We start from the raw sequence: 72,089 nt of genomic DNA, 5'->3' as shown, positions 1-72,089 counted from the left end.
AGTAAAACTAGTATTCGAATTGTCTATGAAAAATGATCATATATCAAATAGCTAGCGCTCAATTTTAGAAACAATGAACATAGAATAAAGATGCACATGCTACATACTAAAAATATTTAAATTAACATCTATCAGTTGCAAAATCCTCTTCTCAAGGCTAAACAAACTGAAACAAGTTAAGAATCACAATAATTGGATTAAAGACATGATTCTTATTCTTCCATTTATTTGATGGTTAAGATTAACGTCTGGGTTGACAATTTACATAGGTTATCTGGATCTAATGCAACCCTCCATCTTCTTTTATAAATAATATATTAATAATCTAATATTAATTAATATTTTACATTAATGAATATGCTTTGTTATTTATTTTGACCTTTTAAAATTAAATTAACATTATTAAATCTGGTTTAATTACTCATTAATAACCTAATAAACATAATATGTGTATTGATAATCAAATATCATTATGATTATTATAATGATAATATATCATATGTTAATGCAGAATTTTATTAAACTTTTATTTTATTTATTACTTATATTGCGTATTGCTAATAATATGGTGTTTAATGGAATATGATATGCATCCTAAGTTTTCAAACATTTTTAGTTATCTTGTATGGAAAACAATTTTCTTATATTTTTAAATTTTGCATACAACTTCTGATCTAATCAATCCAATATAACATAACACTTAAGATTCTTTACAATTTGATCCTAATCTTGATATTTATTTTGACAACTTTGAAATCTAAATTATGACAAAAAGTAGTTGACATCATCTTAAGAAACATGCTTTAGTTATAAAGTCCAATCTGAAACTAATACTTATCATGAAAAAAAAAGAATATAGCCTTAAATAGAAGTTGAATAGTAGGAATTGATCCATGTATATGTTTTCTAAATAGTTGGAACTATGGCTTGAGATTCCTGAATGAAAATATTATATTAAATCTTACAAGCTGATTAGGTTGCTCCATCTCCCTTTGTAATCAGGTATTCTTCTTGTGAAACTATTGTCTAAAGCCTGCCTGAAGAAAGAATTGTAGTCGAAAGACCTTTCGAGAGGCTTTGGCAAAGATCCGAGGCCGACATCCGAAGCCGAGATGCTAAACTTGAGGCAATCTAAGGTATGTAATCACTTTCCTTAAAGAGTTTATCGCTCCCGCTATCTTGTTAGACTGGATTATAATGAGTAATCTCTTCCAAGCAGGGGCAGAGCCACCATTGGGCCATGGTGGGCTTCAACCCCACCCATTTTTAAAAATCACAATTAAAATTTTATTTCAACCCCATTGTCATTTTATTTCATCCAATATTCACATCATAATTTTATTTCAGTCCTTATTTCTCCCTATTGCATGGATGTTGGATAAAATTTTTAATTAAACATAAATTTCTCCTTATTTACTGCTTCACCTCCTTATGTGTATTGCTCTATCTGTTGTATGAGCAGTCGGCGCTGTCGCTTTTCTTGTCCCTCCTTGTAGGCGTTCAGCCATGACTTGACTAGTACAACCATGGCAAACCTTCTCCTTATTAGCGCACTATATCTGTGGGGCATTGTCGTGGTCGTAGGCCCGGAGCCACTGCCCCACCCCTACCGTCGCTATCTTCCTCCTTGACCACCACGACATCATATTCATTTCTATCCTCATTGATAGTTTTGTCATTCCTGCTTTCCTTGTCATAAGCGAAGTCGACTCCATCTTGTCGTCACGACTCGTCGCGACCACCATCGTTGGAACACCAATGTTGACAATCAGTCCCAGGTAATTTTAAATCTTGGCTACGCCCCTGCTTCTAGGATACAATAGATTATCAAACAACAAAGTAGCAAGTTCTTTGGTTATTCGCATTAGAATAGAGAATGATTGTTATCTAATTAATTTGGTCAAGAGCACTTATTTATATAGTTCTTTCAATCAGTCACAAAAGGACACAACCATTCATCAACCATGTTGGTTCACAAAAGGACACAACCATTCACAATGAAACTGTTGGTTACAAAGGGATGCAATTGTTCACATTTTAAACACTGCTTATAATGAAAACCGTTGATCACAAAGGGATGTAGCTTGTCAAAATGCAAACACTGTTCACAATGCAAACTAAACTTCAACATTCTCCCACTTAGTTTCCAAACTAACACTTATTGAGATCATATATAAAAGAAAGTGATTTTCATCTTAAACTCTCTTATAGGGTAAATAAGTCACAAGTCCATGGCAAATGATTGGTGGCTCATTGCTTAAACCAATATTCAACTATACCTTAAACTTATTACACATACAAACCATCAAACACATTCTTTTATTCGGCCTCTAGCCATTTCTCAGAATCTGGGCCATGTACAGCTTCTTGATAAGATTTGGGCTCGTTGAGACCAACTAGCACTACATCACCGTTGTCAGATAAGATAAATGAATATCTCTCAGGTTGACGACGGGTCCTATCAGATCTGCGTAGAGCTTGTGCTACTTGAACAGATTGTTGTTCCATAACCTCTTGTGATGCAACAAAATCCTGATCCACAACATCTTGTGGTACCCGTTCAATTTCCATCAAGATGTCAGTGTTAGTTTGTGTATCTTGAATTTCCTCAAGATCGACTTCACTCCCACTAGTTTTTCTAGAAATAAATTCTCTTTCTAGAAATACACCAGTTCTGGCAACAAATACCTTGTCTTGTGTGGGATTATAGAAGTAATATCCCTTTGTTTTCTTGGGATATCCAACAAAATATCACTTGTCTGATTTGGATTCTAGGTTATCTGAGACTTGTCGTCGAACGTAAGCCTCACAACCCCAAATCTTCATAAAAGACATCTTGAGACTCTTCCCTGTCCATATCGTATATGGTGTCTTTATGACGACCTTGGATGGAACTCTTTTAAGTGTGAAAGTGGTCGTCTCTAGAGCTTATCCCCAGAAGGAAGTAGGAAGATCTGTTTGACTCATCATTGATCGTACCATATCTAATAAAGTATGGTTCCTCCTTTCTGATACACCATTCCATTGTGGTGTTCCAGATGGAGTGAGTTGAGATATGATCTCACACTCAACAAGATAGTCATGAAACTCTTGGCTAAGATATTCCCCACCTCGATCTAATCGAAGCATCTTAATACTCTTATTAAGTTGGTTTTGTACTTCATTCTTGAATTCTTTGAACTTTTCAAAGGATTCTGACTTGTGTCTCATCAGATACACATAGCCATATCTACTGAAATTATCAGTGAAGGTAATGAAGTAATAATAGCCTCCTCTAGCTGCTATTCTGAAAGGGCCACATACATCAGTGTGTATGAGTTCTAACAAATCATTAGTCCTTTCGTTGTGCCCACTTAATGGAGTCTTTGTCATCTTGCCTTGAAGACAAATTCGCATGCCTCATATGATTCAAAATCAAATGAGTCCAAAAGTCCATCCTTATAGAGTTGGGATATGCGACTCTCATTTATGTAACCTAAGCGACAATGCCAGAGATATGTTTGGTTCAGATCATTAAATTTGAATCGTTTGATATTTATATTATAGATTGAGTTTTCAAAGTCTAGAACGTAGAGTCCATTTAGTAGAGGTGCACTACAATAAAACATGTCATTTAAATAACAGAACAACATTTGTCCTTTATTATAAATGAAAACCCCTTCTTGTCTAAACAAGAAACAGATATTATATTTTTAGTTAAAGCAGACACATAACAACGCTCTTCTAGTTCTAAAACAAGTCCAGTGGGTAAAGATAAGGTATAGGTTCCTACAGCGACGACAACAACTCTTGCACCATTGCCTACTCGTAGGTCCACTTCGTCCTTTGTCAACACTCTACTATTTCTCAACCCCTGCACATTATTACAAATGTAAGATACACATCCGGTATCTAATACCCATGAAAAAGAAATAGATAGATTGACTTCTATAACATATATACCTGAGATTGAAGTCTCACTTCTCTTCCATTTCAGTTCCTCTAGGTATACCTTACAGTTCCTCTTCCAGTGTCTGATCTCACCGCAGTGGAAGCAAGTTCCTTCCTTAACAACTCCACCTTTGGGTTTCAGTGCATGAGTCTTGCCCTTTCATTTGGCTTGGGTCTTACCCTTACCTTTAGTCTTCCACTTGCCTTTGCCCTTAGACACCATCAAAATGGAACCAAGCTCTGCCTTCTTAAGGTTGAGTTCAACAATTTTCAACATGCTCAACATCTCAGGCAGTGGTTTGTCAATTTTATTCATATTGTAGTTCATGATAAATTAACTATAGCTATCGGGCAATGACTGCAAGATAAGATCAGTGGCCAATTCTTGGCCTAGTGGGAATCCTAACCTTTGTAGATTCTTCATATACCCGATCATTTTGAGCACATAAGGCCCTACGGGAATTCCTTCTTGCATTTTGCATTGAAACAGTACTTTAGATATCTCAAATCTCTCATGCCTTGCTTGTCCTTGATACAGTTGTCTAAGGTGTTCAACCATATCATAAGCATCTATGTTCTCATGTTTCTTTTAAAGCTCGGAGTTCATGGTAGCGAACATAAGGCATGACACATCTAATGCATCATCTTGATGTTGGTTGCTACTCGGAATACCGCTCTAGTTCCCCTGTATAAAAATTTTATACAAGTATAGAACTTTTCTTAGCTACCCTTATGCTCTACTGAAGTTAAACTTGGATTGCAAACGATGTTTAACATTATTAATCCAAGTTGTCCTTCAGAAGTTCAACTTGAATTGGGAACGAAACTTAACATTCTTACTTCAAGTTTAACCGATGTGATTTTCCTAAGTTAAATCATATTACAGAAGTTATTAAATATCTATTTCAAAGATCGGCTTCTAGGTTAAACATGGCGAGGCACTAGGCATTCTTAGGTATGGGATCATCCATCACTTTCTAAACAAAGCATTTCAAATAAATCAGATTTTAACTTCTTACAGTAAACTAGGTTTAACTATAGAGATCTCAATAGTAGCATAATATCGAAATATAAAATCAAAAAATTAAAATCGATAACAAAAACGATAAACTAAAAACCGATAGCCTCTTGTGTTTGATTTTCAAGATCTATACAAAGAACATGAACTAGTTATTATGCGGAAACAAATAACTAGTTATACCTTTCTTTGTAGCTAAAGACCTCTTGATCTTCTGTTGTATTCCTCTCCTCCTCTTGGACGTTGTGTGGGCAACAATCTACCAAGATGGAATCCACTCGAACCACTTTTTCTCCTCCAAGACTCTCGAGCCACAAAGGGATGCCAAAATAGGAAACTCCTTCTCTTCTTCTTCTCCTCCAAGTAGTCGGCCACCAAGATAGAGTCTTCTCTAATTCTTTCAAGTTTCGGCCACCAAGAAGAGATGAGTGCCGACCTTAGAAAGAAGAAAGGAAGAGAAGAGATGATGGAGTGCAATCGACCTAAGGAAGAGAAAAGAGAGGGAGGAAGGGGTCGACCACACCAAGGAAAAGAGAGGAGGGAATAGGGTTATAAGGTTTTATAGAGGCTACAACAAGGACCGAGATGAGAAATTGGTTTTGGTCTCCCGATGAGCTTGAGCTTCCTGTGTTCGCCCTGAACACCCAACTCAAGTTCATCAATAATAACTCATACCACTAAAGAGTTATTATTAAACTACCGCACTAATCTTAAATTATATTATGGGCTCTTTCTTATTATGAGTGCATTAATCTCCCTGTGTTTAAGATATAGAATGCCCACTAATTAAATGAGTGACAACTCACTTAATTAATATCTAGCTCCAAGAGTAGTACCACTCAATTTTATTGTCATGCCGGACTAGGTCTACCTGTAGGGTTTACATGACAATCCTTATGAACTCCTCAAGGGGATATCATCAACCTAGATTACTAGGACACATTTTCATTCTATAATCAATAACACACCATATAAATAATATCATTTTCCAACTTATCGGGCCTATTGATTTAACGAGCTAAATCACACCCTTTGATAAATTAAAGAAATAAATATTAAATATAAGTGTTTGTTATTATATTATGATTAAGAGTACGCACTTCCATAATAACAGAGGTTTTGTCCTTGTATATAGTCAGTATAAAAAGGAACTACCTCAAATGTGTTGGTGCAACTTTAGGTCAAGGTTGACCTGGTTGACCCGACTCGAGGTGACTTGACTCGAGTTGTATTTTGATGTTTGACTTAGGAAGATTGTCGGTGCAACCTTAGGTCAAGGTTGACCTAGTTGAGTTGCATGTTGATGTTTGACACTCGTGAGAGAGTTCTATTCTTGATGTGAGACAAGAATAGATGGTTGGGAGATTATTGGTGCAACCCTAGGTCAAGGTTGACCTGGTTGACCTGGTTGACCTGAAAAGTCCAAGTATGGAGACTTGGCACTGGAAAAGTCCAAGCAGGGAGCTTGGCACGCGAAAAGTCCAAGTATGGAGACTTGGCACTGGAGAAGTTCAAGCAGGGAGCTTGGCACGGGAAAAGTCCAAGCAGGGAGCTTGGCACGAGGGAAAGTCCTAACTGGGATGTTAGGCAGTTGGAAAGTCCTGGTGAGTGAAGCCAGGCAGTGGGAAAGTCCTAACTGGGATGTTAGGCAATTGGAAAGTCCTGGTAAGTGAAGCCAGGCAGTGAGAAAGTCCTAACTGGGATGTTAGGCAGTTGGAAAGTCCTGGTGAGTGAAGCTAGGCAGTGGGAAAGTCCTAATTAGGATGTTAGGCAGTTGGAAAGTCCTGGTGAGTGAAGCCAGGCAGTGGGAAAGTCCAACTGGGATGTTAGGCAATTGGAAAGTCCTGGTAAGTGAAGCCAGGCAGTGAGAAAGTCCTAACTGGGATGTTAGGCAGTGTGGAAATCCTGGTGAGTGAAGCCAGGTGGAAAGTCCTGGTGAGTAAAGCCGGGCAAGGGAAAATCCAGATAGATCAAGGGTGATCGGACATCTGGTGTTGAGAAGTCCAAGTGAGTGAAGCTTGGCATATGGAGTCGGAGAGGGCTCGGTAGCTCGTTCTCCGAACTAGGTTAGAGAGGGCACTCTAAACCTAGGAGTTGGATCGGTCTGCAGACCGATCCAGTGATACTCAGTGTTTCTTGATCGGTCTGGTGACCGATCAGATTCCACTCAGTAGCATACTGTGGAGTTCCTGATCGGTCCACAGATCGATCAGGCGACGATCAGAAGTGAAGAAAGAAGCTCCTGATCGGTCCAGGGACCGATCAGGTGTATGCCTGATCGGTCTGAGACGAGAGCGATTCTCTGAGAGCTGGGATCGGTCTGGGGACCGATCAGGACAGAGCCTGATCGGTCCACAGACCGATCAATGACGATCCATCTCTTCCCTGAATCGGTCTGCAGACCGATCAGGGTTCTAGCCGTTGCGACGCAACGGCTAGTTTCTTCGCTGTCTTCTTCGTAGGTATAAAGGGGTCAAGGGCTGCTGCTGCACAAGGTCTTCTTCTCTTTTCTAGAACTTCTGTTCTTCTGCTGCTAAAGCTTCTGCTTCAACTGAGCTTTGATTGAGCTCTCCTCCGAAGCTTCGCGTGAGCTTCCAGTCGTCGACAAGCTGCTGCGTTTGGGTTGTGTTGTTGCTGCTTCACCTCCAGTCGACAAGAAAGCAAGCAATTGGTAGAGTGCTATTGTATTCATATTGTATTGCTTTTCTTACTGTTCTTGTACTCTTTGTTTGCTGTTGCAAATGTTTGTGGCGAGGTTTCTCCACCCACAAGGAGTATATTGTATTAGCCGGTTCTCCGGGGACTCATCCACCGACGGATTGACTGGACTCGTCCACCTTACGGACACGCCGAGGAGTAGGAGCCCTAATCTCCGAACCTCGTTACATCCTTGTGTTAAGGTTTGGTCTTCTTCTCTTTCGTTTCTTTGTATTTTCCGCTGCGCTAACACGTTTTGTAGAAAGAAACGACGATTTGGGGTCGGCTATTCACACCCCCCCCTCTCTAGCCGAGTACGAACGATCCTAACAAGTGGTATCAGAGCGAGGTCGCTCTTCATCGGATCAACACGCGTGGGAGCAAAGCTAGAGAATGGATCTCTATGGAGAAGACATCACCATTCCACCCTTCTACGAATGCGGCGACTTCGCGTATTGGAAGGTAAGGATGAAGTACTTTCTTATGACTAACATAATGAATTGGTTTTGTGTACAAGAAGGTTTTACTCCTCCGGTGGATAAGGAAGGAAAATCACTTGAGAAGAAGGAGTGGACAAGAGAACAAATTCACAAATCCGAAATCAACGAAGAGGTAACGAGAATAATTGAATTTTCATTGCCTACTAACATCTTGTGTAAGATAGGTTACAACAATGCCAAGGAATTATGGGATAACTTGGCCAAGTTCCATGAGGAAAGCTCAAATTCAAGCCATGAAGAGGAGCTAAGTGAGCCAAGTAGCTCACATCATGGAGGAGAAGATTTAGAAGTTGAGGGCCACTCAACATCTAAAGAAGAAGAGGAGGTGAGTTCTTCTTCAAGATCAGAGCACGAAGAAGAAGCTTCTACCTCCGGGAGGGATGAAGAAGAGAGCATCCATCCATCCTCGACCCTAGGTAACTCAAACACTTTAAGTTCAAGTAAATTGCATATAATGTGTTTTGAGTGTAGGGAATTTGGACATTACAAGAGTAAATGTCCAAAGAAGACTAAGAAGACTCCACCGGCGCCAAAGATCAAGGAAGTCGGAGTCCCAAAACGCAAGGGCAAGGAGCACGTGGTGTGCTTCCAATGCAAGCAACGGGGACACTATAGGAGTCAATGTCCAAGGGGGAGGCAATCTCACAAGGACAAAAGATCAAGCACGTGTAAAGGGGGAGCGAAGGCAAACCCTAAGGTATCCTCTAAGGCTCATTCTTGCAATTCTAGTAGGATGCATGCTAGTAGTCTTATTGCCATTGTCAATAATGATAAGCATGTTAACGCTAGAAATCGATACATGTGCTTAGGAGCCAAGCATGCTAGCCTAGATAAGAACAATTCTAGAAATGCTAACCCTAGAATTAACTCATCTAAGGCTAAGAAAAATCTAGATAGAAATCCCAAATCATCTAGACACATGCCTAGGAATACCTCAAAGAAAAATGATAAATCAAAACTTGAGGTATTAGAGAAAGAAAATCAAGTCTTGAGGTCAAGACTTGACTCTCTAGAAAAGGCTTTTAAGGATTTGACTCTAGGGTCTAGGGGTCAAAAACCAATGTCCAAGGACAAGAAAGGTTTGGGTCACAAACCTAAGTCTCAAATGATCAAGCCCACCTATCATAATGTTCCATTCGATTATGGAACAAAAACTAGGGCTAGGAAGACCACCACCAAGGTCATAAGGGGAGTCACCCCTAGAGTTGATCTTGATGAGTCCCAAATGACCAAGGCTTCAAAGCCTAAGAGGGTCATTAGGAGGGTTGCTAGGGAAGTTATCCCTAGTGAATATTTAGTGAACCCGATGAGCTCAAATAGGTATTGGGTTCCTAGGAGCATCTTCTCTACCCCATAGATGGGTTAGAGAGTGTCAACTCCGATAAGAAGGGTAGTTAACCCAACTTGAGGAAATTGACACTCAAGGAGCATTTTCAAGGTTTTGTGAACCTTTGAAAATGAAATGGAATTATCATTTACTCCTTGGAAGAGTAAAATGTGTCATTATGAAAAAAAAAATGATTTTAATTGGCACAATTTGGGAAAATCTAGAGAACTCTCGAGGAAAAATGAAACATGCCAAGTTTTGAGGATAAATTTGATCTTTAAGTGGCATGAATTAATCTAGAGTTCAAGAAGTGTCAAAATTAGGATTTTGGCATTTTGGGGCAATCTAGGATTAAATTTGAAGTTAGCCAAGTGGTTAAGGATACTTAGATAGGTAATCTAGGTATATTTATTTATGCTAAATCTTGCCATGATTGTTTGCCCTCACATGTCATGACATCATGTTTAGTTTTATTATCATTTGAAATGTCATGATAATGCTTAGGCTAGTTTTTATGTCATGTTTATTTAAGTTTCAAACTTTATGCCATGACATCATGACATTGACACATGTTTTCATTTATGATACCATTTTATGCCATGTCATCATCTCTTGCATTAGTAATCAATTGAATTGATTTAAGGATGAAAAACACATTTTGATATTGAGATCAAATTTGTGTTTAGAAAATGCATGAGACCTTAGTCTAAGATACCTAAATCCATATCTCACATCAAAATTGACATGGATGTGTTTGATACACTTTAGATGTGTGTGAGATATTAGGATCATGAGTTAGGATCAAGGTGCATAGTTCTTGTACCTAGATGAGCCTAATTCAAGAAATGGAGGATCATAGGGAAAACTTGTGTACAAGTCATGTACATATAGTCCTAAGATTATGATCCTAAATTAAAGGGTTTTAAATCATTTCAAAATTGATTTGAAAAACCTTGATGAAGCTTTCCTAGTGATTGCATTCATCATTGAACATTGTGATACAAAGTTGAGTTAAACTTGAACTATTTCAAAGTTTTTGAACTTTGTATCAAGATTGAAAAATGGAAGTTATTTTCATAGAAAACTATTTTTCCATGATAGTGTATGATATGAGGAATGTATCCTCAAAGTTTCGTAATTTTTGGAATTTTCTTGAATTTATTAGGAGTTTCTGATTTTCCGGAAGGGGAAATCAGAAGTTCTGATTTCAGTGGCTGGATCGGTCCGGGGACCGATCCAGGGAAGATTTGATCGGTCTGCGGACCGATCCAGAGTATTGTGGATCGGTCTGCAGACCGATCCAGTGAGTTCCAGTAGCACGAGTGCGATCTGGTGAAGGGTTGATCGGTCTGGGGACCGATCAGGGCGTGCCGAATTTCTGATTTTTCAGCTGTTGTCTGAAATTTCAGTTATAGAAGTTGGGTTTTGTGGATTTCTAAAGGTTTGGAACTCACAAAGACATTGTTGGTGCAATGGTCAAGGGGGAGTTGACCTTTAGGGGGAGTTTTACCTAATTGTCAAGGGGGAGTTGACTTTTAGGGGGAGTTTTTACTCCTTAAGACTTTTGAGGATTAGTGATATGGGATTATCACTAAGTTGATTGTTGAGTTTAGTATCAAGGGGGAAATTAAGAGTTTCAATGAAAGGTATGAGACTTTCATTAGGAAGAAACTCTTGACCTTGATACCCTCCTTTTTCTTTTTGATGTGTGTCAAAAAGGGGAGAGTGTTCATTGGAGAATTATTGGAGAACCCAAGTTAGGTTATCGGGTTAACCTAAGCTAGGGGAAGAATGTCAAGGAATGTTCGAGGAAGAACATTGGAATTCTTTTTGATGTGTGTCAAAAAGGGGGAGAATTATTGGAGAACCCATTAGGTTATCGGGTTAACCTAAGGGAGAATGTCCAGAGAATGTTCAAGGAAAGAACATTGGACATTGGAAGATGGTTGGAAAACCTAAGTTAGGTTATCGGGTTAACCTAACTTGATTATGGGTTTTGTCAAACATCAAAAAGGGGGAGATTGTTGGTGCAACCTTAGGTCAAGGTTGACCTGGTTGACCCGACTCGAGGTGACTTGACTCGAGGTGTATTTTGATGTTTGACTTGGGAAGATTATCGGTGCAACCTTAGGTCAAGATTGACCTAGTTGAGTTGCATGTTGATGTTTGACACTCGTAAGAGAGTTCTATTCTTGATGTGAGACAAGAATAGATGGTTGGGAGATTATTGGTGCAACCCTGGGTCAAGGTTGACCTGGTTGACCTGAAAAGTCCAAGTATGGAGACTTGGCACTGGAAAAGTCCAAGCAGGGAGCTTGGCACGCGAAAAGTCCAAGTATGGAGACTGGGGAAGTCCAAGCAGGGAGCTTGGCACGGGAAAAGTCCAAGCAGGGAGCTTGGCACGAGGGAAAGTCCTAACTGGGATGTTAGGCAGTTGGAAAGTCCTGGTGAGTGAAGCCAGGCAGTGGGAAAGTCCTAACTGGGATGTTAGGCAGTTGGAAAGTCCTGGTGAGTGAAGCCAGGCAGTGGGAAAGTCCAACTGGGATGTTAGGCAATTGGAAAGTCCGTAAGTGAAGCGAGCGGTGAGAAAGTCCTAAGCGGGATGTTAGGCGGTGTGGAAATCCTGGTGAGTGGTGTGGAAAGTCCCGTGAGTGAAGCCGGGCAAGGGAAAATCCAGATAGATCAAGGGTGATCGGACATCGGTGTTGAGAAGTCCAAGTGAGTGAAGCTTGGCATATGGAGTCGGAGAGGGCTCGGTAGCTCGTTCTCGAACTAGGCTAGAGAGGGCACTCTAAACCTAGGAGTTGGATCGGTCTGCAGACCGATCCAGGTGTCCAAGGTTTCTTGATCGGTCCGGTGACCGATCAGATTCCACTCGATAGCATCTTGTGGAGTTCTGATCGGTCCACGGATCGATCCAGCGCTGACCGATCAGAAGAAGCTCCGATCGGTCCGGGGACCGATCGGGCAGTCTGATCGGTCTCCACGACCGATCGGGAGACAATGCGATTCTCGTGAGAGGCGGGAGGCTGGATCGGTGGGGACCGATCAGATGAGCTGATCGGTCCACGGCCGATCAATGACGATCCATCTCTTCCACGAATCGGTGCGGCCGATCGAGGTTCTACCGTTGCGACACACGGCTAGTTTCTTCATTGTCTTCTTCGCGGTATAAAGGGGGCTGCTGCTGGAACTTCTTCTCTTTTTCTAGAACTTCTGTTCTTCTGCTGCTGAAGCTTCTGCTTCAACTGAGCTTTGATTGAGCTCGCCTCCGAAGCTTCGCGTGAGCTTCCAGTCGTCGACAAGCTGCTGCGTTTGGGTTGTGAAGTTGCTACTTCACCTCCAGTCGACAAGAAAGCAAGCAATTGGTAGAGTGCTATTGTATTCATATTGTATTGCTTTTCTTACTGTTCTTGTACTCTTTGTTTGCTGTTGCAAACGTTTGTGGCGAGGTTTCTCCACCCACAAGGAGTATATTGTATTAGCCGGTTCTCCGGGGACTCATCCACCGACGGATTGACTGGACTCGTCCACCTTACGGACACGCCGAGGAGTAGGAGCCATAATCTCCGAACCTCGTTACATCCTTATGTTAAGGTTTGGTCTTCTTCTCTTTCGTTTCTTTGTATTTTCCGCTGCGCTAACACGTTTTGTAGAAAGAAACGACGATTTGGGGTCGGCTATTCACACCCCCCCTCTCTAGCCGAGTACGAACGATCCTAACAAAATGGTCCTGCTCAATACACTCATAGTGTACTAGTATAATTTTATAGTCTAGATAAATTAATATCAAATTACAATACAACCACTCCAATGGTTTGTCCATTCCATCTTGGTTGTGAGCTACTGTTTATAATTTATAAGGATCTGATAACATGATCTTCTGTGTGTCTCCTCACACCATGTTATCTACAATATAAAGTAAATGGATAACTACACTTAGCATAAATGTAGACATTTGACCAATATAATTCTTATTTCTAAATAAATATTTATACAAAAAGTTAGACTTTTAGTATACATCCCAACAATTTCCCACTTATACTAAAAGACTATACTGTCATATACCCTGCCATACATCTGATTCCCAACCCCTCAACATGCCCATCAAAAGCTCTTGCCTTAAGGGCCTTAGTGAAAGGATCTTCTAGGTTATCATCTGATGCAATCTAGACGACAACTTTGTTATCAAAAAATAGAATATCAAGTTCCTTGAATAGTTTAGAAACTGAAATCTAGTTCTTTCTAAACCTGGTACATAAAGACAATTTCTCAAAATCTATGTTTTATTCCTATTAGAGGATAAACATCTCCCACTGCAATAACTGCTACTTTTGCAGCAGTGCCCATGTAGACAGTGATTTTCCCTTCATATAGTTGTCGGGTTTCCTGGAACCTCTGCAATGAATTGCAGACATGATCAGTGGCTCTCGTATATACACACCAGGTACCAGTAGATAATGTTGGGACATTTGTGCCCTCTAGGGGGGGTGAATAGCGTCTCGTCGCGCTTGTGTTGTTTGCTTCATCTTGATGATATGCAGCAGAAAGAAAGACACAACAAACCAAAACGCTAACACCTATGGTTTACTTGGTATCCACCTCAAGAAGAGGTGACTAGTTCAAGGATCCACACACTCACACACCCTCCACTATGAAAACCCTCCTTTACGGTAACTATCAAAGACGGAGAAGCCTTACAAGCTCATAATACAACAATAAGAAAGAAAGAAGCAAAATACAAGTAAATCTTACAAGATTACAATGGAGAACCTAGCTTCTTCTTCTTGTTGTTATAACTTGCCTCTTGACTTGAACATGCCTCTAAGAGCCTTCAAGATCTAGCGGTGAGAGTGGAGAAGAAAACGCTGTGTAGAGCTTTGCTGTGATCGCCCATGGAGAAGGAATGAAGAACTACGCAGAAAAACGCTCGCCGACGACTTTATCTGCGCCAACGGTCGAATCCCAATCGATTGGATTGCTCCCAATCAATTGGGGAGGCTTTGGATCGATTGATCGATCGATCCAGAGCGCCTCTGTGCTCTCTGGAATCGCCCTGAATCGATTCAAGGCTTCTCGAGCGATTTCCAACGCTTCAATCGATCGGCCGATCGATTAGAGGTTTCAATCGATCAACTGATTGATTCAGAAGCTTACTGTTCGCTCAGAAACTTCTTATTTTGGTACTTGTGTAGTTCCCAATCTGAGTTACTTCTTATTGGGGAGTAGTTCCCAATCTGAGTTACTTCTTATTGGGGAAGAACACTTAAGAGATGATGTATTGCTCTTGAGTTTGCTACATGCTCTTTCCTTTGATTCTTGCTCCATCTTACTTTCTGGATTAACTCATTATTTTGATCCTTAGGCATCTCAAAACTATTTTCTATGATTAGCATAATATCAAAATCGGTTTCAAAGAATACCTCTATTCTTTTCTTCCACCAAGAAAAATCTCCTTCGAATTTTGGTGGTTGAATGTGTGAGCCGGCCATTTGATGATGTTGCTCTTCTTAGCGATTATTCTGTTGAAGAGCGTCCTCGCTCTGATACCAATTGTTGGAGATCTTGTGGCCGACTAGAAGGGGGGTTAAATAGACATCACCCCAAATTCGTTCTTCTTTCTACAAGATTAGTTACGTAGCAGAATAAAACTAAAACAATGAAAGTAAATACAAACACAAACACTAACAAACTCGATGTAACATGGTTCGGAGATTACTTGCTCCTACTCCACGACTTGTCCTTAAGGTGGACGATCCCTCAATCGGTCGGTGGATTAGTCCCCGACAATCTCCAGCTAAAGCTTTCTCCTTCTCGGTGGAGCAAACCTCTCACAATGCTCTCTTCCTCTTTACAAGATGAAGTTTAGGTTGAGGAGGAAGAAAGTAGGATTTGGAAGCTTGAAGGCAAAGACTAGGAGAGTTTCAATCAAACCAGTAACCTCCTTCAATGCCCCAAGCTTCATATATATAAAAAGGAAAGAGTTGACCATATATCAACTCATTTCCTACACACCAGTCGACTGACATTTCCATCAGTCGACTGGTACTACTGTTGGATGTAGCCAACGACTATATTGCAGAATGCCAACGATCACAAACAACCACTTACCAGTCGACTGGTGAAAGTACCAGTCGACTGGTCACTATTGACTTAGAAAACAGAATGCTTCTATTCTCTCCTAGTCGATTGAGCAATCGACTGGACCAATCAACTGTGACTTCCATCAGTCGACTGGTCCCGGTTACACACTCACACTCATTCTCTTCGGAGTCACCCTTGAAGCCCTCTTCCTTGGCCTTCATCCCTCATATGCACCCTAACCCACGGCTCCTCTCCGTGCCATCCTTCATGTTGCCTTGAAGTCCGCTTCCCTCGACTCCACTCCATTGCTCCTCGTCTGGCAGTCCCTCAGATGTCTTCCACACCATCCTTCACTGACTCAAGAATCCGAGCCCTTGGATGAGCTTCCCAAACTTGGTCACACCAAGTTCCTCATGCGTTTCACAAAATCCTGCAAGACTCAAACACATATCAAATACATAGAAAGTCTAACTTAAACTCTTTGACACACATATTAAAACCATGATCGTACCGATCAAACCTAGGTCGATTGCACTAACAACAAATGCGCTTCTCTTATTGTTGACACGTGTTTAACAACCTCATTCCTTGACATGACAACTGGTTCATAATTTTCCATATCCATGGTGATTTACCTTCTAATCTGACGATCATGCTAATTAGCTCACTTTTTTTTGACCCCTAATCCAATGGATACGGTTGAGAAGGGGCTTTCTCCTCCGTGAGGCTAACTGATTCTCTATTTTCATGGGTTCCAATGAATCTCCTTCTTCTTTGTTTTCTTTCAATCTTGTCTTTCTAGTCTCACCATGGATGTCCTAGGTGTGTGGTACACTTTTCTCACTTCGAGCTTTACTGGGGTAGATTTGGATGACTTTCAAGTTACTTACGAGGTCCTCAACTCTATGCACATAATCATATCTATCGATCAGGACCGTCCCCATCTTCCCCACGTCGGTTATGTTACCATTTTCAATGAACAAGTCTCAGTCGGCCTATGATTCCCTATTCCTCTTTTTTTGGTTGAAGTAAGCCAGTATTGTTAGGACCCTTGGCGACCGGCTAGAGAAGGGTGAATAGCCTTGCAAAGAAAAAAAAAACCTTCCTCGATCTTTATAGCTTAATAATTAACACTTGTATAAAAATAATTAACTAAAATTAAAAGAGAGGTACAAGGAAATTACTTGGTTACAACTAGGGAAATTGTTAATCCAAGGAAATTGAAAGTGTACTAAACACTCTTTCAAGCGGAGAAGCCTCTTATAGTAGTTGAAGTACTTAAAATATGAAGCTAGATAAAAGAAATCATTTACCGTTGTTCTCTAGTGTTCTATCTAAGCTTCTGGGACCAAGGCTATATTTATAGCCCTGGTCGGGGTGCCTGGAAGGATTCCAGGCGCCTGAGAGGGGATAAACTTTTATCCCCATCGCAACGGAACGCGCCATGTCGACTTCCGGATAACTTTTGGTTCTTGACTCCTGAAAGGATTCCGGGTGCTTGGACCAGAAAGTCAATTGTTGGATCAAAAAGAATTTAGATATCTCCACAATGGTATGATATTGACCACTTTAGGCCTAAGCCCTCATGATTTTGCTCTTGGGCTCTTCCTAAAAGGCCTCATACCAATGGAGATATCTTTCTCTTATAAACCCATGATCTTTCCCATGTGTTTTCAATGTGGGACTATGTTTGCAACCTTGCAACCCTAACAATCCCCTCCTCAAACAAAGGACCACAAGCTCCCTAACGTCCGATCCTCTACCCACTAGGACTTCTTGCCCCTCGGTCAACCCGACCTACTAGGACTTTCTTGCCTAGCCGTAACTAGGACTTCCTGCCCCTCGGTCTACCCGACCTACTAGGACTTCCTTGCATAGCCGCAACTAGGACTTCCTGCCCCTTGATCTATCCGACCTACTAGGACTTCCTTGCCTAGCCGCAACTAGGACTTCCTGCCTAGTGTCTGGTTCTCTTGATCCAGACACGGGAGCTCCCACTTTCTTTATTTGAGGTCAATATTGTACCCACATGACTCGATCAGACTATAACTCTTGTGCACAGTCGGCGGTTAAATCTTCTGGCAGTCCGGGTTCTGATTCCAATTGTTGGATCGAAAAGAATTTAGATATTTTCACAATGGTATGATATTGCCCACTTTGGGCCTAAGCCCTCATGGTTTTGCTCTTGGGCTCTACCCAAAAGACCTCATACCAATGGAGATATATTTCTCTTATAAACCCATGATCTTTCCCATGTGTTTTCAATGTGGGACTATGTTTGCAACCTTGCAACCCCAACATCAACTTCTAGTTGACTTTTTTGTCCGGGTCTTCCGCTCCAGTCTCGCTCGCATTGGTTCGGATCTTTCGTTCTATATTCGCTCGCTTGGGTGATCTCGACCATCCGGAATATGGCTCACCCGAACCCTGTTAGGAACGAAAAGTAGCTAGAGGGGGGTGAATAGCTTCGCGTGTGCTCGTCGTGCTTCGTTGCTTGTTTCTTCAAAGTGATGCGCAGCGGAATACAAAGAAACAAACTACAACAATGCTAACAATAGGATTTTACTTGGTATCCACCTCACAAGAGGTGACTAGTCCAAGGATCCACGCACACACACACACCTCCACTAATAAACACTCCTTTTCGGTAACTACCGAAGGCAGAGAAGCCCTACAAGACTCTTAATACAAGTAGAAGAAAGGGTAGTAAAGAATAAGCAAAAGCTTACAAGAGATGCAGTAAAAACCCTAGCTTCTTCTTCTTCTTGTTGCAACTCGCCTCTTGACTTGGATGAACCTCCAAGAACCTTCAAGGCGGTGAGGAGCTTAGAGAGTCCGGGAGGAGCCGTGATGAATCTGGAATGAATCGGTGAAGTTACGCTGAAGCCTGCCGCTTAAATCGACGCTAACGGTCAAATCCATCGATTGGAATGCTCCCAATCGATCGGGAGGCTGGATCGATCACGGATCGATCCAGCGCTTCTCCGGAAAAACTTGGATCGATCCACGGATCGATCCAGCGCTATCGCGCGAAAGACGGGTCAATCGATCCAGCGATCGATTGGGACCTCTGAATCGATCACCGATCGATCCGGTCTGTTTGCGAGGACTCACCGGATCGATCGGTGGATCGATCGGATCTTCTGGATCGATCGATCGATCGATCTTCTCTCACGATTCGGGATTTGCTCGAATCCATGATCAATCCCCTGGATCAATCCACGGATCAATCCAAACCTGCTGGATCAATCGGCTGATCAATCCGGATCTTGGTTTTGCCCAAAACCAAGCCCAAAGCCCCTAAACCAACATCTAGTCAACCATGACTTGTTGGTACATAAGACCTAGCATCCGGTCACCCTTGACCAGCTAAGACTCTCTCACCAAGTGTCTGGTCAATCCCTTTGACCCACTTGGACTTTTCTCTTCTTGCCAAGTATCCGGTCACTCCCTAAGACCTACTTGGACTTTTCTTCCTCGTGCCAAGTATCCGGTCAATCCCTTTGACCTACTTGGACTCTCACCAGATGTCTGGTCAACCTTGACCCATCTGGATTTCTCTTGCCTGGCTTCACTCACCAGGACTTTCCCAATTGCCTAGCTTCACTCACTAGGTCTTTCACCTGGCTTCACTCACCAGGATTTTTCTCCTGCCTAGCTTCACTCACTAGGACTTCCCAATTGCCTAGCTTCACTCACTAGGTTTTTCACCTGGCTTCACTCACCAGGATTTTCCTCCTGCCTAACATCCCAGTTAGGACTTCCCAGTCAAGTATCCGGTCATCCTTGACCTACTTGACTCTTCTTCAATCAACCTTACATTGTCAAACATCGAAATCCAAACCAAGACTCAAGCTTGGTCAACCAGGTCAACCTTGACCTTAGGAATGTTGCACCAACAAACCCAACTTCCGACCTTCGATCATTCTTCTGCTCCAGCTTCTCATCTCTCGAAAATGTCGTGCGCCTCCTTCTCGTCCACCCGTATACTCTTCAATAGCACCTCATCCCTCAGACACACCGAGCCCGTCAGCTCTCTCCCGTGCTGTCATTCTCACTAGATGTGTCTTTTGCTCGATTTCTTATGCTCCTAAGTTCCTGCACACTTAAATACTGGGTTAAAAACCAACAGGACCTAACCTGACTTGGTTGATCACATCAAAACTACCTTGGGGGTACTAACAATCTCTTCCTTTTTGTTGTGATCAAACCCAAGTTAAGTTAGGTTAAACCATAAACAAATAGCAGTTACAATTTTTGCAAAAAATTAGAAGTACACAATTAAGTACAATTTTTTTTAAAAAAAATTATTGTAGTACCCTCTCCCTAGACTTAAACTTTACTACTTCACCTTTTAATCATATTAAAGGTGGGGTACGTTAAACATATAACTTGGAAGGTCTAAAAAGTCTAAGAAAAACAAGAAAATTTTTGGAAAATTTTTAAAAAGTTTGCATTTTGATCACTAGTTAATAAAATTTCAAAAGATTGTTTAGATTAACCTTAAAAAAAACTTTAAAAAAATTTAATGATTAGAGTTTTTTTAAATAAATTTTTCTAACAAAAATTTGAAGCATTAGTTGAATGTTTCACAGTAAATCAATTAAACATTTAATTCAGTAATTAGCTTCCAGGTGTTAGAGTGTATACTAAAAGCCTAGCTTTTATAAATATTTATTTTAGAAATAAAAGAATCACATTGATCAAATGTCTACATTTATTTGTTAAGTGTAGTTGTTCAATTAATTTATATTATAGATAACATGGTGTGTGGTGTCACACACAGAAGATCATGTTATCAGTTCTTTATAAATTATAAACAGTATCTCACGACTAAGATGGAAAGGAATAAACCATTAGAATAGTCGTAGTGTAATTAGGTATTAGTTTATCTTGACTAATAAATTACACTAGTACACTCTAAGTGTATTGAGTAGGACCATTTAAGGCAAGTTCTTTTTGTACTGACTTAATAAAAGAACAAGACCTTAGTTATTATAGAAGTGTGTGCTCTTAATCCTAATATAATAACAAGCACATATATTTAATATTTTTTCTTTGACTTGTCAAAGGGTGAGATTTAGCTCGATAAATCAATAAGCCCGATAAGTTGGGAAATGATATTACTTATAGTGTGTGTTGTTGATTATAGAGGGAAACTGTGTCCTAGTTATCTAGGTTGAGAATATCCCCAAGAGGAGCTCATAAGGATTGTCATGTTAAACCCTGCAGGTTGACTTAGTCCGACATGACAATGAAGTTGAGTGATACTACTCTTGGAGCTAGATATTAATTAAGTGAGTTGTCAGTAACTTATTTAATTAGTGGACATTCGTTATCTTAAACATAGGGAGACTAACACACTCATGATAAGAAGGAGCCCATAATGTAATTTGGGATTGATGCGGCAGTGCAATAATGACTCTCTAGTGGAATGAGTTATTATTGATGAGCTTGAGTTGTGTGTTCGGGGCGAACACGGGATACTCAAGCTCATCGGAAGGCCAAAACTAATTTCTCTTCTAGGTCCCTGTCGTAGTCTCATTAAAGCCTCAAGTTCATCCATATAAAAGCCCATCTTGGTGTCCAAGAAGGGGGTCGGCCCAAGGCTTGGTGACCAAGCCAAGGGCCGGCCACCATCTCCTCAAGAGGGTCGGCCCTATGCTTGGTGCCCAAGCAAGTAGGGGTTGGCCATAATAAATTCAAATAGGAGGGGTGTTTTGAATTATTTTTAAAATCTTCTCTTTGTAGAAAACTACAAGTTTCAAAAGAGAGATTTTAAAATATAAAACTTTCCTTATTTGAATTAGGCCACATGTTTTAAAAGAAAGTTTAAAAATTTTAAAACTTTCTTTTTTTAACCATCCTCATGGGTTAAGAAAAAAAGGAAGGGAGTTTTAAATTTGAAACTTTCTAATTTTGTAACCATGTTAAAAAAGGAAATTTTAGAAGAGAAGTTTTAAATTTTAAAACTTGGTTTTAATTTTTAAAACTTTCCTTTTTTAACATCCACATTAGGAAATTAAAAGAGTGTTTGTAAAATTTTATAAGAACTTTCCTTCTTTGCTTATAAAATTTTTACAAGATAATTTTTTCTTCCTTTTAAGGGGCCGGTCACCCTTGCTTGGTGCCCAAGCAAGGGGGCCGACCAATCAATAAATCATCCAATCAATGATTTGATGATTGATTCAATCAAGAGGAAAGAAAAGGAAAAATAAAAGGGGAAAAGGAAAAACAAAAGGAAGATTTTAATTTTTGTAAAAAGTCTTTCCTTATTTACCTTGGGCAAGTAATATAAAAGAAGGGGATGAGAGGCCTCATGAGCAATCAATTCTTATTCTCGCGTTGGAGCTCTCTATTGTGGCCGACCCTCTCTCTCTTCCCTTTCCCCTTGCTCTCTTTGGTTCCTTGTGGTGGTGGTGGCCGAAACTTAGAGAAGGAGAAAAAGGCTTTTGGGTGGTGTTCATCTTGGAGGATCGTCGCCCACACAACGTCCAAGAGGAGGCGAGGAATACGGCAGAAGATCTCGAGGTTATTAGCATACAAAGAAAAGGTATAACTAGTAATTGTTTTTCACATCATGCTAGTTATTTTTCTTTGTAAGAATTCCAAACACAAGAGGCATTAGATTCTAGTTTTTCGAATTCGTAATTCGAGTTTGTGTTTTTTTTTGTTTTTTGAATTTGTGATTCGATTGTTCCTTTTGGTTAAACCTAGAGTTATATAAGGAAATTAAATATTAGCTTTCCTTAAAAGGCTTTGTCTAGGCGGTGGTGGATGCTCCCATACCCAAGAAGGCCATGTGTCTCGCCATGCAGTCCTAGAAGCCAATTTTGAAAATTAATATTTAATTGAATTTATAACATAGGTTGATTTGGATCAATAGTGTTAAGTTCCACTTGCGATTCAAATCTAAACCATTAAGAACAGATAAGTTAAATTTGGAATTAATAATGTTAAGTTCCGTTTGCGATTCCTAATTTAACTTCTAAAGAACACAATAAGTTGTTTAGGAAAGGTTCGACACTTGTACAAAATTTTTGTACAGTGAAACCGGTACGATCTTCCTAGGACCAACCAACAATTGGTATCAGAGCTAGGGTTTGTGTGTTTGGTTTTCAGATAGATTATGCACATGTCATACATAATTTAGGCAGGATAATAGTAGGATGTGCTAACTCTTTAGTTGCAGGCTCCAACTATTATGGCTTATAGATGTTGTGTGTGATTGGACCCTTGGACATGTCAAGGGCATTATTTTGTGTATGCATGATTGTATGTAACTAATACAGCAGGAGCTGTATTAACCTTAGGATTTTAGAATTTTATTTTCGATCTAGATTACATGTACATTCCTTCATGGAATATAGGATCGATATATGTAAAATTCTATTTTTATCGCGGATCGGATACTTGCGAGGCATGGTACTTTTGGAGCACCAGAGGCGCAGCGGAATAAGAAGCAAGATAGATGTGATGACTCAACCTGATGGCGGTGGCTAAAGATGGCAGCAGCTAGGGTTGGAGCACACGGAGGACAGTGATGGAAAATGCCATAATAGTTGAAAAATTAACTTCCATATTTATTGCTTTTATTTACTGTGATGTGTGTGTGTGCATGTGATGTATGATAGCATATGTTAAAATTCCTCACCTTAAATAACTAAGTGGGAGAGGAATTTTAAATAAATCCCACGGTCTCCATTACTGACTTGTAAGTGATGCAACAAGCTTGCGTGTTGGCTCTTAGTGCCTCCCTCCACAACGGATGGGTTTGTTGTGGATCACTAGATCAAACTTCCTTTATGGATGGTTATAGGAAATTATTTAGGAGTGTGTGATCTTCTCTAACTGAAGGGGCACAATCCTATTTAATGGACTAAGTATCAAATAATGGTATACACTTAGACGCATTCAATAGTATCCTCCCCAACAGAGTCACTGCTACTGTTTTGCGTGACCAAAGGAATACCAACTATTAATTTGTCATAAAGCTAGGTAAAACCCCCCTCTTACAAATGTTTGAATTTGTATACGTCCACACTAACGTGGCATACAAAATTCACGGTGTTTGAGGTAATTTTTATTTGTCATAAAGTTAAGTTGACAAAATAAAATGGATAATACCTTCTCTTACAAACTCTTTGATTTTGTATACGTCCACACTAACGTGGTATACAAAATTCATGGTGTTTGAGGTAATTTAAGGATGACAAGATAATTAATGGGTAAGACCATCCTCTTACAAATGTTTGAATTTGTATACGTCCATACTAACGTGGCATGCATAATTCCCGGTGTTTGAGGTGTTGGTGAATTTAAATAATATTGTTTGAGGAATCAATGTTATTTTAAATTCAAAGTTTTGACCAAATATTTGATCAAAGAAAGACAAACTATTAATTTTATTTGTCATAAAGATAGGTTGACAAGACAATAAAATTAATGGATAAAATCTCCTATTAAAGTTTGAATTTGTATACGTCCACACTAACGTGACATACAAAATTCACGGGGATTTTAAGGTATTGGTCTTGACCAAATATTTTTGTGATTCTTAGGATTCCAAATGTTTGTCAATCCCCTAGCTGTTATACTATAGAATAGACTTAGTAGTCCCAATTAAGATTGGAAACAAAACTTGGACTCTAAGATGGACTGTCCTTTCAGAACCAAGAACAATAAAGGTGTATTTTATTCATTAGTTGTTGAAGCATGTTTAGTTGTATTATTTATCGGTACCTGGTGTGTAGATACGGGAGCCATTGATCATGTCTGCAAATCATTGCAGGGGTTCCAGGAAATCCGACAACTATATGAAGAGAAAATCACCATGGGCACTGCTGCAAAAGTGGCAGCTGTTGCAGTGGGAGATGTTTATCCTTCGATAGGAATAAAACATGGATTTTTGAGAAATTGTCTTTATGTACCAAGTTTAGAAAGAACTAGTTTTCAGTTTCTAAACTATTCAAAGAACTTGATATTCTGCCTCGTTTAATAACAAAGTTGTTATCAAGGAAAAGATGGAAGTTATCTGTTCTGGTACGTTGGTTGGCAATTTAAATATCCAATAACTCCCACGATGTAACAAATGAAAATTAATATTTTCTAACTCTAATAAGAGAAAACAACCTTCGAAAATGAACCAATTATATCTTTGGCATCTAAGGCTAGGTTATATTAACTTGAGTAGGATTCAAAGGATAATAGCCGATGAACTTTTGAGTTCATTGGAAGTGGAAATCTTTCCAACCTGCGAGTCTTACTCGGAAGGAAAAATAACCAAGAAGCTTTTTAAGTCTAAGGGGGGTATAGAACCAAAGATGTGTTGGAATTGGTTCATTCTGATTTGTGTGGATCTATGACTATCCAGGCGAGAGGTGACTTTGAATATTTCATCTATTTTATAGACACCTATTCAAGATACGGGTATGTTTACTTGATGCGCCGCAAGTCTAAGTGCTTTGATGAGTTCAAAGAGTACTAGACTGATGTGGAGTAACATCAAAGTAAAAGCATCAAGACACTACGGTTAGATCGTAGTGGTGAGCACTTCTTAGGAGAGTTTAGGAGTCACTTATCAGAAGTCGGGACTCAATCCCAACTAAATGCACCTGGTACACCCCAACAGAATGGTGTAGAAGAAAGAAGGTATAGGACTCTTATGGAAATGAGTAGATCGATGACGAGTTATTCAGAAAATTATCAAATTCGTTTTAAGGATATACTATGGAAACGGAAGTGAACATAGTACCTTCCAAGTCAGAACTCTCTACTCCCATAGAATTGCAGAGTAGGCGTAAGACTAATCTGAAGCATATTCGGATTTGGGGTAGTCCAGCACATGTGCTGAAGGGAGACAATGAGAAGTTGGATAGGAGTTCACTTGTTTGTGGGTTATCCTAGATAAACGAAAGAAGGTTTATAGTCCTTAAAAATCAGAAGGTCATTGTAAGCACCAATGACCAATTTTTAGAAAAGGACTATGTAATAAACCACAAGCTCATAAGTAAATTTGTTCTTAAAGAAATAATAGAGGACACGTCTAATCTAGTACCAACTGTACAAGATGAAATATCACAAGAAACTGCAACACGTATCACAAATGATACACAATTACAGACAGTGTCTCGTCGTAGTGGGAGGGTTGTGAGGCAACATAAAAGATTCATGTTTTGGGGGAGTCTTTGGACTTGATCCCAAGTGAACATGAACCTGACCCCCGGACATATGACGAAGCGCTCCAAGATAAAGATGCAGTATCTTGGCAAAGAACAATGAATACAGAATTAGAATATATGTATTCTAATAAAGTCTGAGAGCTTGTAGAATCACCAAATGGTGTAAAAGTCATTGGGTGAAAATAAGTCTACAATAGGAAAAGAGGGATAGACAGGAAGGTGGAAACTTTCAAAGCAAAGCTTGTTGAAAAAGGAAATTTTTTCACCGGTAGCCATGCTTAAGTCTATCCGGATTCTTTTATCTATTACTGCTCATATGGACTATGAGATTTAGCAAGTGGATGTCAAGACAGCTTTCCTTAATGGAAGTCTTGAAGAAAACATCCATATATAGCAACCAGAAGGGTTCATTGCAAAGAGCAAAGAGCATCTTGTGTGCAAGCTCAATTAGTCTATGGACTAAAGTAAAGCTTCAAGGTCTTAGAACATCCGGTTTAATGAAATAATCCAGTCCTATGGATTTATTGAGTAAACGGATGAGTCTTGTGTAAACAAGAAGTGTGATGGAAGCGTGGTGATATTTCTTGTACTATACGTAGATGACATTTTTGGCAGTTGGAAATAATATTAAAGTGTTGTCGGAAGTAAGGGTATGGTTGTCCAAGTAATATGATATGAAAGACTTGGGAGAATGCGCACATATTCTCGGGATCAAAGTGATCATAGAAAAGAATGTTATGCTTATCCCGAGCTTCATACTATTCTAGCTCATTTTAGCGTACAAAGCTCCAAGAAAGGTTTCTTACCTTTTCAGCATGGAGTAGTTTTATCTAAAGAGATGTCTCCGAAGATATCAAAAGAGATAGAGGACATGAAGGCAGTTCATTATGCTTCGGCTGTCGGAAGCCTAATGTATGCTATGCTATGTACAAGACCGGATATCTGTTTTGCCGAGGGCATGGTTAACAGATATCAAAGTAACCCTGGACAGGGATATTGGACTGCGGTAAAGCATATATTGAAGTACCTTAGAGGGACTAGAGATTATATGCTAGGTAGATGATTTGATTCATGTAGGTTACACGGATTTTGACTTCCAATCAGATAGGGACAATAGTAAGACGACCTCGGGGTTTTGTGTTTACTTTAGAAAGTGAAGCCATAACAATGGAGGAGTGTTAAGCATAGTTATTTTTTGGACTCCACCATAGAAGATAAGTATGTGGCAGCCTCTGAGGCAAACATAGAAGTTATATGGCTTAGTAACTTCATGATAGACTTAGACATGATTTCTAGTTTGTCCAAAAGTTATTACAATATTTGTAGTAATAGTGGTGCAGTAGCAAATTCAAAGAAACCATAAGTCCATAAGGCAAGTAAACACAATAGAGCGCAAATACCACCCAATATGAGACATTGTATAACGAGAAGAAGTTGTTGTTGCCTAGATTGCATCAGATGATAGCCTGAGAGATCCTTTCACTAAGGCCCTTAAGGCGAAAGCTTTTGATCGGCATGTGGAGGGAATGAGAATCAGATGTATAGTAGCAGATATGACAGCTTAGTCTTTTAGTATAAGTGGGAGATTGTTAGAGTGTATACTAAAAGCCTAGCTTTTGTAAATATTTATTTTAGAAATAAAAGAATCACATTGATCAAATGTCTACATTTATTTATTAAGTGAAGTTGTTCAATTAATTTATATTGTTGATAACATGGTGTGTGGTGTCACACATAGAAGATCATGTTATCAGTTCTTTATAAATTATAAACAGTTGCTTACGACTAAGATGGAAAGGAATAAACCATTGGAATAGTCATAGTGTAATTAGGTATTAGTTTATCTTGACTAATAAATTACACTAGTACACTCTAAGTATATTGAGTAGGACCATTTAAGGCAAGTTCTTTTTGTACTGACTTAATAAAAGAACAAGACCTTAGTTATTATGGAAGTGTGTGCTCTTAATTCTAATATAATAACAAGCACATATATTTAGTATTTATTTATTTGACTTATCAAAGGGTGAGATTTAGCTCGATAAATCAATAAGCCCGATAAGTTGGGAAATGATATTACTTATAGTGTGTGTTGTTGATTATAGAGAGAAACTGTATCCTAGTTATCTAGGTTGAGAATGTCCCCAAGAGGAGCTCATAAGGATTGTCATGTTAAACCCTGCAGGTGGACTTAGTCTGACATGACAATGAAGTTGGGTGATACTACTCTTGTAGCTAGATATTAATTAAGTGAGTTGTCAGTAACTTACTTAATTAGTGGACATTCGTTATCTTAAACACAGGGAGACTAACACACTCATGATAAGAAGGAGCCCATAATGTAATTTGGGATTGATGCGGTAGTGCAATAATAACTCTCTAGTGGAATGAGTTATTATTGATGAGCTTGAGTTGTGTGTTCGGGGCGAACACGGGATACTCAAGCTCATCGGAAGGCCAAAACTAATTTCTCTTCTAGGTCCCTGTCGTAGTCTCATTAAAGCCTCAAATTCATCCATATAAAAGCCCATCTTGGTGTCCAAGAAGGGGGTCGGCCCAAGGCTTGGTGACCAAGCCAAGGGCCGGCCACCATCTCCTCAAGAGGGTCGGCCCTATGCTTGGTGCCCAAGCAAGTAGGGGTTGGCCATAATAAATTCAAATAGGAGGGGTGTTTTGAATTATTTTTAAAATCTTCTCTTTGTAGAAAACTACAAGTTTTAAAAGAGAGATTTTAAAATATAAAACTTTCCTTATTTGAATTAGGCCACATGTTTTAAAACTTTCTTTTTTTAACCATCCTCATGGGTTAAGAAAAAAAGGAAGGGAGTTTTAAATTTGAAACTTTCTAATTTTGTAACCATGTTAAAAAAGGAAATTTTAGAAGAGAAGTTTTAAATTTTAAAACTTGGTTTTAATTTTTAAAACTTTTCTTTTTTAACATCCACATTAAGAAATTAAAAGAGAGCTTGTAAAATTTTATAAGAACTTTCCTTTTTTGCTTATAAAATTTTTACAAGATAATTTTTCCTTCCTTTTAAGGGGTCGGCCAATCAATAAATCATCCAATCAATGATTTGATGATTGATTCAATCAAGAGGAAAGAAAAAGAAAAAGAAAAGGGGAAAAGGAAAAACAAGAGGAAAATTTTAATTTTTGTAAAAAGTCTTTCTTTATTTGCCTTGGGTAAGTAATATAAAAGAAGGGGAGGAGAGGCCTCATGAGCAATCAATTCTTATTCTCGCATTGGAGCTCTCTATTGTGGTCGACCCTCTCTCTCTTCCCTTTCCCCTTGCTCTCTTTAGTTCCTTGTGGTGGTGGTGGCCGAAACTTAGAGAAGGAGAAGAAGGCTTTTGGGTGGTGTTCATCTTAGAGGATCGTCGCCCACACGACGTCCAAGAGGAGGCGAGAAATACGGCAGAAGATCTCGAGGTTATTAGCATACAAAGAAAAGGTATAACTAGTAATTGTTTTCAGCATCATGCTAGTTATTTTTCTTTGTAAGAATTCCAAACAAAAGAGGCATTAGATTCTAGTTTTTCAAATTCGTAATTCGAGTTTGTGTTTTTTTTGTTTTTCGAATTTGTGATTCGATTGTTCCTTTTGGTTAAACCTAGAGTTATAAGGAAATTAAATATTAGCTTTCCTTAAAAGGCTTTGTCTAGGCGGTGGTGGATGCTTCCATACCCAAGAAGGTCATGTGCCTCGCCATGCAGTCCTGGAAGTCAATTTTGGAAATTAATATTTAATTGAATTTATAACATAGGTTGATTTGGATCAATAGTGTTAAGTTCCGCTTGTGATCCAAATCTAAATCATTAAGAACAGATAAGTTAAATTTGGAATCAATAATGTTAAGTTCCGTTTGCGATTCCTAATTTAACTTCTAAAGAACACAATAGGTTGTTTAGGAAAGGTTTGACACTTGTACAAAATTTTTGTACAGTGAAACCGATACGATCTTCCTAGGACCAACCAACACCAGGTTATTGCGAGGCACTAAGCATTTTTGGTTATTGGATCATCAACCACTTCTAGACAAAGTCTCTTAAAGAATTTAAACATTTAATTTTTTTTATGGAAAACCCTAAGTCCAGAAAAATAGTTAACTTAAATATGATTTTAGAACCCAGTACAGGTTCCTACCTACTGGATTCATTAAAGATTTGGGAGGTACGTAACTTCTTAGGACTTTTCTAATTTGTCTCTTGTGTTTTCTAATGTACCAGTTTAGCCTTCCATACTCTCTAAATTTTGGGTTTTGAAAATTATTCAGTTTCAAACATGCATGTTCATTTTTCAAACTTTCGATTTGTATTTTTAATTTATCGTTTTCTAATTTTAAATTATCAAATAAATCTAAGGGGCGTGCATTAGCTAATATATATATATATATATATATCCTTGGAAAGAATCTTAATAAATTTAAATGACTTTTCAGGAGATAAGACACGTACCTGACTTACCTCGTATTCTGATGCTCCCCCTTCATTGTAGTTTTCCTCTGATGATCCTCCCCCTTCATCGATGTTCATCTCTGAGCTGCTTTCGTCTTCTTTTTGATGGTCTTCCATTAGGGCTAGTTTGGCGTAGGCTTCGACTTCGGATTTAGATTATGTGTGGTCCCATGTCGCCTTTAGATTATGTTTGGGTCGGGCTGACTTCTTGTTCTTTTACTTGTCTTTGTTCTTCAATTTTGGGCAGTTATCTTTGACATGTTCTTCTTCATTGTAGTTGTAACACCGGATCTTTCTTTTGCTCCGAGTTTATTTCTTTGCCTGTAACTTATTAAATTTATTAGTTTTAATAAATTTATTGAATTTTCTTGCCATTAGGGCTGCTTCATCTTCATCGATTGATGTTTCAGATTCAGGATCTTCCTTCTTGGCTTTTAAGGCAAGATTGATGTTCGACTTTTCGATTTCTTTAAAATCTGCACATCGAGTTTCGTGACGTTCAAAAGTAGAAAACAAATTCTATAGTGTACTTACCTCGAAGTCCTTAGAGATGTAATATGCATCTACTAAGGATGACCATTCTAGAGTTCTCGGGAAGGCATTGAGTGTGTACCGGATTGAATCTCGATTCGTTACCGATTCTCCGAGATTGTTGAGCTGAGTGATGAGTTCTTTGATCCATGCTTGGAGTTGCGCTACCTTTTCTCCATTGTTCATTTATAGGTTTGTCAGCTGGGGTCGTCTCGTCTTGCTAACTTTGCTTCCGAAATACTTTCATGGAGTTCTAGGAATTTTTCCCAGAGCTCTTTGGCGGAGTTGTAGCTACCGATTCGATTAACCTCCTGGGGCAGAAGGACGCTCAGCAGATGGAACACTACTTTACCATTCTCCACGAAGTTGGCTTGTTCTTGTTGGAGTGTATACTGAAAGCCTAAGCTTTGTAAACATTCATTATGAATAAAGAATCACATTTGGTCTAATTATCTACATTTGTTTGTAGTTGTTCATTTAATTTATATTGTAGATAACATAGTATGTGGTGTCACATACAGAAGATGATGTTATCAGTACCTTATAAATTATAAACAGTAGCTCACGACCAGAATGGAAAGGAACAAACCATTAGAAGGTCGTAGTGTAATTAGGTATTAGTTTATCTTGACTATATAATTACACTAGTACACTCAGAGTGTATTGAGTAGGACCATTTGAAGTCGTTCCTTTTATACTGACTTTATAAAGGAACAAAGACCTCAGTTATTATGGAAGTGTGTGCTCTTAATCCTAATATAATAACAAGCACATATGTTTGATATTTATTTCTTTAATTTATCAATGGGTGAGATTTAGTTCGATGAATCAATAAACCCGATAAATTGGGAAATGGTATCACTCATAGTGTGTGTTGTTGATTATAGAAGGAAACTGTGTCCTAGTGATACTAGGTTGATAATGTCCTCAAGAGGAGCTCATAAAGATTGTCATGTTAAACCCTGCAGGTGGACTTAGTCCGACATGATAATAAGGTTGAGTGGTACTACTCTTGGACTTAGATATTAATTAAATGAGTTGTCAGTAACTCACTTAATTAGTGGACATTCGATATCTTAAACACAGGGAGACTAACACACTCATAATAAAAAGGAGCCCAAAAATATAATTTGGGATTGGTGCGGTAGTTCAATTATAGTTCTCTAGTGGAATGAATTATCATTGATAAAATTAAGTTGTGTGTTCGGGGCGAACATGGGATGCTTAATTTTATCGGGAGACCAAAACCAATTCCTCCTCTCGGTCCCTATCGTAGCCTCTTATTTATAGAGTACTATACCCACATATACCCACCTTCTATACTCACCTAAAGGGGGCCGGCCAAGCTAGCTTGGGAACCAAGCTAGGGCCGGCCTAAGCTTGGGTTTAAGGTGGCCGGCCCTAGCTTGAACCCAAGCTAGTAGGGCCGGCCATAATTAATTAAAAAGAAAATTTAATTTTAATGTTTATTATTATGTGGAAGATTTAATTTAAAAGAGAATTAAAATTAAAATATCTCTCTTGTAAAAGATTTACAAAAGATTAAAGAAAGAGACTAGATCTCTTTCCTTATTTGTAGATTGGAAAGATGTTTTATTTTCTCTTTAAAATTATTCACATGATAATAAAATTAAAATTATAGATATTTCCTTTTATTAACCATGAAGAGATTTTAAGAGAAATTTTATTTTTTAAAATTTCCGGAAACAAATAAGGAAAGTTTTAATTGTTGATTGAAACTTGTCCAATTTGCTTCCTATTGTTTTGGCCGGCCATCATTGTTTAATTGGGGAAATATTATTTTATTTTTCTCAATTAAATCATGTCAAGGAAATTAAGGAAAATTTATTGTAATTAAATTTCCTAATTTACCTAGGGCAAGGAATATAAAAGAAGGGGTGAGGGTGCCTTCACAAGACACAACATCTATTATTCCTCTCCCTCTTTTGTTCCTTGGTGTGGCCGGCCATCATCTCCTTCTCTTCCTCTTGTGGTGGCCGAACCTCTCCCTCTCCCTTGGAGTTCTTGTGGTGGCCGGATACTACTCGGAGAAGAAGAAGAAGAAGGAGAGAAAGCTAGCATCTCTTGGAGCTTGGTTAGTATTTTGGTTTTTCTCCTTGGTGAAGCTTTTCTTTTGTGGCCGAACCTTGCTTGGAGGAGAAGAAGGTGGTTGGTGGTTTCTCATCTTGGAAGATCGTTGCCCACACAACGTCCGAGGTTAGAAGAGGAATATGGTAGAAGATCAAGAGGTTTTTTCACAAGGTATTGTTGGTTGCTACTCGGAAAGCCTAGAGGTTCCACTGTACAAAAATTTTGTACAAAGGTCTGAACCTTTTCCTAGCTACCATGTGTTCTTTTAAATTAAATTTTGGATCGCCTGCGGAACTTAACACGTTTGATCCAAAACTGAATCTATTTGTTCTTTTAGGTTTTGACTTGGATCTCCTGCGGAACTTAACACGTTCGACCCAAATCACCTTAAGTTATTAATTCCATTAAATATTAATTTCCATAATTGGTTCCCAGTACTGACGTGGCGAGGCACATGGCCTTCTTGGATATGGGAGCAACCACCACCGACTAGACAAAACCTTTTATAGAAATCTAATATTTAATTTCCTAAAATAACTTTAGGTTAACCGAAAAGAACAATCAAATCACAAGGAAAAAAAAAAACACAACTTCGAAAAACATATTCGAAATACTAGAATCGTAAGCCTCTTGTATTTGGTATTATTTCCATAAATAACTAGCATGATGCGGAAAGAAAAATTACTAGTTATACCTTTTAGAAAGACCTCTTGATCTTCTACCGTATTCCTCTTCTAACCTCGGACGTTGTGTGGGCAACGATCTTCCGAGATGAGAAACCACCAAGCACCTTCTTCTCCTCCTAGCTAGGTTCGGCCAACACAAAGAAGCTTCACCAAGGACGAAGAACAAAACACCAACCAAGCTCCAAGGGATATAAGCTTTCTCTCCTTCTTCTTCTTCTTCTCCAAGTAGTATCCGGCCACCACAATAGCTCCAAGCCAATAGAGAAGGTTCAGCCACCACCAAGAGGAAGAGAGGAAGAGAGGTTGGCCGGCCACAACACCAAGGAAAAGAGGGAGAGAAATAATAGAGGTTGTTCACAATGAAGCCTTCTCTACCCCCTCTTTTATAATCCTTGGTCTTGGCAAATAAGGAAATTTAATTAAAAACTTCCTTAATTCTTTTGCCATGAAAAGGAAAATTTTATTTAATTAAAAATAATTTTCCTTTTCTCAATTTACATGGCCGGCCACACCAAAGCTACAAACAAGGAGAGTTTTAATTAATTAAAACTTCCTAATTTGTCTCCAGAAATTTATAAAATTTCTCCAATAATTTAATCCCTTCATGATTGGTTTATAAAAAAGAAATTTAATAAATTAAAATCTTTCTTTTAAACATGTGGATAAAAAGAAAGTTATCTCTAAAAATTAAAATCTCTTTTAATCTACAAATAAGGAAAGATATCAAATCTTTTCTCAATCTTTTGTAGAAACTAATAAAGAGAATTATTAATTTTTAAACTTTCTTTTAAATCATGAACATGGTTAAAAGGAAAGTTTTCTTAAAATTTAAAATCCTCCTTTAATCAACAAATAAGGAAAGATTTCAAATTTTAAACTCTCTTTAAACATGTAGATGATTTACAAATAAGGAAAGTTTTACCAAAATTAAAACCATCCTTTTAAACTACAAATAAGGAAAGAGATTAATCTCTTCTCTTAATCTTTTGTAGAAAGCTATAAAAGGAAATTTTAATTTTAAACTCTCTTCATGATATCCACATAAGAAATAATTTTAATAAAAATCCTTTTAAATATTCTAGTGGTCGGCCACCTAAGCTTGGGACCCAAGCTTTGGCCGACCACCTACATGACTCATCCACTTGATCTTGGCGGCCCTAGCTTGGGTTCCAAGCTAGCTTCGGCCCCATTAGATGGGTAAGAAGGTGGGTATCGGTGGGTATAAATCTCTATATACTAGAAGCTACGATAGGGACCGAGAGGAGGAATTGGTTTTGGTCTCCGATGAAATTAAGCATCCCGTGTTCGCCCCGACAACTTAATTTCATCAATAATAATTCATTCCACTAAAGAACTATTATTGAACTACCGCACCAATCCCAAATTACATTTGGGCTCCTTCTTATTATGAGCGTGTTAGTCTCCCTGTGTTTAAGATATCGAATGTCCACTAATTAAGTGAGTTATTGACAACTCATTTAATTAATATCTAAGTCCAAGAGTAGTACCACTCAACCTTATTATCATGTCGGACTAAGTCCACTGCGGGGTTTAACATGACAATCCTTATGAGCTCCTCTTGAGGACATTATCAACCTAGTATCTCTAGGACACAGTTTCCTTCTATAATCAACAACACACACTATAAGTGATACCATTTCCCAACTTATCGAGTTTATTGATTTATCGAACTAAATCTCACCCATTGATAAATTAAAGAAATAAATATCAAATATATGTGCTTGTTATTATATTAGGATTAAGAGCACACACTTCCATAATAACTGAGGTCTTTATTCTTTTATAAAGTCAGTATAAAAGGAATGACCTCAAATGGTCCTACTCAATACACTCTAAGTGTACTAGTGTAATCATATAGTTAAGATAAACTAATACCTAATTACACTACGACCTTCCAATGGTTTGTTCATTTCCATCTTGGTCGTGAGCTACTGTTTATAATTTATAAGGAACCGATAACATGATCTTCTGTATGTGACACCACACACCATGTTATCTACAATATAAATTAATTGAGCAACTACATTTATCATAAATGTAGACATTTGACCAATGCGATTCTTATTTCTAGATTAATGTTTATACCAAAAGCTAGGCTTTTAGTATACACTCTAACAGGTATAACTAGTAATTTCTATTTCCGCATCATGCTAGTTATTTATGGAAATAATACCAAATACAAGAGGCTTACGTTCTAGTATTTCGAATATGTTTTTTCGAAGTTGTGTTCTTTTGTTTCTTTCTTTTCCTTGTGATTTGATTGTTCTCTTTGGTTAACCTAAAGTTATTTTAGGAAATTAAATATTAGCTTTCTATTAAAGGTTTTGTCTAGTCGGTGGTGGTTGCTCCCATATCCAAGAAGGCCATGTGCCTCGCCACGTCAGTACTGGGAACCTTTTATGGAAATTAATATTTAATGGAATTAATAACTTAAGGAGACTTGGGTCGAACGTGTTAAGTTCCGCAGGAGATCCAAGTCAAAACCTAAAAGAACAAATAGATTAAGTTTTGGATCAAACGTGTTAAGTTCCGCAGGAGATCCAAAATTTAATTTAAAAGAACACATGGTAGCTAGGAAAAGGTTCAGATCTTTGTACAAAATTTTTGTACAGTGGAACCTATAGGCTTTCCGAGTAACCAACAATTGGTATCGAGCTAGGGTTTTGCCTCTGTGTATTTGGTATTTAGTTTAATTATGCACATGTCATACATAATTTAGGCAAGATAATAGTAGGATGTGCTAACTTTGTGGATGCAGGATCCAACTATTATGGCTTTTAGTTAATTATGTGTGTGATTGGACCCTTGGACATGTCAAGGGCAATTTATATGTGTGTGCATGATTGTATTAAAATACAGCAGGAGCTGTATTTAGTTTTATTAGAATTTTATTTTTTGATCTAGATACATGTACATTCCTTTTATGGAATATAGGATCAAAAATGTAAAATTCTATTTATGTCGCGGATCAAATCTTGCAAAGCGTGGAACCTTCTAAGAACCAGAGGCGTAGCAGAACTAGGAGCAAGATGGATGCGACAGCTAGACCCGGTGGCGGTGGCCAAATATGGCAGCTCGGATGACAACACACGGAGGACAATTAAAGATAAAAGCCATAATAGTTGAAAATTAGATTTTCTATTTATTGCTTTTATATTGTGCTGTGTGTGCATGTTAGTTTACAAGTTTAGTAGGCTAGCATAGTTAAAATTCCTCATTTATAAATAACTAAGTGGGAGAGGGATTTTTAAGTAAATCCCATGGTCTCCATTACTGGTTTGTAAGTGATGCAAACAAGCTTGCGCATGGCTCTGAGTGCCTTCCTCCATAACGGATGAGCTTGTTTGCGGATCACTAGAACAGACTTCCATTTTTGGATGACTATAGGAAGTTAATTAAGAGCGTGTGATCTTCCCCAACGGAAGGGGCATAATCTTATTAATGGACTTAGTGTCAAGTAATGGTGTACACTTAGACACATCTAATAGTATCCTCCCCAACGGAGTCACTGCTATTATTTGTGTGACCAAATAATACCAACTATTAATTTTATTTGTCAAAAGTTAGGTTGACAAGATAATAAAATTAATGGGTTAAAACCCTCCTTTACAAATGTTGAATTTGTATCGTCCACACTAACGTGGCATACAAAATTCACGGTGTTTTAAGGTGTTGGTTAATTTAAAATAGTATTGTTTGAGGAATCAATATTATTCTAAATTTAGAGTTCGACCAAAAGTTATTTGTGATTCTTAGGATGACTTTCAACCTTGTCCATCATACTTCAACAAAATAGACTTTGGACCAAATTACATAGATTAGAAAAGAAACACGGATATTGTTCTTCTGCTGAAAGCTATAAATTTGTACTTGTTGAGCATTGCCCTGATGCACCTTGGTGAATCTACCCAAGAGGAGATTGAATATCATAGGAAATGGGTAAAAGCATGAGATGATAGCGGTGTTACATTTTGGCTTCAATGTCAAATGTATTGCAACATCGGCAAAGATTTACCAACGACTTATGATATTATGAACAATCTCAAGGAATTCTTTGGTCATCGGATAGGGCTTCTAGACAAGAAGCTATGAGAAAGATAATGGATGACCACCATGCAAGAGGGTACTCCTGAGGATCATATCCTAAACATGATGGCTTATCCGAACGAAATCTGATCCTTGGAGGAGAAATTGATGGGAAACCCGGATCGATATGATCCTCCAAACCCTACCTAAGTTTTGACAGTTCCGTTTGAACTATAATATGAATAAAAGGATTTATTCATTAGGGAAACTACTAGCCGAAGGGTTATTTCGTCACAATACTCAAATTCACTATCTTGAAAATGGTTCTACTTCTAAACCGAAGGTAAGAAGAAGAAGAAACAAACTGGTTCAAAGAAAGTGAATAAATCTCAGTCTGGGATTTAAAGTTGGAATGAAGAAGAAGGGCAAGTGCTTCATCGACAAGCAGGGCGGACTGCCCTCGTAAGAACCAAAACAAAGGTATATCTCATACTCTAGTTGTTGAAACATGTTTAGCGGTGTTATCTACCAGAACCTGGTGTGTAGATACGGGAGCTACTGATCATGTCTGAAATTCCTTGCAGGGGTTCCAGGAAACCCGACGACTATCTGAATGGGAAATGCTACTAAGGTGGCAGCTGTTGCAGTGGGAGACGTCTACTTATCTTTTAGTAGAAATAGAAATTTGGTTTTAAGAAATTGTCTTTATGTACCCAGTTTTAGAAAGAATTTAATTTCAGTTTCTAAACTGCTTTTAGATGGATATTCGGTTTCTTTCGGTAACATGATGTAGTTATTAAAAGAAATAAAGTGATTATCTGTACGGTGCATTAGTTGGCAATTTGTATATTTTAAATCCAAATTCTTCCACAAAGCAAAACATGGAAATTTATAATTCATCTTCTAATTCTAATAAGAGAAAAGAACCTTCAGAAATGAACCAAGCATATCTTTGGCATCTAAGGCTTGGTCATATTAACTTAAGTAGGATTCAGAGGCTTATAGCCGATGGACTTTTAAGTTCATTAGAGTTGGAAAATTTTCCAACTTGTGAATCTTGCTTAGAAGGTAAAATGACCAAGAGGCCGTTCAAGGCCAAGGGGTATAGAGCCAAAGAAGTGTTAGAGTTGGTTCACTCTGATTTGTGTGGTCCTATGTCTGTCCAGGCAAGAGGAGGTTTTGAATATTTTGTCTCTTTCATAGACGATTATTCAAGATATGGATACATTTACCTAATGCGCCGCAAGTCCGAATGCTTTGACAAGTTCAAAGAATACAAGGCTGATGTGGAGAAACGATTAGGTAAAAGTATCAAGACACTACGATCTGATCGTGGTGGCGAATACCTCTTAGGAGAGTTTAGGAATTACTTATCAGAGGCTGGGATTCAATCCCAATTGTCTGCACCTGGAACACCCCAACAGAATGGTGTAGCAGAACGAAGGAATAGGACTCTTATGGAGATGGTTAGATCGATGATGAGTTATTCAGAATTACCAAATTCGTTTTGGGGATATGCTCTGGAAACAGCAGTATATGTTCTGAACTTAGTACCTTCTAAATCAGTTTCTTCTACTCCCATAGAATTGTGGAATGGGCGAAAACCCAGTCTAAGACATATTCGGATTTGGGGTAGTCCAGCACATGTGCTGAAACCAGATGTTGATAAGTTAGAATCTCGTACAGAAGTTCGCGTGTTTGTAGGATATCCCAAAGGAACGAAAGGTGGTTTATTTTATAGTCCTAAAGACCAGAAGGTCATTGTTAGCACCAATGCCCAGTTTTTAGAAGAAGACTATATAATGGATCACAAGCCCAGTAGTAAAGTCGTTTTAGAAGAACTTAGAGAGGACATGTCTACTTCAGTACCAACAGTACAAGATGAAGTACCACAAGAGACTGCAACACGTGTCACACATGATACACAACCACAGACAGTGCCTCGTCGTAGTGGGAGGGTTGTGAGGCAGCCTGAAAGATTCATGTTTTTGGGAGAGTCTTCGGACTTGATCCCGGGTAAACACGAACCTGATCCCCGGTCATATGACGAAGCACTCCAAGATATAGATGCAGCATCTTGGCAAAAGGCAATGAATTCTGAAATAGAGTCCATGTACTCTAATAAGGTCTGGGAGCTTGTAGAACCACCTGATGGTGTAAAAGCCGTTGGATGCAAGTGGATCTACAAAAGGAAAAGAGGGACAGACGGGAAGGTAGAAACCTTCAAAGCTAGGCTTGTTGCGAAAGGGTACACTCAGAAAGAGGGAATCGATTATGAGGAAACCTTTTCACCGATAGCCATGCTTAAATCTATCCGGATACTCTTATCCATTGCTGCTCATATGGATTATGAGATTTGGCAAATGGATGTCAAGACAGCTTTCCTTAATGGAAGTCTTGAAGAGAACATTCATATGAAGCAACCAGAAGGGTTCATTGAAAAAGGCAAAGAGCATCTAGTGTGCAAGCTCAATCGGTCCATTTATGGACTGAAGCAAGCTTCAAGGTCTTGGAACATCCGGTTTAATGAAGTAATCCAGTCATATGGATTTATTCAAAGTCCGGATGAGTCTTGTGTATATAATAAGTGTAACGGAAATGTGGTGGTATTTCTTGTACTATACGTAGATGATATTTTGTTAATTGGCAACAATGTCAAGGTATTATCAGACGTAAGGGTATGGTTGTCCAAACAATTTGATATGAAGGACTTAGGAGAATGTGCACACATTCTTGGGATCAAAGTTATAAGGGATCGCAAGAAAAGAATGTTGTGTCTATCCCAAGCTTCATATATAGATACAATCCTTGCTCGTTTTAGCATGCAAGACTCCAAGAAAGGTTTCTTACCTTTTAGACATGGAGTAGCTCTATCTAAAGAGATGTCTCCAAAGACATCAAAAGAGATAGAGGACATGAAAGTAATTCCTTATGCTTCGGCTGTAGGAAGCCTAATGTATGCAATGCTATGTACGAGACCTGATATCTGTTTTGTCGTAGGCATGGTCAGCAGATATCAGAGTAACCCTGGACAAGGACATTGGACTGCGGTAAAGCATATATTAAAGTACCTGAGAAGGACTAGGGATTATATGCTAGTTTACCAAGCAGATGATTTGCTCCCTGTGGGTTACAGATTCTGATTTTCAATGAGATAGGGACAATAGTAAGTCTACATCGGCTATGTGTTTACTTTAGGAGGTGGAGCCATTTCATGGAGGAGTGTTAGCGAAATGCGTTTCGGACTCAACCATGGAAGTGAGTATGTAGCAGCCTCGAAGGCTAAAGAAGCGGTATGGCTCGGGAACTTTCTAATGGACTTAGATGTGATTCTGGTTTGCCCAAGATCATCACAATTTATTGTGATAATAGCGGTGCGATTGTCAAACTCGAAGGAACCACGAGCTCATAAGGCGAGTAAACATATAGAGCGCAAGTACCACGATACGAGATATCGTGAAGCGAGGAGAAGTTGTCATCGCCAAGATTGCATCACGGATAACTGGCGGATCCTTTCACTAAGGCCCTTCCGAGCTTTCGATCGGCATGTGGAGGAATGGGAATCGGATGTATGGTAGAAGATATGACTTAGTCATTAGTATAAGTGGGAGATTGTTGGAGTGTATCTTGAAAGCCTAAGCTTTGTAAACATTCATTATGAATAAAGAATCACATTTGGTCTAATTATCTACATTTGTTTGTAGTTGTTCATTTAATTTATATTGTAGATAACATAGTATGTGGTGTCACATACAGAAGATGATGTTATCAGTACTTATAAATTATAAGCAGTAGCTCACGACCAGAATGGAAAGGAACAAACCATTAGAAGGTCGTAGTGTAATTAGGTATTAGTTTATCTTGACTATATAATTACACTAGTACACTCAGAGTGTATTGAGTAGGACCATTTGAGGTCGTTCCTTTTATACTGACTTTATAAAGGAACAAAGACCTCAGTTATTATGGAAGTGTGTGCTCTTAATCCTAATATAATAACAAGCACATATGTTTGATATTTATTTCTTTAATTTATCAATGGGTGAGATTTAGTTCGATGAATCAATAAACTCGATAAATTGGGAAATGGTATCACTCATAGTGTGTGTTGTTGATTATAGAAGGAAACTGTGTCCTAGTGATTCTAGGTTGATAATGTCCTCAAGAGGAGCTCATAAAGATTGTCATGTTAAACCTGCGGTGGACTTAGTCCGACATGATAATAAGGTTGAGTGGTACTACTCTTGGACTTAGATATTAATTAAATGAGTTGTCATGTAACTCACTTAATTAGTGGACATTCGATATCTTAAACACAGGAGACTAACACACTCATAATAAGAAGGAGCCCAAAATGTAATTTGGGATTGGTGCGGTAGTTCAATGATAGTTCTCTAGTGGAATGAATTATCATTGATAAAATTAAGTTGTGTGTTCGGCGAACATGGGATGCTTAATTTTATCGGGAGACCAAAACCAATTCCTCCTCTCGGTCCCTATCGTAGCCTCTTATTTATAGAGTACTATACCCACATACCCACCTTCTATACCCACCTAAAGGGGTCGGCCAAGCTAGCTTGGGAACCAAGCTAGGGCCGCCTAAGCTGGGTTTAAGGTGGTGGCCCTAGCTTGAACCCAAGCTAGTAGGGCCGGCCATAATTAATTAAAAAGAAATTTTAATTTTAATGTTTATTATTATGTGGAAGATTTAATTTAAAAGAGAATTAAAATTAAAATATCTCTCTTGTAAAAGATTTACAAAAGATTAAAGAAAGAGATTAGATCTCTTTCCTTATTTGTAGATTGGAGAGATGTTTTATTTTCTCTTTAAAATTATTCACATGTTAATAAAATTAAAATTATAGATATTTCCTTTTATTAACCATGAAGATATTTTAAAGAGAAATTTTATTTTTTAAAATTTCCGGAAACAAATAAGGAAAGTTTTAATTGTTGATTGAAACTTGTCCAATTTGCTTCTTATTGATTTGGCCGGCCATCATTGTTTAATTGGGGAAATATTATTTTATTTTTCTCAATTAAATCATGTCAAGGAAATTAAGGAAAATTTATTGTAATTAAATTTCCTAATTTACCTAGGCCAAGGAATATAAAAGAAGGGGTGAGGGTGCCTTTACAAGACACAACATCTATTATTCCTCTCCCTCTTTTGTTCCTTGGTGTGGCCGGCCATCATCTCCTTCTCTTCCTCTTGTGGTGGCCGAACCTCTCCCTCTCCCTTGGAGTTCTTGTGGTGGCCGGATACTACTCGGAGAAGAAGAAGAAGAAGGAGAGAAAGCTAGCATCTCTTGGAGCTTGGTTAGTATTTTGGTTTTTCTCCTTGGTGAAGCTTTTCTTTTGTGGCCGAACCTTGCTTGGAGGAGAAGAAGGTGGTTGGTGGTTTCTCATCTTGGAAGATCGTTGCCCACACAACGTCCGAGGTTAGAAGAGGAATACGGTAGAAGATCAAGAGGTTTTTTCTACAAGGTATAACTAGTAATTTCTATTTCCGCATCATGCTAGTTATTTATGGAAATAATACCAAATACAAGAGGCTTACGTTCTAGTATTTCGAATATGTTTTTTCGAAGTTGTGTTCTTTTGTTTCTTTCTTTTCCTTGTGATTTGATTGTTCTCTTTGGTTAACCTAAAGTTATTTTAGGAAATTAAATATTAGCTTTCTATTAAAGGTTTTGTCTAGTCGGTGATGGTTACTCCCATATCCAAGAAGGCCATGTGCCTCGCCACGTCAGTACTGGGAACCTTTTATGGAAATTAATATTTAATGGAATTAATAACTTAAGGAGACTTGGGTCGAACGTGTTAAGTTCCGCAGGAGATCCAAGTCAAAACCTAAAAGAACAAATAGATTAAGTTTTGGATCAAACGTGTTAAGTTCCGCAGGAGATCCAAAATTTAATTTAAAAGAACACATGGTAGCTAGGAAAAGGTTCAGATCTTTGTACAAAATTTTTGTACAGTGGAACCTATAGGCTTTCCGAGTAGCAACCAACAGTTCTTTCTTCATCCACAAACACTCTTCCTTTCCAGCTCCATGTTGGTCCTAGAGGACTACAAAATCATATTTCATAATTAAAAGAATCTCAAAATCCATTTTAAAAAAATACCTCCATCCGGAGTTTCCATTGTGCGAAGTCTCCCTCGAATTTTGGTAGAGTAATGCTTACACTGACCATCGTTTCCTTGCTTCAGTCGACGATTAGTCCTTCTAAGGTGTCCTGCCTCTGATACCAATTATTAGGATCCTTGGCAGTCGACTAGAGGGGGTGAATAGCGCTACAAAGAAAAACAACCTTCCTTGATCTTTATAGTTTAATAATTAACACTTGTATAAAAATAATTAAGTAACTAAAATTAAAAAGAAGAGGCACAAGGAAATTACTTGGCTACAATCGGAGAGGTTGTTAATCCAAGGAAATTGAAAGCACACTAAATACTTCTTCAGGCGGAGAAGCCTCTTATAGCAGTTGAAGTACTTAAAATACAAAGCTAGACAAAAGAAATCGTTTACAAGTGTTCTCTAGTGTTGTATCTAAGTTTCTGGGACCAAGGCTGCATTTATAGCTCTAGTTGGGGCGCCTCAAAGGGTTCCAGGCGTCTAGGAGGGGATAAACTTTTATCCCCGTCATAATGGAACGCACCACGTTGTGTTCCGGATAACTTTTGGTTTCGTGCATCCGTATCAGAAAGTCAACTTTCAATTGACTTTTTGGTCTGGGTCTTTCGCTCCAATTCCACTCGCATTGGTTCGGATCTTTCGCTCCGGATCCGCTCGCATGGGTGATCTCGGTCATCCAGAATAGAGCTCAACCGAAACCAACTTTCGGCCTTCGAGCATTCTTCCGCTTCGACTTCTCGTTCCTCGGAAATGTCGCGCGCCTTCTTCTCGTTTGCCCGCGTACTCTTCTGCAGCACCTCGTCCCTCGGACGCACCAAGCCCGTCGGGTCTTTCCTGTGTCGTCCTTCTTGTTAGCTGCGCCTTTTGCTTAACTTCCTATGCTCCTAAGTTCTTGCACACTTAGATACATGGTTAAAAACCAACAGGACCTAACCTGACTTGGTTGATCACATCAAAACTACCTTAGGGTACTAACAAGTATTTTCGACTTCCTCTTCAACAGCTGGCCCCCAACTCTATCTGCCTCCTTTGCAGAGTGGCCATTGTATTTCGGTTGTTTAGAATTCCTTTAACTCCTCGAGTGTTTCATTATTTATTCTACCCTCAATAAATAATCGACAACCTCTTTAGTTTTCGTGCCTAACCAAAGGCCAACCTCTTTGACAAAATCCCCTCTCAAAGCACAGAGTGGAGGGAAAAATACTTCTTTACTAAATTCCCCATACTCGAATCTTGGCCGACCGAGTGGTAATCGTCCCTTCCCCTTGCACCCAAGCCAGGCGACCTCAACACTAATCGAACCTTCAGCACAACTATCACAAAACTCGCTAGCTTGAAGTTTGACATTTTCAGATTACTCCAGGAGAGTTTACTCCAAAGATACTTTGGATTGAGAATCACCTCAGTGGGTTTGGAATGGTCCTTTAGTAAGAAACTTTCACTTCTCTTTGTATATTAAGTATAATTAAAACCTTATGTTTCTCTTTATAGTGGAGACCGTATCTAAAGCTGTCTGCTCGACATCCATTAAGCTGGATAAAGCTACATTGAATTGTTCGGGGATGGTAATTTTGGAGGCAGGGAAGATGAGCGGGCATCCTCACAGCCCGACCGTCTCCAAGTGACGGGCATAACTCATGAGTCTTCTGACTCAAATGTGCCGCTAAGATTTGGGCATAAAGGATGTCGACTGGACACGCCAACTTAGAAAATATCCTAAAGAAAATGTCCTAATAGATCCTTTTTCTTATATCGTAATGTCTCATTTACAATGGTTCTCTTTCCATCCACTTTTTCTATTCACATTTTCCAATAGCAAAGCCAAGAAATAAGGCCGTTGGTGCAAGTCAACACTAATTGCTTACAATCTCAACCATTATAAATCTAAATCACGAACATGATTTTAAAGATCCAAGTGATTTTGAATGAAAATGAGGGGTGTTATAAAAGATAGGAATACGATGCTTTGGACAGGCCAAGCTTTCGCAGGCAACCCACCTCTAGAAGATTGTGATCTCTTTGCCCTTAGCTAGTAGAAGTTGATAAAGTTTCATCCCACACCCAAATAATTAGTGAGAGCTTTTAGGATTTTAATAAAGAGTAAGGTTTTTATTGGAGACTGATTTTTTTAACAATCAGACCATAAATTTGTCGATCCATACACAAATTGTTTTTTTTTATCCTCTCAAGCGCATATACAAATATCTTTATAACTCATGTACATAATCTTCTCTAGTTACTTGTAAATTTTCTAGAATTTGATCAAAGATCCTAATATCGAAAAACATATAGGACAAGCATTGAGAAAGAAAATGGAATGGTATGAATTAGCCTTCATCGACCGCTGATCTGAATTGTTCAATATTACACGAGATGCGAAGAACTAGCAGCACGTACCCGAACTCTTGCTCGGCCATTTTCAGCAACGTTGCGAAAAATGGAACCTTTAAAAGCATAGTGTGCACCAAAAACCTCTCCCTTCCTATTCCGATTATCATTGGCACATAGCCGTTTGGCACTCCATCATCCTTCGTCCTCCGCATTAGTTGCACTCCTCGCCCTCTTCTTTCCTGGTTGAATCAGGCTTCTTGATTCCCAGATTTATGTAGCAGAATTGAGCAGAGTTGACCGTCGACATTCACCCACCCAGCACCGAAGGAAGAAGGAAGAAGAAAGAATACTTCTAAAGTCAAAGCCACTCTTTTGGAACTAAGATTTTCTGTGAATTATTGATTAAAAAATAATAATGGTCCTCATCGCTAGTTGTGTTGTCAAAGCCACACAAATTAGAATTTCAGTTGATATGATCATGAATTCAGTATAACAGAGTCGAACCTTGCGTTAACAGAAGTTTCAGCCATGGTGATCAAGTTCACCTTCCCTCATCAATGCTACAGTCGCCAGTCGATTGAACAGACAAAATTCTGGTTTTCACACTGTCAGTGCTCCATAATGGAAAGCTAGGTCGCTCTGTTACATGCCTTCGGTATGAAGCATCAGAATTCTCGGCACATTGCCACAGGAGCAAATAGGAAGGCCTCTCGGTCACATCCATGATTTCTTGATCCCCTACAAGCATAGCCACGACCCTAGACATCGGTGGTCGATGCGCCGGTGATGCTTGGGTACAAAGTAGAGCTACTCCAATGACCCGGTTGATCTCTTCCTCGTCAAATGATGCTAAGCTTCGATCCACCGCCTCTAATTTTCGATTGTCCTCGAGTAGATTCCAGGCCTAAGACAGGAATTTGGTCTCAGCTGAGATTTTCTTAAAAAAGGCTACACCCTTAATTCATTTCCAGCGACAAGTTAATAAAGTTAATCAGATCTAAAATATTGAGATTTAGTTTTACATACCCATTCAAGAAGATAAACTGTCTCGTGATCAAGTCGATCAGAGTTGGGTCTTCCGCTAACAACCTCCAATGCTAGCACTCCGAAAGCAAAGACATCAGCTTTCTCTGTAAGATGCCCTCTCAGAGCATACTCCGGTGCCAGATAGCCACTTAACATAATCACTATCAGTAATTAGCAAATACTAGTTTATAGTGTGAAATCGATACCAGATGAAGTAGCACTTACAATGTACCAGCAACCTTTGTGCTAATGTGAGAAATCTTGTCGTCGTAGAGCTTAGCTAGACCGAAATCTGAGATTTTCGGGTTAAGATCAACATCGAGTAGAATATTACTAGCTTTGACATCTCTATGCACAATTCGAACAATTGATTCCTCGTGGAGATAAGCTAAACCTTTTGCTACACCCAATAATATATTGAAACGGTTTGGCCAATCAAGATGCAAATCTCTCTTCCCTGCACTTAGAAACAGCAAAATCATTTACTCCACAGTTAGGACTCAAACTCATACATGCAAGTGTCCTTCCATGATTTATTAAGCCTCAATAACAACATACCAAAAATTATTTGATCAAGGCTACGGTTTTCTAGGTACTCATACACCAAAATCTGATTTTCTTCATCGACACAACAACCGTGTAATTTTACAAGGTTTCGATGCTGCACAGCAGATATAGTTGCAATCTCTGTTAAGAACTGACCCTTTCCTTGATGAGACGTGGTTGAGAGTTTCTTAACAGCTACTTTTCTTCCATTGCTCAGTATTCCCTGCATGTTAGCCGAATTTACTTCAATTGGTCCAATTTATTATTTTATAGATAAAGAATTGGTAACTTAGCTTAGGAAATACCGTGAATAACAAATTTCATTTCACTAATAAATTACTAACCAATATGAATTTCCTCTTTCATTTAGGATAAACTTAAATGCAGAATGCTCTTAAAAAATTTATTGCCCATCCAAATTATGCGATCGTGTCAATACAGATGATGCATAGAAAGTAAACTTGTTTATCATTGTGACAATGATAAATACAAAAAAAAAAAAAAAAGGCCGAACCTTAAACACTAGGCCAAATCCTCCCTCCCCCAATATGTTAGAGGAACTGAAGTCTTCAGTTGCAGCCCTTAGCTCAGCATAACTGAAGACGAAAGGTTTCACATCTAGTCCTGTTAACACTGAAAGCGCAAAACAATTGGATCGATCAGTTAAGTAATGTAATTCATGGCAGCAGAGTTGCAAGGGACTATTTGTTACCTGCTTCCTCATTTAATATTCTTTTTCTCTGTCTGATGAAAATAACTCCACATAGAGCCAACAATCCTAGAACAAGAACTCCAACTGAAATACCCGCAATCAAACCGGCACGGTTTTTCTTTGAACTTGGCAGTCTGTTTGATACGGTAGGAGTGAAGGCTGCACACTAACATGTCAGTAGATGTTGAAGAAAAGAAAACTAGCCAAATTGTGCAAGTTACTACCAGGAGATACACTTATAGATGAAATCAACGGGCCATAGGATCCTTGTGTTGGTAAACAGCAGGTACCCTTGCCGGACCAAAAGAAATGAATTTCGAGGAAATTATCCGTCACTAGAACTGTGTACTCCTTTGATACAGCTACAATGGACCTGCCACCAGCCTGCTTTCTTATATCAAAATCTCTCTCTTTTAGATCATCCTATATCAGAATAGACAAACAGGGAAGTAATAACTTAGTTCTTTCACAATGCTTGAATGTTTTCGTCATCATGTATTGAGGAAGTGTTATTATTGGAGTAAGAATTGTGGCTCTCATACCTGAATATAAATATTGAAGAGCCTTGTACCCAAGCTTTGCCAAGTAGCCAAGTCAGGGAAGTCAGGGAACACGTCAGGGTACGCAATCTCCGCAAATTGAAGCTTAATGGTATAGTTTCCATTCTCAAGACCAAGACCGTAATATCTTAGTGAAGATGGAGACAACCTTGCAGTTAGAAACAATTCTGTGTCTCGAGTACCAAGAAATTCAGATTGGCTGGCCCTCACATAAGAAGGAGCAGCTGCATCCATAAAGTGCCCAACACTGCTAACTGCCCATCTGGTTGAATCAGTCACATAGTATGATGCAGTTGTCAGATTTGCGTTATCAATCTCATAGACAGTGTTATCAGAAGATCTTATTACTCTACTGCCACCACACTCGATCGCAAAGGATGAATCTGAAGTGAAAGATTATGATTTGGTTAGATACACAAATATTTTGTTCGTTCTTTCAGAATACTCACAGATTGGGGAACCACGATGGCATGGAATACTGCGCTGAAGACAGTTCAACCCTGAAGGCAAGTTGCTGCACAACAAACAGTGGCAGAATGCTCAACGCTAAGAGAAAAAGAATCGTTCGGAGAGAAAATTAGAAATATGGAAAAGAGTGCTTTTATCTATGTCAGGGAAATATGGAACAACCTATTGTTGGAATCATCAATCACAAAATTGTTTGCCACCAAATTCCTGGACAAAAAAATAGCATCAAGCTTTAGGCAAAAAGGAAAGAAAATGCTGCTTTCAAGCCTGTCAATTATCAATCAGCATGGAAATTGTTAAAGCAATAATATTTAAACCTATAGGCATACAGGTACTATTTTATAACGTTTGCTAAAATGAGTGTTGCTATATTTACTAAAAATAACAAATCAATTTTTCAACATACAATTGCAAGTTTCCTTGGCTAACCCAAGATGGATAGCTTCCTGATAACTGATTGTATGATAAATCTCTGCAAATAAACAAAGTGGCATGCTGAATTAGGATCATAATGGAACTCCGATCAATAGAGGCACAATACATGTTCATTAGTGCAGTGCTCTTTTGCCGAGGTAAGGAACCCGTGAGGCTGTTGTTACCAAGAAATCTGATAAAAGAAGTATTTAAGAAGTAAGTTGAAACAATTAACCAAATTTGCATCTTGATCATAAATTTTGAAGTGATAATAAAAGTTTTTCTCACAAGAAAGCAAGTGATCTCAGATTGAAGAGCGACTGAGGAACTTGGCCAGTTATATTGTTAAAGCTCAGATCTCTGTATGAGAAAATATTGAAGAAATATAAAAAATTGTACATATATAGATATGCCAAAATGATGAAATGGACTAATTCCACTAATATTAAGTTCATTATAATAATACTAACATGGATCAAGAATCTTACAAAAAAGTCAATCCATTGTATGGCTGAAAGTTCAATGGAATTGTATCAGAGATCTTGTTGTTCCTTAGTACCCTATTTAAGAGAGAAGTGTAAGATATCACAAGGCAGGAAAGTGAAGGTTAATTGTAAAGCTCATAGTTGTCCAGCATCTTACAAGGTGCTTAGAGATGTCATATTACTAATGAAGTCTAATGAAGAGCTCCCATTCAAGATATCACCTATTCTCCTGCACCACCAGCAAATATAGTAGTTTGTTAATAAGAAAGAAAACATATACTTTGTAAATTTTCACAGGCTTGATCCCTTATTGGTGTAGCTAACAGTTCAGAGGAAAATCTTATAGTTATACAAGAACCACAAGATGAACACTCACAAATCGATCATTTGAATTAGGTTGGCAAAGCTTGGAGGAATTGGACCTTGAAAGGAGTTGCCTTGGAACCTCCTGCAATATGAGTGGAAGATTAACACGTTGTTGGCTTCAAATACTTACAATTGATATGGTTTATATTTTTTAAGAATACAATGAAGGATTATGTTTGAAGTATATATCCTGAGATAACAACAAATGTTGGTGAAAGCAAATATTTAAGTGGACGAATAACATTCTAGAATTATTTACTAAATCTAACAAGATTGTCAGGTTTGTCCATGTTCCAATGTAATCAGGTATTCTTCCGATGAAATTATTGTCTGAAGCCCACCTGAAACAATAATCATATTGCAAATTGCATTACTATTAGCTGTAGTAGTTATAAATATCTGCATATATTGAAATCGATCATTCCCAAGAACTTACACTGTGTGTAGGTTTCTGAGATTGGATAGATTTTGTGGTAGCTCGCCACTAAGTCCAGAACTATCCATGTACCTACATATCAACATTCGGAAAGAAGAGCAAATAAAATTGTAGTTGTCAATTGGCTATGGTAGCGAAAAAGAAATAATTTCATATTGAATTTCATAAGATTAAGGTCTAGTTGAAGGTTTAATCAAAACTTAACCATTGTTCTAAGTTTCTGAGATTTCCAAACTCAGGAGGGACTGAACCGTTGAAGTAATTATTTGAAATACTCCTGCAAGAGACATTTCTTGAGTTTAAGAAATTCTAAAACTAGGTCATTCAAGATATTTCAAATTCTTCATCATGTTTAGAGCATGTTGTTAAGAAGAGTGAAGGAACCAACATATCAGGGAAGATATGAAAAAAAACGCTTACAATGAGACGAGTCTTCGAAGGTTCCCAAGTTGCGGCGGTATTGGCCCCGATAAGGCATTAATGCCTAGACTTCTGTTAGTTATTGGAACATATTACATATAAAGATGATGAAATAATGCTTGAGGTGCAAAAGAACCTTACAAGTATTGCAGGTTAGTCAAATTTCCTAGGACAGCTGGTAGAGATCCAGTCAAGTAATTTTGCGCTAAATTTCTGCAAAAGTAGATCTCATCTCGTCACTATCAATTTTTGCAACACTTAGTTTTCTTCTCATTATTGTATAAGTAGTCCTGTCTGATAATTTAAGGATGATAGATTTCTATTCATAAGATATTGTTATTTTAAAGTAGTTGGCTAAGAAGACTATTATCTATCTTGGAAAAATAATATACCATTTATAGACAAATGCATATATCGAAGTAGTATCAGAAACATGCCTTACCCAAAGCTGAATTAATTTTTTTAATGCAAGCTCTATTCCTTCCCCTCCCACATTAGTTGAATTTGAATTCAAAACAATCAAATTATTTTTTGAAAGTCTGGAAGGTCCAAAATCCAAATATTGAATTGTGCAATCTCAAATAAACAAGTAGTTCTTACAAATCAAAGAGGTAGGGTAGGTTTTGTAGCTCTTCGGGGACAAGTCCATACACATTTAAGGCATAAACCTTCCTGCAAACACACAAAGGACGGACACAAAAATAACTTGTTGTAAGAGTGATGATGCAAATTAGCTTGAAATTAATGGATGGATTCAGGAGTTACAAGAACTCTAAATACATCTCAAGAAAGATTTTAGTATCATACAGATGAGTGATATGGCAAGTGTTATTGTTGTTGTAAGTACAGTCACATTTGATTCCAGGGTTGAGATTATTAATTGGAGTTTGATCGATGGCAACACCAGTGCATGGGTTATCGTTGAAATTCCACTGAGATGATGTGCTCAAACCCAATCTCTCTAGGATAGTGTTCAGTGCTAAAACTGCATCCATTTGCAAAAAGTAAGTTCAATTGTTTTCACAAAAAAATAAAAAAAGTAAAAAAACAAAACTATATGATTCACACCAATAGTACACTGAGAAATCCCACTTGGAAAGATAAATGACTCTGGTCCAACCTAATTAGTGTACAAAATAAGGTTTATGTCGAATAGCAATTTGATTATCGAGCAATCAAATGAGTAGTATTGGAAGGTCAAAAGTCAGTCTGCATCAAGGTAGTAAGGCTACCGTCTTGGTACCAAATTGAAGAAATCATATCAGAAACTACAGCAGGAGATTAAACAGAAAGCAATCCAACAGAAGAAATGCATCTGCAATTTTCTTTTCTGAAGAGAAACATTCTGCATAAAAAAGTTATATTCAGATCCTGCTACTGAATCCCTTGTTGGCTAGAAGGAGATGATGAACATACTTTAAAATGCTTTAGAAAACCCTAGAATCTTGTGCCTACAAGGGCTAAATTTTTCATTCCCTTTCTTGACAAAGGGAAAACAAAAAAAGAAAGAGGTTTTGTGGATATCCACAAGAACCTTCGTTTGGGTCTGTTGTAGCGTTGACTTGAGCTGCAACCCTCCCTTGCAAGAGGAGCAGAGGAAGGATGAAGAAGAACAGCAGCTGAACTCTCGGCAAAGAGTCATGGGATTCGCACACCACCATTTCCCGGAGCTAGAGGAAAACTGCAAGGGCAAATTATCTCAATTAGTTCTCTCGCAGGAGTGTCTATAAGAAGATTGTTACCCTTTTATAGTAAACAAATATGAAGTACTAAGGGGATGCTTGGTTCACATAAGGGAATGTGAATGAGAATGTGATTGATAAAAGTGGGGAATGGAAATGGGGGGTTTCCTATTCCCCTCCTTTTGCTAGGGAATGGTTCATTTCCATGTTTGGGGTAATGAATCCATGGGATCCACCATTAATCCTCCTAACCAAACATCCACTTTCAATCCCTTTCCCATTCCCCACTCTTATTCCCTCCAACCAAGCACCCCCTAAATCTATCCGTAAATAAGAAGATTCGTTTACCGCCCGCCCAATTGGAAGATTTGCAGTAATCCAAAGTTGTAATTATCAATTCACGTCTTCTTTCAACAACTCGCGCGCATGAAAGTCAAAGCACACTATTTTCTTCTTTTCCTTTTGCTTTTTCGTCATTAGCAATACTGTTTGATTGGAATATCTATCTGAAATCGATCATCAACATCAGGTATAATATAAACACAAGTATTGAAATTATATTCAAATATAATAAATGAATAGTTAAACCTCCAAATACCCATTACATTTATGAGATTTCTCTTCTCCTGTGCTTCCTTATTTATGTTTTTCTTGGTTCTCGATAAGATCATCCCTCCCTCCCTTTTCATCATCTAGATGAATAAAGAAAAATACTTTTTTTTTGGATAAATGATCGTAAACTCCCGATATACAAACTCAATTTCCTCCTTAGTTATTATATTAGAAAAAAATTATTCTCATTCCCTTGTACAAACTTTTCTTTACTTCAACTCCTTAATGCATACTAATTTACTGAATTATCCTCATTTTTTTGGAAAAAAAATCTAAAATGAAATATAACTTCTCCTAAATTCAATACATTTAAATTAGAATTTAGTATATTTTTTATCAAATTGAGCAAAACTCTTTTTCAATAGATCAATCGATTGATATACTTAATTCTAGTTAAATCGTGTTGAATTTAGGAGGAATTATATCATTATTTTTTGTCCATAATCCCTCATTATTTTTTATAGATAAAAAATCTAAAATGAAATACAATTCCTCCTAAATTTAATATTATTTAACTAAAATCGAGTATATCAATCAATTAGTTAGGCGAAAAAAGAATTGTACTCAATTTGATAGAAAATACTATATTTTAGTTTAAATATGTTGTACTTAAGAGTATTTATTTATCATTCTAGATTTTTTATACATAACAAAATAAGAGTAATTAGGTAATGTGCATTAGGGAGTTAAAGTTAAAAAAAAAAAAAATTGACATGTAATGAGTGTGAAATTTTTGTTTTGACAAAGACTCAATGGAGAGGAGGTTTTCTCCTAGAAATTTTAGGATAATTTATCTTAATTTTTTTTTATCTATTAATTTTTAGACATGGAGTTAGTTAGCAGCCCGGATTCTCTGGACCGCTTTTTGTAATTCAGGAGATGGTCCCTTGATGTGGATTGGTAGAGATGAATGGTCCCCACTTATTTTATGAATGGGGATCATTCATTTCACCAATCTATACTAAGGGATCATCCTCTGGACCGTCGTTAGTTAGTTGGTGAGACAACTTGACTTCGAGTCCAGCTGCCAAAATGAGAAAATTTCTCTACTACAAAAATTTTTTTTGCATCTCTTTTTTAAAAAACTCTTTAATTCTGTTTTTTTTTTTTTGCCTTTTTTTGAGCGGGCAAGTTTGAATTTACTTCCTCCAAATTTCTCTCATCATTTTATAATTTTTTTTTTAAAAAAAATCTCCAAATCTATTAGTACAATATGCAGCGATTACATCAATTAACTCAATTAAAACAGTTAAACACAGTAAAATTAGTTTAATTAATATTTATTACAGCGGTATTTTAGACAAATACCTGCACTTTTAACACGTAGCTAGTTCTCATAATTGATTATTCTTTCACATGACAAACAACGTGAATTCAAAAAAACACAAATATATTTCTTTATTTTATTTACAGTAATTCAAGACAAAAAAAAAAGTTTAAAATACTTGTTATTCCTTTCCTTGTCTAGTTGTCTAACTGTCAACTTCTCATTCATTGAATCTTGTCGTTCATATTAAAAAGTCTAATTATAAAGTCTTTGCTTGTTTAGTTGTCTAACTGTCAACTTCTCATTCATTGAATCTTGTCGTTTATATTAAAAAGTCTAATTATAAAGTCTTTCCAATAGAAACGTGACATAATTATACTGCTTTGTCACTTCTCCTTCGGTGATATAATTTGGATACATATAAATTGCATAATATTTGAAAATATGTATGGAATAAATAAATGGGCTTGCTATATTGCTATCAAGTATTAGGATGTAAAAGTTGTACTTGGATTAGGTGTTACGGCAGGATATTAAAATTTATACTTAGATATTCGCGTTCGATGTTCAGTTATAATATATTTATAAAAAAAAAATTTTAAATAAAAAATATAATCAAAAGATACTAGATTTTTAGGTTGATCATCGTGTGTACTTTCCGATGGAAAAATTTTATGAGATGAATCGATCATCCTAAAAATAATTAAATGAGGCTAGCTTATCCTTAGATGCCCAAGTTGATTAATTCAAGTAATTAAAATGGCTGAAATTCAATATTATTAACTTATTCCGGGGATTAGATTAGAACATCTATATCAGTTTCTCTATACTATATCTAAAATTTAGGGTAAATGACCTACTTTATTAAATTTAGATAATCACTTTTCACTACATACTACATCAAATATCTTAAAATTTTCATCATCCTTAATTTTTTATTATTTTCTTCTATTTCTTCTACTTTTTATTATTATATTTATGGAATGAGTGGAAGGAGAGAGATTAAAAAAATATTATTTTATTTTTAGGGTAGAGATTTCAATCCCTAAATTTAGAGAATCACTATTTATCAAATCTAAATTTAGGGAATGGATAGGATAACTGATGCAGAGGATTTTTAGTTAACCTATCCAAAATTTAAGGTAAAATTTTTGAATAGGATAACTGATGTGGATACTCTAAGGATGAGATATCTATGATAATTTTAATGAATTCACATGGATGGAAACGATAAAGAATTCATTTAAATTATCGTTAAAAAGTTCTCATCAATTAAGTCTCGAGTTTGGCACGATTTGGGACTGATTAGCTTATATTTAGGTGATCAGGTCAAGTTTGACTTTGTTACAGTTGATAATAAAGTTTGACTTGGTTACAGTTTGACTGGTTATATTTAGGTGACCAGGTCGAGTAGTTTGACTCATTCAAGCTTGAGGTGAAAGCCCGTGAATGAGATAAGCACCTCTGACACTCAAGTCTTTAAGTTCCGGTGAGACGAAGCAAAGCCAAGACACAAGACGGGTGTCAGTGCAAGTCGATCCTGATTGTTTGCTTACGATCACAACAATTTAAATCTAAATCATGAATATGATTTTAAAGATCCAAGTGATTTTTAATGAAAATAAGGGGTGTTGTAAAAAATATAATACGGTGGACCAAGACCACTGGTCAAAAGCCCGACAACTAGATTTTGCTAGGCTTGGAAGTTAAGACCGTGCCAAGCCGTACCGAGCACAACACATGGGCTGATCAAGCCTTCATGTGACAACCCATCATAGCCAAATTGTGATCAAGAGTTACTAATCAGTTTAAAATTGAATCGATCAAATCAAACAAGCTGATACTAATTAAATCATTTTTTTTCTTTTACAAAATTGAACCGATCAAATTTTATCATCAAAACCAAACAAACATAATCGATATAAAATCAATTATTGATAAAAATTAATGATCGTCATCGTTGGTTGTGTTGTCAAATTGTGTTCAATCAGTAGTGTGGGAAAACGTGTACATCCATGAAGCGAAGACTTGAAATTAAACCGTGAAAAATATGGTAAACGAAGGTTGACCGCAACACGCTTTGTCGTACTTCTTGCTTTCAAAATTAATAAATTTCAAAAAATATTAAGATTTTTTTTTTTGTAAAACTCATTTATTTTCCCCTTATTTTTTCCCATATCTTTGATGCAATACAATATTTATACTAATTTTTAAAGAGATTTTCTAACTAATTTCATCATGTTGGAATTAACTCTACAAACTTGAGCAAATCATACTAATTAGAAATTCAGTTGATAGAATTCAGTATAACAGAGTTGAACCTTGCCTTAACAGAAGTTTGAGCCATAACGATCAAGTTCAAGTTCACCTTCCCGCATCGATCCTACTATTTCCAATCGATTCAACAGACAAAATTCTAGTTTCCACACAATCAGTGCACCAAAATGGAAAGCTAGGTCACTCTTTTACACATCTTCGGTACGAAACATCAGAATTCTCAGCGGTTATAATGCTGCTGCTCACATCCCTACATTGCCACAAAAGCAAATAAGGTCTCTCCGTCACATCCATGATTTCTAGATCCCATATAAGCATAGCCACAACCCTCGTCATCAGTGGTCGATGCGTCGGTGATGCTTGGTACAAAGTAGAGTGCCCCCACAGGCTGGATCAGTTGGAAGGGTGCCTAACGCTTACAACAGAGGTTCAGGGGTCGAGGGTCATCAGTTGCATACGGACGTAAAACCTCGGTCTGCTGCGTTTTAAATTCCATTCGACCCCCAGTCACCCCTCCTGCCCAGCTTAATCGTGATTTATCCTCTCTGAATATCTGTGGGGCCGGACCCAGGGAACCGCTAAAGTGACGGTTCCATCTTTTTGCAATTGGGTACAAAGTAGAGCTACTCCAATGACCCGGTTGACCTCTTCCTCGTCAAATGATGTTAGGCTCTAATCCACCGCTTCTAATTTTTTATTGTTCTCGAGTAGATTCCAGGCCTAAGACAGGAATTTGGTGTCAGCTGAGATTTTCATTAAAAAAAGGCTAGAGCCTTAATTCATTTCAAGGAATTAAATACCTCTTATTTTCTTACAATAAGTCCTCAGTAACACACCATGAACTAGAAAGTATGCATGAGATAACATCTTGTTATTATCTCCATTTCTCATAAACTGAAGCAGTTACAACCTTGCTTTGGTATCTGTCCTGTGAAGTGATATTTGGCCGCACCTTCTTTTGACTTCAATAGCTCTTTACGGCACATAGCCTCAGTCGTTGCTCTCTTCTCTTTGGCTACTTTGTGAATCATAGCAATTTTATTTTTCATTTTCTCAGCACATTCTACTTCTTGTTCTTTAATTTTTATTATCCACATAGTGTTAGAGCAATCATAGGCACATCCATTATGAAATGAATAGTTCCTAAAACAGTTGAGCATTCCTAATAGAGTGAGACCCACATTAGGTTTGATATGGAATCATATCAGACCTAACATGGGCCTAATATGATTTATATCAGGCCTAACGTGGAAGTTTTTTTGTTGATTCTTTCTTCTTATATTTTGGCACATTCTAAAAGTCAAAATAAACAATGGATAACATATTTGAACTCCTTGCAACATCAGGAATCCACAGGAACTTAAATGAGTGTAATCAGAGCTCTCTAGATCTATCAGTGGGTTTTGATCGAACCCCACTGATGGACCTAGAGAGCTCTAATTGCACTTATTTCAATTCCTGTGGATTTCTGAGATTACAAGGAGTTCAAATTTGTTATTCATGGTTTATTTTAGCTTCTCTAAATGTATTAAAATGTTATCAAAAAATTAACTAAATCTTAAATATCATTGGACTGATATGATTTGTATATTAGATTTATGCTATGCATGCAAATAAAAAAGAGGAAAGAAAGGAAAAGAAAAATAAAAGAAGCAGCATGCATAGGAGAGATGAGAGAGGAGATAGGAAAGAGAAGAGGGAGTAGAAAAACGATAGAAAAAGTTAGATTTGTCAGAATGATAAATAAAGAAGTGCACTTGAAAAAGGATATCCTTTGGTAAATACCAAAATAACATACGTCTTTTGGTCAATTAAAATTTCTAGGTGCGTCATTTGGTAAATTACTTAAAATCCTTCTATCCAAACTTTTCCAAGTAGTTGGTTCAAGGATGATAAACTTAGAGAATTGAAGCATTATGGAGTAATTTCCATTCTGAAGACCGAAACCATAATATCTCAGTGAAGATGCAGACACTCTTGGATTGTGAAATAGATCTGGGTCTAGAGTATTATTGAATCCAGATTTGAAATTAATTATATAATTAGCATTAGTGGCATTTGCAAAACTTCTAACAATGTTGATACCCCATTTAACTGGGTATCCATAGTATGATGCACTCGAGAGATTTGCTTTGTCTGTCTCATATACAATGCCATCTGAAGCTGTAACAGGAGTACTACCTCCACATAATATACTAAAGAAATAATTTGTAATTATTTTAAAGATAATGTTGAAACAATAAGAATGTTTGAATAAGTTTCTATCAAGAGAAGTTAACACATATAACTATTAGTGAACAAAGTTGTAGTTTCTCACAGTTTGAAGAACCACAATAGCTTGGGATATCACGCTGAAGACATTCTAACCCCAAAGGCAATTTGTTGCTTAGATCACCAAACATAAGAATATTGATTTGAAAACAAAAGTACATTATACAAAAAAAACTCATCAATTTTTTTTGTATTAAGGAAGTAGCTACGGTTGGAAATGCCAAGAATAAAGTTATTTACCTCCAAGTTCCCAGATAAAATTATTTGAATTAAGAGAAAAAGGGATGAAGGAACAGAGAGAAGCTAACTAAACAGATATGATGAAAATGTTTTAGTCTGATTAAAGCTAAAGAGTACTTGAAGACAATGAGTTAGCATATACTCTTATTAATAATATTTTCTAAAACAATGCTAGAATTAACTGATTTTTACAGGATCAAAGAAGATTCATGTGTTCCACATACAATTGTAGATTAAGTTGGTTAACCCAAGAGGGAAAGCTTCCTGATAAATAATTGTATGATAGGTCACTGTAAGTCTACTCAATAAGAATTAGATGAATACATATAAGGAAATTATATTTGATGGAAATTTAAACCTAGATTTGAAGTCATATGCAACAAGAAACATTCATGCTCATTAGTGAATAGCTCTTTTGCACTGGTAGATTATCAGATAGGCTGTTGTTGCCCAGGAATATGATTAAAGAGTAGATGATTAAAAATTTTAAGTTCAAAAAGTAATCAATCCCGACCAAAAGAATATGCTAAATTTAGTGTGGACTAATTGAGCATTTCTCACATGTAGAGAAGTGAACTTAAACTAAAGAGGGATTGAGGGACTTGGCCTGTTATATTGTTGAAACTCAAATTTCTACCGAAGCTAATAGCTATAAATGGTGAAATCATTTGCCAAATGGACATTAAATAAAATGACGAGATCGACTAATAAAATATCAGCGAACATTACACAGATTGACACCACATATATAAGGCATAAGAAGCTAACAGTTCCTTTAAACTTATGTATCTTGAAAAGTCTTGTGAAATAGTATCAGAAATCTTACAGTTCCTTAACACTCTACAAAAATAGTTATGATGTTATTAGGGACATGAAGTCTAAGCTAAATGAGAAAAAAAAATTTAACTAGGTTATCTTACAAAGTGCTTAAAGATGTCAAGTTACTAATAAACTCCAAAGAAGAGCTCCCATTTATTATCTCTCCTATTCATATGAAAGTTCAATATTTTCTTAATCAATTAAGAATTTATAATTGTAGATCTTTAGAAATATGATGCTTTGTGTGAATATGAAACATAATAGGCAATGAGGGATTGCCACAAAAGCATAGATTAGAGATATCTCACACATTCATAGCAGTTGAGGAACTGAATCTCACTTGATTCATTATATATAAAACAACTTACAGTTCAGTAATTTAGATGAGGTTAGAAAATGTTGTAGGAATTGGACCTTCAAAGGAGTTACCTTGGAGGCGTCTATGAAGAAGTAAAACTAGTATTCGAATTGTCTATGAAAAATGATCATATATCAAATAGTGCTCAATTTTAGAAACAATGAACATAGAATAAAGATGCACATGCTACATACTAAAAATATTTAAATTAACATCTATCAGTTGCAAAATCCTCTTCTCAAGGCTAAACAAACTGAAACAAGTTAAGAATCACAATAATTGGATTAAAGACATGATTCTTATTCTTCCATTTATTTGATGGTTAAGATTAACGTCTGGGTTGACAATTTACATAGGTTATCTCGATCGAATGCAACCCTCCATCTTCTTTTATAAATAATATATTAATAATCTAATATTAATTAATATTTTACATTAATGAATATGCTTTGTTATTTATTTTGACCTTTTAAAATTAAATTAACATTATTAAATCTGATTTAATTACTCATTAATAACCTAATAAACATAATATGTGTATTGATAATCAAATATCATTATGATTGTTATAATGATAATATATCATATGTTAATGCAGAATTTTATTAAACTTTTATTTTATTTATTACTTATATTGCTTATTGCTAATCATATGGTGTTTAATGGAATATGATATGCATCCTAAGTTTTCAAACATTTTTAGTTATCTTGTATGGAAAACAATTTTCTTATATTTTTAAATTTTGCATACATCTTCTGATCTAATCAATCCAATATAACATAACACTTAAGATTCTTTACAATTTTATCCTAATCTTGATATTTATTTTGACAACTTTGAAATCTAAATTATGACAAAAAGTAGTTGACATCATCTTAAGAAACATGCTTTAGTTATAAAGTCCAATCTGAAACTAATACTTATCATGAAAAAAAAAAGAATATAGCCTTAAATAGAAGTTGAATAGTAGGAATTGATGCATGTATATGTTTTCTAAATAGTTGGAACTATGGCTTGAGATTCCTGAATGAAAATATTATATTAAATCTTACAAGCTGATTAGGTTGCTCCATCTCCCTTTGTAATCAGGTATTCTTCTTGTGAAACTATTGTCTAAAGCCTGCCTGAAGAAAGAATTGTAGTCAAAAGACCTTTCGAGAGGCTTTGGCAAAGATCCGAGGCCGACACCCGAAGTCGAGATGCTAAACTTGAGGCAATCTAAGGTATGTAATCACTTTCCTTAAAGAGTTTATCGCCCCCGCTATCTTGTTAGACTGGATTATAATGAGTAATCTCTTCCAGGCAAGGGCAGAGCCACCATTGGGCCATGGTGGGCTTCAACCCCACCCATTTTTAAAAATCACAATTAAAATTTTATTTCAACCCCATTGTCATTTTATTTCAACCCCATTGTCATTTTATTTCATCCTATATTCCCATCATAATTTTATTTCAGTCCTTATTTCTCCCTATTGCATGGATGTTGGATAAAATTTTTAATTAAACATAAATTTCTCCTTATTTACTGCTTCACCTCCTTATGTGTATTGCTCTATCTGTTGTATGAGCAGTCGGCGCTGTCGCTTTTCTTGTCCCTCCTTGTAGGCGTTCAGCCATGACTTGACTAGTACAACCGTGGCAAACTTTCTCCTTATTAGCACACTATATCTGTGGGGCATTGCCGTGGCCGTAGGCCCGGAGCCACTGCCCCCACCCCTACCGTCGCTATCTTCCTTCTTGACCACCACGACATCATATTCATTTCTATTCTCGTTGATAGTTTTGTCATTCCTGCTTTCCTTGCCATAAGCGAAGTCGACTCCATCTTGTCGTCACGACTCGCCGCGACCACCATCGTTGGAACACCAATGTTGACAATCAGTCCCAGGTAATTTTAAATCTTGGCTACGCCCCTGCTTCTAGGATACAATAGATTGTCGAACAACAAAGTAGCAAGTTCTTTGGTTATTTGCATTAGAATAGAGAATGATTGTTATCTAATTAATTTGGTCAAGAGCACTTATTTATATAGTTCTTTCAATCAGTCACAAAAGGACACAACCATTCATCAACCATGTTGGTTCACAAAAGGACACAACCATTCACAATGAAACTATTGGTTACAAAGGGATGCAATTGTTCACATTTTAAACACTGCTTATAATGTAAACCGTTGATCACAAAGGGATGTAGCTTGTCAAAATGCAAACACTGTTCACAATGCAAACTAAACTTCAACATTCTCCCACTTAGTTTCCAAACTAACACTTATTGAGATCATATATAAAAGAAAGTGATTTTCATCTTAAACTCTCTTATAGTGTAAATAAGTCACAAGTCCATGGCAAATGATTGGTTGCTCATTGCTTAAACCAATATTCAACTATACCTTAAACTTATTACACATACAAACCATCAAACACATTCTTTTATTCGGCCTCTAGCTATTTCTCAGATTCTGGGCCCTGTACAGCTTCTTGATAAGATTTGGGCTCATTGAGACCAACTAGCACTACATCACCGTTGTCAGATAAGAGAAATGAATATCTCTCAGGTTGACGACGGGTCCTATCAGATCTGCGTAGAGCTTGTGCTACTTGAACAGATTATTGTTCATAACCTCTTGTGATGTAACAAAATCCTGATCCACAACATCTTGTGGTACCCGTTCAATTTCCATCAAGATGTCAGTGTTAGTTTGTGTATCTTGAATTTCCTCAAGATCGACTTCACTCCCACTAGTTTTTCTAGAAATAAATTCTCTTTCTAGAAATATACTAGTTCTGGCAACAAATACCTTGTCTTGTGTGGGATTATAGAAGTAATATCCATTTGTTTTCTTGGGATATCCAACAAAATATCACTTGTCTGATTTGGATCCTAGGTTATCTGAGACTTGTCGTCGAACGTAAGCCTCACAACACCAAATCTTCATAAAAGACATCTTGAGACTCTTCCATGTCCATATCGTATATGGTGTCTTTATGACGACCTTGGATGGAACTCTGTTAAGTGTGAAAGTGGTCGTCTCTAGAGCTTATTCCCAGAAGGAAGTAGGAAAATCTGTTTGACTCATCATTGATCGTACCATATCTAATAAAGTATGGTTCCTCCTTTCTGATATACCATTCCATTGTGGTGTTCCAGATGGAGTGAGTTGAGATATGATCTCACACTCAACAAGATAGTCATGAAACTCTTGGCTAAGGTATTCCCCACCTCGATCTGATCAAAGCATCTTAATACTCTTATCAAGTTGGTTTTGTACTTCATTCTTGAATTCTTTGAACTTTTCAAAGGATTCTGACTTGTGTCTCATCAGATACACATAGTCATATCTACTGAAATTATCAGTGAAGGTAATGAAGTAATAATAGCCTCCTCTAGCTGCTATTCTGAAAGGGCCACATACATCAGTATGTATGAGTTCTAACAGATCATTAGTCCTTTCGTCGTGCCCACTTAATGGAGTCTTTGTCATCTTGCCTTGAAGACAAATTCGCATGCCTCATATGATTCAAAATCAAATGAGTCCAAAAGTCCATCCTTATAGAGTTGGGATATGCAACTCTCATTTATGTAACCTAAGCGCCAATGCCAGAGATATGTTTGGTTCAGATCATTAGATTTGAATCGTTTGATATTTATGTTATAGATTGGGTTTTCAAAGTCTAGAACGTAGACTCCATTTAGTATAGGTACACTACAATAAAACATGTCATTTAAATAACAGAACAACATTTGTCATTTATTATAAATGAAAACCACTTCTTATCTAAACAAGAAACAGAGATTATATTTTTAGTTAAAGCAGACACATAACAACACTCTTCTAGTTCTAAAATAAGTCCAGTGGGTAAAGATAAGGTATAGGTTCCTACAGCGACGACAACAACTCTTGCACCATTGCTTACTCATAGGTCCACTTCGTCCTTTGTCAACACTCTACTATTTCTGAACCCCTGCACATTAGTACAAATGTGAGATGCACATCCGGTATCTAATACCCATGAAAAAGAAATAGATAGATTGACTTCTATAACATATATACCTGAGATTGAAGTCTCACTTCTCTTCCATTTCAGTTCCTCTAGGTATACCTTACAGTTCCTCTTCCAGTGTCTGATCTCACCGCAGTGGAAGCAAGTTCCTTCCTTAACAACTCCACCTTTGGGTTTCAGTGCATGAGTCTTGCCCTTTCATTTGGCTTGGGTCTTACCCTTACCTTTAGGCTTCCACTTGCCTTTGCCCTTAGACACCATCAAAATGGAACCAAGCTTTGCCTTCTTAAGGTTGAGTTCAACAATTCTCAACATGCTCAACATCTCAGGCAGTGGTTTGTCAATTTTATTCATATTGTAGTTCATGATAAATTAACTATAGCTATCGGGCAATGACTGCAAGATAAGATCAGTGGCCAATTCTTGGCCTAGTGGGAATCCTAACCTTTGTAGATTCTTCACATACCCGATCATTTTGAGCACATAAGGCCCTACGGGAACTCCTTCTTGCATTTTGCATTGAAATAGTACTTTAGAGATCTCAAATCTCTCATGCCTTGCTTGTCCTTGATACAGTTGTCTAAGGTGTTCAACCATATCATAAGCATCTATGTTCTCATGTTGCTTTTGAAGCTCAGAGTTCATGGTGGCGAGCATAAGGCATGACACATCTAATGCATCATCTTGATGTTGGTTGCTGCTCGGAATACCGCTCTAGTTCCCCTATATAAAAATTTTATACAAGTATAGAACTTTTCTTAGCTACCCTTGTGCTCTACTGAAGTTAAACTTGGATTACAAACGATGCTTAATATTATTAATCCAAGTTGTCCTTCAGAAGTTCAACTTGAATTGGGAACGAAACTTAACATTCTTACTTCAAGTTTAACCGATGTGATTTTCCTAAGTTAAATCATATTACAGAAGTTATTAAATATCTATTTCAAAGATCGGCTTCTAGGTTAAACATGGCGAGGCACTAGACATTCTTAGGTATGGGATCATCCATCACTTTCTAAACAAAACCTTTCAAATAAATCAGATTTTAACTTCTTACAGTAAACTAGGTTTAACTATAGAGATCTCAATAGTAGCATAATATCGAAATATAAAATCAAAAAATTAAAATCGATAACAAAAATGATAAACTAAAAACCGATAGCCTCTTGTGTTTGATTTTCAAGATCTATACAAAGAACATGAACTAGTTATGATGCGGAAACAAATAACTAGTTATACCTTTCTTTGTAGCTAAAGACCTCTTGATCTTCTGTTGTATTCCTCTCCTCCTCTTGGACGTTGTGTGGGCAACAATCTACCAAGATGGAATCCACTCGAACCACTTTTTCTCCTCCAAGACTCTCGAGCCACAAAGGGATGCCAAAATAGGAAACTCCTTCTCTTCTTCTTCTCCTCCAAGTAGCCGACCACCAAGATAGAGTCTTCTCCAATTCTTTCAAGTTTCGGCCACCAAGAAGAGATGAGTGCCGACCTTAGAAAGAAGAAAGGAAGAGAAGAGATGATGGAGTGCAATCGACCTAAGGAAGAGAAAAGAGAGGGAGGAAGGGGCCGGCCACACCAAGGAAAAGAGAGGAGAGAATAGGGTTATAAGGTTTTATAGAGGCTACAACAAGGACCGAGATGAGAAATTGGTTTTGGTCTCCCGATGAGCTTGAGCTTCCTGTGTTTGCCCTAAACACCCAACTCAAGTTCATCAATAATAACTCATACCACTAAAGAGTTATTACTAAACTATCGCACTAATCTCAAATTATATTATGAGCTCCTTCTTATTATGAGTGCATTAATCTCCCTGTGTTTAAGATATAGAATGCTCACTAATTAAATGAGTGACAACTCACTTAATTAATATCTAGCTCCAAGAGTAGTACCACTCAATTTTATTGTCATGCCGGACTAGGTCCACCTGTAGGGTTTACATGACAATCTTTATCAACTCCTCAAGGGGATATCATCAACCTAGATTACTAGGACACATTTTCATTCTATAATCAATAACACACCATATAAATAATATCATTTTCCAACTTATCGGGCCTATTGATTTAATGAGCTAAATCACACCCTTTGATAAATTAAAGAAATAAATATTAAATATACGTGGTTTTTATTATATTATGATTAAGAGTACGCACTTCCATAATAACAGAGGTTTTGTCCTTGTATATAGTCAGTATAAAAAGGAATTACCTCAAATGGTCCTGCTCAATACACTCATAGTGTACTAGTATAATTTTATAGTCTAGATAAACTAATATCAAATTACACTACAACCACTCCAATGGTTTGTTCATTCCATCTTGATTGTGAGCTACTATTTATAATTTATAAGGATCTGATAACATGATCTTCTGTGTGTCTCCTCACACCATGTTATCTACAATATAAAGTAAATGGATAACTACACTTAGCATAAATGTAGACATTTGACCAATATGATTCTTATTTCTAAATAAATATTTATACAAAAAACTAGACTTTTAGTATACATCCCAACAATTTCCCACTTATACTAAAAGATTATGCTGCCATATACCCTGTCATACATCTGATTCCCAACCCCTCAACATGCCCATCAAAAGCTCTTGCCTTAAGGGCCTTAGTGAAAGGATCTTCTAGGTTATCATCTGATGCAATCTAGATGACAACTTTGTTATCAAAAAATAGAATATCAAGTTCCTTGAATAGTTTAGAAACTGAAATCTAGTTCTTTCTAAACCTGGTACGTAAAGACAATTTCTCAAAATCCATGTTTTATTCCTATTAGAGGATAAACATCTCCCACTGCAATAACTGCTACTTTTGCAGCAGTGCCCATGTAGACAGTGATTTTCCCTTCATATAGTTGTCGGGTTTCCTGGAACCTCTGCAATGAATTGTAGACATGATCAGTGGCTCTCGTATCTACACACTAGGTACCAGTAGATAATGTTAGGACATTTGTGCCCTCTAGAGGGGGGGGGTGAATAGCGTCTCGTCGCGCTTGTGTTGTTTGCTTCATCTTGATGATATGCAGCAGAAAGAAAGACACAATAAACCAAAACGCTAACACCTAGGGTTTACTTGGTATCCACCTCAAGAAGAGGTGACTAGTTCAAGGATCCACACACTCACACACCCTTCACTATGAAAACCCTCCTTTACGGTAACTATCAAAGGCGGAGAAGTCTTACAAGCTCATAATACAACAATAAGAAAGAAAGAAGCAAAATACAAGTAAATCTTACAAGATTACAATGGAGAACCTAGGTTCTTCTTCTTGTTGTTATAACTTGCCTCTTGACTTGGACATGCCTCTAAGAACCTTCAAGATCTGGCGGTGAGAGTGGAGAAGAAAACGCTGTGTAGAGCTTTGCTGTGATCGCCCGTGGAGAAGGAATGAAGAACTACGCAGAAAAACGCTCACCGATGACTTTATCTGCGCCAACGGTAGAATCCCAATCGATTGGATTTCTCCCAATCGATTGGGGAGGCTTTGGATCGATTGGTCGATCGATCCAGAGCGCCTCTGTGCTCTCTGGAATCGCCCTGAATCGATTGCCCAATCGATTCAAGACTTCTCGAGGGATTTCCAACTCTCCAATCGATCGGCCGATCGATTAGAGATTTCAATCGATCAACTGATTGATTCAGAAGCTTACTATTCGCTCAGAAACTTTCCCAATCGATTGGAGAAGTTTTGATCGATTACCCAATCGATCCAGACGCTTTTGCATGAAATTGTGTCAACCAATCGATTGAACCCTCCAATCGATTGGCCAGTTGATTGAAAGGTAGAAAACTATGTATATCTTGAAATTAGCTTCGTTTTGCATCCGAGATCACCTCATTCCGATATCTGAGTCAAAAGTTATGGCCTTCGGAAGTTTACTACGTTCGAACTTCCTAGTTCCATATCAACTCCCTATTGGACTTACGACTGCTAAGTATTCGGTCAACTTTTGACCCATCTGGACTTTCTCATTGTGCCAAGTATCTGGTCAATCCTTTGACCTACTTGGACTTGTCAATACCAGGTGTCCAGTCAACCGTGACCTTCCTGGATTTCCGCTTGCCTAGCTTCACTCACCAGGTCTTTCCATTTGCCTAGCTTCACTCACTAGGACTTCCCATCTGCCTGACTTCACTCACTAGGACTTTCACCTAACTTCACTCACTAGGGTTTTCACCTGGCTTCACTCACCAGGATTTTTCCACTGCCCGGCTTCACTCACCGGGACTTTCACCTGCCTGGCTTCATTCACCAGGACTTTCTAACTGCGTAGCTTCACTCACTAGGTCTTTCACCTGGCTTCACTCACCAGGATTTCCCAACAGCCTGGCTTCACTCACCAGGACTTTCAACTGCCTAACTTCTAGTTAGGACTTTCCCAGTCAAGTATCCAATCAACCCTTTGACCTATTTGACTCTTCTTCACATCTAATTGGTCAACCTTGACCAGAGGGGAATTGTATCAACAATCTCCCCAAACAAACGATTTGCATCTGCAATCTCCATATATTGTCAAACATCGAAACCCAAACATCAAGACTCAAGCTTGAACTAACTCAAGCTTAGTCAACCAGGTCAACCTTGACCTAAGGAATATTGCACCAACAGATAACACCACTAAACATGTTTCAACAACTAATGAATAAATACACTTTTATTTAGGGGTGTAATCGAGCCGAGTCGAGCCGAACTCTTGGATGTTTGAGCTTGACTCGTTTATAATTGAATCGAGCTCGAGCTTTATTTAACGAATATATTCATAGCTCACGAGCTTATTCGAGCTTTTATCGAGCATAAACAAGTGAAATAAAAGAATAAGTTTAGAACAAATGAAATAAATTTCACTTTGTTTTAAAATCAGCAAGTTTAATTTTCTTTTATGCTAGCATGTTATTTAGATTAGCTTATTGTTATTTGCTAGTAGGTGAGCATGAGCAGCTTTACATGTTTAGCATTTCAGTTTGTTATTGATTCCTTTACTATTTGATGAGCATGAGTAGTTTTCAGTAAGCATTCAGTTAGTTTATGTTATATATATATGTACATGCATATCGAGATTTTGTGAGTTAGATAGCGCTTACTAAGCAATTTTCTTATAGATTGCATTTCCTCTTACTGCAGATAAAGGAAAGGAAAAGCTATAGTCAAGGAAGGCGACAAGGAGATGCGGATGGATGTGTGATGCCTGGACTATAGAAGCCTTGGGACTTAGTTTAAGAATTTGTTTAGATTAATTCTTTATTTAGGTTGATAAGAAAATTTTGGAGTAAGAAGTTGTATGTCGTTATGTTTCCGCTATTCATTACTTGCATGATCTGATTTATTAAACTGCATGGATGGTGTTGTTTTGCTTGTGTATATATGCTTATATTGTCACCAGTACAGGGGAGATGCTGCCGAAAATTTTTCGGTAGGAACTTCTCTGCGGGCGTGACAAATTCAAGTGTTGCTAATATTAGCATAAGTAACACTAGTGAGTAGAGTTAATAGTTAAGTAACGGTCACCTTAGAGAGTAGTAAGGAAGGTGGGTCGTTACAGAAGTCCTCTTCCTTTGGCCTTCGTCTCTCAGATGCACCCGAGCCCACGGCTCCTCTCCGTACCATCCTTCACGTTCCCTTGAAGTCCGCTTCCCTCGGCTCCACTCCATTGCTCCTCGTCTGGCGGTCCCGAGGATGTCTTCCACATCATCCTTCACTGACTCAAGGATCCGAGCCCTAGGATGAGCTTCCCAAGCTTAGCTGCACCAAGCTCCTCATGTGTGTTTCACCAAGTCCTGCAAGACTCAAACACACATATCAAACACATATGAAAGCCTAACTTAAACTTTTTGACACACACATCAAAATCATGATCGTACCGATCAAACTTGGATCGATTGCACCAACAGGGACGTCCGAAGCCAAGCTCGCGAGACGGGATCCGCTAAGGAATCAGTTAAGCAACATAAAACTAGAAGCAGAAGAAATCGTTGCACATCTTCACTCGAGAATGAAGGAACTAATCATTGGACTCATGAATTTCGGAGACAAGGTAAGCAACCGAGATTCACTAAGGTACGCGCTTAATACATTTCCTAGATCTACTGAGTGGGCATCATTAGTAGATGCTTACTACATTTCTAAAGATTTAGATTCTGTTACCTTAGAAGAAATGTTTTCAACATTTGAAGTCCATAAAACGAGATGTGCAGATCCGAAGAAGGAGCTAAAGCACAACGTTGCCTTTAAGGCAAGGATGGACAAATGAGATTCAGAATCCTCTTTGGATGACGATGAAACGGTAATGATGGTAAAACCATTTAAAAAATTATTTAAATCTAGAAAAACTGACCATTTGTAGGGTAGAAAGAAAAGGAAAATCAAATGCTACCACTACAATGAAGAAAGACATGTTAAAGATAACTGCCCTAAGCTAAAGATCAAGGACAAGGACAAAAGGAAGAACAAGAAACCTATCCAATCCAACAAGTACAAGATGCTAAAGGCGGCATGGGATGAAACGTTGTCCGAATTAGAAGTTGAAGATGTTGCTGGACCATGCGTTAATGGCAAGTCATCATGACGACGAAAATGAAGCAAGCTTATCCGAAATGAGCATCGAGAGCATCGATAAATGGGGAGCGACATCGGAAGAGAGCAGTAGTTTAGGAGGAGCTACGGATAACAAGATCGACAAGGTAAATCAAGTACGATCTCTTCCTCCCGATAAGTTATTTAAATTTGTTAAATTATTATCTAAAGATTGTTGTAAATTAGAAAAAGAAATTAAAGAGTTAAAATTAATTCTAGCAAAATCTTGCCCATTAGAAAAAATTGATAAAATAAAATTAAAAAATGATAATTTACAAAAAGAAATAAAGAACTTGAAAAATCATGCATGATTAAATGTTAAAAATCAAAATATTACAAAATATAATAAATTGAATTAGTATTTTACTTACCACAAGGGACAAATTAGGAAAATTCTAAGAAATATTCCTAAGAGATTTTTAATTAACCTAGTTGGCTGGAACCTATATTGGGTTCCAAAGTTTTGTCTAAATTGAACTTTAATTAGACTTAGCACTTTCTGCGAGAAAATTAAATGTTTGAATTTCCT

At 37.5% G+C, this 72,089-nt stretch overlaps 1 protein-coding gene across 3 annotated transcripts; it reads right to left on the bottom strand.

Annotated features, from left to right (window-relative positions):
• Positions 1-45,985: 45,985 nt before the first annotated feature.
• On the bottom strand, positions 45,986-53,225 carry LOC121993086 (probable LRR receptor-like serine/threonine-protein kinase At1g56140). 3 transcript variants are annotated; one of them, XM_042547759.1, is made up of 25 exons: positions 52,984-53,216; positions 52,257-52,434; positions 52,050-52,121; positions 51,591-51,662; positions 51,450-51,521; positions 51,235-51,306; positions 51,030-51,101; positions 50,863-50,934; positions 50,604-50,675; positions 50,385-50,456; positions 50,231-50,302; positions 50,031-50,102; positions 49,870-49,935; positions 49,735-49,800; positions 49,491-49,535; positions 49,310-49,374; positions 48,843-49,243; positions 48,525-48,723; positions 48,301-48,459; positions 48,103-48,221; positions 47,601-47,811; positions 47,268-47,499; positions 47,043-47,190; positions 46,521-46,920; positions 45,986-46,404 (listed from the first exon to the last, which is right to left on the bottom strand). In XM_042547759.1, exons 1-24 carry the CDS (start codon positions 53,108-53,110, stop codon positions 46,558-46,560), a joined length of 3,099 nt encoding a protein of 1,032 aa, XP_042403693.1. In that variant the 5' UTR covers positions 53,111-53,216; the 3' UTR covers positions 45,986-46,404; positions 46,521-46,557. The 3 variants fall into 3 exon arrangements, with proteins under 3 accessions (XP_042403693.1, XP_042403692.1, XP_042403694.1); XM_042547758.1 differs by having other exon boundaries at positions 49,735-49,935; XM_042547760.1 differs by lacking the exons at positions 45,986-46,404; positions 46,521-46,920; positions 47,043-47,190 and having other exon boundaries at positions 47,302-47,504; positions 49,735-49,935; positions 52,984-53,225.
• Between the last annotated feature and the right edge of the window lie 18,864 nt (positions 53,226-72,089).

The sequence above is a fragment of the Zingiber officinale genome, chromosome 6B (assembly GCF_018446385.1).
Source record: "Zingiber officinale cultivar Zhangliang chromosome 6B, Zo_v1.1, whole genome shotgun sequence".
Classification (NCBI taxonomy): domain Eukaryota; kingdom Viridiplantae; phylum Streptophyta; class Magnoliopsida; order Zingiberales; family Zingiberaceae; genus Zingiber; species Zingiber officinale.
This window is presented reverse-complemented; position numbering and strand designations above follow the sequence as displayed.

Bases quoted from the DNA above. Each gene is read 5' to 3' on its own strand.
- LOC121993086 (XM_042547758.1), bottom strand. From the start codon at position 53,110: ATGGTGGTGTGCGAATCCCATGACTCTTTGCCGAGAGTTCAGCTGCTG. The intron at 51,307-51,449 runs GTAAGCGTTTTT...TGTCTCTTGCAG, and splicing joins CTTCGAAGACTCGTCTCATT to GAGTATTTCAAATAATTACT. The intron at 49,936-50,030 runs GTGAGAAAAACT...TTCTTTTATCAG, and splicing joins CTGAGATCACTTGCTTTCTT to ATTTCTTGGTAACAACAGCC.